Genomic DNA, 72,089 nt, shown 5'->3' with positions numbered 1-72,089 from the left:
TTTCCAAATAAATTAAAGGAGTGAAATAACAAGCATGCCTCTTTAGCCACAAGTCCAAAAGTTTCCAATCCCTAGGCTACTTCAAAACATCCCTCAAAAATAACAGGCTTTCTGCCAGCCTAGGGATTCACTCTATGCTGAAGTTTATAGACCCACAGATGCTGCAGTTACAACCACAATACTGTTGTTTTGCAGAGACACAGTTAGCATAATAAGTTACACAACTTTTTTTGTGTGCACACAACTTCTCTGTTGTCACAGCCATGGTTTTGCACCTAGCACTCTTACCATGTTTTCATGAGTGCATTCTGAGCAGCTGTTATATAGTACCTACCAGGAGCAGCTTGGGCTAAAGACTTTAGGTATTCACATGCCTGTCCCTCACCCCGTCACTTGGGATTATGGGTAGGAGATACACCTCCCAAGTACTTAAAAGCAGAAGTAACAACAATAGCTTCTCTCTTTTGCCCTTCCAGCCTTTAGAAGAAATAGCTGGATTAGTTTACAGGTTTTTTTTAAAGTTTGTTTATGTGCATGGATATGTTTGTGTGAGGGGATATGTGAAGAAATTCAAGGAAAATTAAGTGAAACAATGAATTTTTCCTTTAGTTCTGAAAGTGGTGAGGTCCATGGTACTTTTAATCACATATGGTGGTAAGTTTCATAGTGTATGTCCAGCTCTCCAGAACGTTCTGCCTCCAGCCACATTCATAAACCTCTCCATGTCAGTCATCAGTTTCTGCTCCAATGGAATGTAGCTATCATAGAAAGTGATGCTGTGGAGGGGGAGGAGTTATCTCAGAGAGCCATGGAAGGCTTCGGATATCAGTATAGTAATCTTAAATTGTACTCTGCATGAAATGGGGAGCCAGGACAGTGAGTGGAGCACAGAGGGGCCATGTTCATTGCTGAGTAGATGGGCTGCTGTGCTTTGAACCAATTGGAGATTTATCACTATGGCTTCTTCCTTAGGTAGGAGGCTGGGCATCACAAATGCATATCCAGCAAAAGAAAGTGCTGGGAGTTTTAAACCACCCTTCATCTATCTTCTGGATGATGCATCTAGAAAAGCCCTGTGGGATTGTTTACATACAGGGCGGAGATGTCCTCAGAGGCCAGGCACATAATATCGGAATGCTTATCTTGTGTGAAAGTGCATTGTGGGATGTCTAAACTCTCAGAGCTATGGGAAGAAGGATGACTGGCTTTTCCAGATAAAGTGGGAAGGTTGGGGGGACCAATGACATAGCAAAATATTTTTGTGCCTGACCAGGGACCAAGCCATGTAGCATGGCTGCAGCTAGCAGCTATGGTATTGAGAACTATACCTTTAAGGGCTGTAGCTTCCCAGACAGGAAGGCTGTGGCAGGGGTGCTGCAGAAGCCCATGATTTGTCTTTCAGAGACAATTTGGAACTAGGTCACTCAGTGAATAAAGATCTTTTTCAAGTATCTTGGGCCTAGAGTGACCACTGAATAACACAGCAGGGACAGCACAAGGAGAAGTAAGATTCACCAGTTAATGAATTATTAGCAGTGTGCTGTGTGGCTACAAACCATATTTTTAGCCAACAGTGCCTGTAAAGTGGTAAGGGGAATGGTAAAACTTTACTGTAAGGGTGAAGCCTAAATCAACTTCTATTAGATCCGAGCGCCACCTTTTTCCAGTGCCTTCCAAATTGTGATGACTATTGTAAAAGTTAACTTAATTTTGTGGCTGCAAATATTTTGGCCCAAATTTTGCCTGTGCCACTTGCACCCTCAAAACACAGGGAGGCCAGGTTTCAGTTCAGCTGAAAATATACTGCACTGTGGAAAGCACTTTCCATTGCAAACATGTGAAGAGAAGCGAGATCCTGCCTAGGCCTTGCTAGTAATGAATCATGGTAGATAACTGAATGAAATGACTAAGTCCCTGTGAGCTTGTAAAATCCAGACAGGTGAACTGAAGTTACAGTAAGCAGAGCTCCGCCTTCTTCCTCTCCATAAATGGTGCATGTTGTGTACTTCCTACTTACCTCTGCTTGATCTGAAGGAGTGTGGCTCAATTTTCTTCCCGCCAGCTGTAGTAGTGCATATCTTCCTTAGATATGCCTCCAATGGTGATGCCGTAACATGATGCAATATGATTGTGAAATGTCACGTTATTATTTTTATTGTCTAGTTATAAAGTCTCATAGATGTACAAAGTGGTGTAAAATGTGATAAACAAACATCCAAGTCCTGGTTCCAAAGAACTCGTGATCTACAGCCGCTACAACAGCATAGAGCAGAACAAACACAGGGAGGGCCGTGGCCAGGTCCCACTATTTTTACAGCATGATTGTCTGCCAGAATGCTAATGATCAAAACCCCTATAAGCTGTTCCAAATGACAGTCTGCAGTGAGCTCACACTTTCCCCTTTGGCCTGCTTTAACCTGTTTGTAAGTGTCACATAACCTTATCTTGTACAGGGGTACATTCATGTTTTCGACATTTGCATCTCTGGCAGTGAACAGGTCTGAATAAAATAAACTTCACCTGCTATCAAGACAAAGCCTTTCTGTTTTTGTTTTATAAGGGCTCACAGAGAACATTTATGCTTGTCCCAGTGAAGCAAATCATTTGTAGGCTTAAAGGACAAAGTTCCCTATGTAGGTGATATGGCTCATCTGGCAGCCCTGAACTTTAGTTCTGAGAATAACACCTACGCTGCTGGGCGACCTGCCAAGAGCTGCACCCACATGGGAGTCAGCCCAGCCAAGAGGAAAGAAATTAGCACTAAACCAGCATGACTCTTCTTTCTCTCTCTCTCTCTCTCTTTTTAAGAAAGCAGTTTAATTTTGGCGCCAACCCCTATCCATATCTTTTTGATCTTTTCCTGAAACTATTCTGAGGATTCTGAAAACATTCTTCAGCCCCTAAATAAACACCCGAGAAGGCCCACACTGTTATGATTGCTGCTAATGTTTGGATATAAAATGAGTATTAAGCAGCAAATGTCCATACCCTAGGACAGGATTAATACTCCAATCTCATCAGCATCCCCTTCCCCTCCAGCAGACTTTGTACCACTTCCCTTGCTGCTCTCTACACCTTCCTGAACTATCGCTGCTATTGCTATTCATTATTTATATGAGGGTAGTGCCTAATTGTGGCCTCAATCAGAGATCCCATTGTTCTGGGCACTGTATGTACACACACACACGCACCAGGAAAAGACACCTCATGTCCCAAAGAGCTCACCATCTAAGACCATTATGATTAGTGTAATAAGCAAAGGTTGCAGCACACCAGGCCACAAAAACCTCCCCTCCTTTAAATCAAGAAATGTATGGTAGAGTCAGCAATAGATCTTAGGTTTCCTAATTTGGTCTGGGGCTTTAAGCACAAAGCTGTCCTTTCTCCTGAATTTAGTCTTGGTTCAAGACCTTATCTTCTAAGTTTCAGCCTGGGGATGATTTTTAAGCTGCATTTGTAAAAACCCAGCAAATAGTGAGTTTGTATTGTAAAAGCTGACACACCTTAACTGTACTATATGCATCTGCTAGCAGCCACTGCTATAATTATTGCTGCCTTATCAAATGTTTTGGCTCCTGATGCTATCTTGTATGTTCTTTGCTTACATCATTGCCTCTTTGAGCTGCGCTGCTAACATGTACTCCCCTTAGTGCTTACTACATTATTTTCTAATAGGGGCGTTGCCAGCAATAGCTGCATATGGAAGACTCCATCATTTATTCCATGTTAATATATCACTCACCCTCTGTGTAGGGCAACAAAGGAGGAGTCCAGACAGGGTGAGATTAGCTGTCTGGATAGACTTAGCGAGTCTGTAGCATGAGGCTGTACTAAAGAAGAGGGTTACGAGAGTCCTCCGACAAAGTCAACAAAAGGCAGAAGATCTTGTGATGGAGGGTTTGTACAGTAATGTGTTTTTAAAATAAAAACAGGATTAGCCAATTCATTTTGCTTAGTTTGAAAGTAAAAGCGATGTTGTGAAAAAGCAGTTCAATCGTAGTAAAAGACCATGCTGTCCGAAGACCCCAGAAAACAGATAGCCCAGTGGGCATTTTGATTTCAGTAGCATTGAATTTCTCTCACAAAGCCTGTCAGCTGTAATAAAGAGATGAGGCAAAGGCCAAAGCTTGTGTCGCTTGTGCTTATTGTTAAAGACTATTAATTGCGAGGTATGCATTTTCTGTATTAGCACCTTCAGTTCGTGGTTGTGATATTGGGAGCATTAACGACTGAGACGATCACACGATCACACTGAGGAAATTCTGGGCCAGCGGTCTGTACCTGCTCAGTTCTTTTGGTAGCACAAAGCGGACTTAAAACCAGGGGTGGCTCTAGGTATTTTGCTGCCCCAAGCACGGCAGCTAGGCTGCCTTTGGTGGCTTGCCTGCAGGAGGTCCCCGGTCCCTCAGATTCGGTGGCACGCCTGCGGGAGGTCCTCTGAAGCTGCGGGACCAGCGGACACTCCACAGGCATGCTGCCGAAGGCAACCTGCCTGCCTCCCTTCTGGCGACTGGCAGACCGCCCCCCGTGGCTTGCCGCCCCAGGCATGTGCTTGGCGAGCTGGTGCCTGGAGCCGCAGCTGCTTAAAATTTGCCCTATCTTGGCAGCTGAGGATTTCCCCCAGAGTGGGGGAATCCCTGGGTGGTGTGAAGTTGATGTAGCCAATTCTGTGCCATCCCCTTCTGGGCCTTGCGCCAGATGCAGGGGGCATTGCAGGGATTGGAGGGAGGCATAACTGCAATCCAGCAATCACAGCCACCATAACCACCCATAAGGAACCATTACAATCCAGCACAATTTACAGCTAGAGACTAAATAAGCTATCCTCAGGATTGAAGTACAGGGAGGTGAGTGGAAAGCCTTCTTCAGTGCACCTGGGGAGACAGCCCTGTGAGTGCTAGTCAAGCTGTACTGGAGAAGGTTGGGGTTATGTGTAGCTTCGCTGCAGGGCTTTTCCACCCCCCTTTTGCGGACTTAAAAGAACTTTCGGATGGTATAAACAGCTTGGAACAAGTTTGGTCAGGTTTTAACAATTTAGTGGCACTTAGCTAAACCGCTGTTCTGGCAATGATGAAGTGCTTCTCCTTATTCACACACTGTTTATTGCAGCTCTTGTGCAGTTGTTTTTAATCTCCAGGGAACTTTGACTAGGATTGTTCCTATTTTCATTCTTGGAGAAGAAACATGCCGTATATGCTCCAAAACAGGTTCCGCTTGCAAAGACTTGTTCCAGCACCTCTGTGTTCTTTGCAGTTTCAAGCAAGATAAGGACAGGGCGAACTATCAAAGGCAATTGAATGCTCATACTGGATTGGGCTTGCTTTTGCCACAATGATCCACTAGATCAAAAACAGCTGTTGGTGGAAATGCTCTGCAAACAATAAAAGGTTATTGGTGGCAGTTAAAAATATTTATCTACTGGGCTGTATGGTCTAGAACAGTGATGATAACATTGTTGAACACAAACGCCAAGAAAGAAGCATTGATTCACCAAGTTACCAGCAGTGATGGGGCTTCTGTTGCCTTCTCCACCCCCTGCCTGTGGCATGACCACAGTGGAGTGTCACAACACCCCATCTCATCTTAGGAGGAGGAAAATCCCAGTCCTTCCCTTTCCCTCCAGTCTGGCACTGAAATGGCTACATTAGCTGCAGGTGGATTGCTCCTATCCCTCAGTTGCACAGCTAGCCTGCTCTGCACCATGATATGAGCTCACCCTTTGACTTTTCAGGACCTGCTTCTGTCTTCCCATCCCCTGCTCCTCACTGAAATGCGTAACCCTAGTCTTCTAGTGTTGGGGTAAGGGAATGCACTAGACCCCTTCTCACAGAGCTTCAGTTTGGAATCCTAATAAACCGGAAGCAGGAGGAAACAAATTTAGCTTGTTATTAAACACTTGTTGTTTCTTCTCCAATGGTAGCTTGCCCTACTACCATTTTGAAAGAGTAACATATCTGGTTTCTCTTGGAAAAAGGGTTTTGGTCCCATAGGCCACCTAGTATTTTATTTCTTCTTTTTCCTGGTAATGTTGCTCTCAGGCCAAAGAGGCATCCAACTGAACCACAAATCTGGCTGCAGCATCTGTGCTGGAGCTGGTGGGAAACATTCTGGTGAAACCTTGTTTCATAGAAATTTGCCAATCTGGAAAAAGCAAAATATTTAGTGAAGATGGTTCCATTTTAAGTTCCGACGGAACCTAAGCAGGTTTCTGATAGAATCCTTTCTGGTTTTCTGCCAGCTCCTAGCTTGGCTCCTTGGTAGCCTGCCTGCCAGGCTGCTGGGGACCCCAAGACTTCCAAGATCTGTGGTTCTGGAGCAGCACTGGGGTCCATTCACTTTTGTGAAGAACTTTGAAACATTTCTTTTTTGTTCCTCATCAAAATGAAACCACATTTCAAAATAGGAAATTTCTTCACAAATGGGAAGTTTCTTTCTCCATCCAGCTCCGCTGTGGTCGTTGATGTACTGGGGGTTCACATATTTGCTTTTTTAGTACCTGGGAGAGCCAGTCATCCTCCTCTATTCAGCCCCCTTTATTTAGTTTGGTCTGTCTATTAATTCAGCCAAGAATGCTGCTGATCAAAACTGTAGAACTAACCTATATTGCTCAATTTACTCAACAAAATACCTTATGCATTTCCTGTTCATGATGGCAGACTTTCTAGGCTAGTTTATACTTTTTCCACTAAAGTTTCACAAGGCCTCTTCCTAGAAAATATTCCAGGTATTTAACCTTTTCCTGGTCCTATACACATGTTGCTGGGTGTACTCTTAACTCTGCTATGTGTAGCTCTTAAGGTACCTTCTCCAGTTGTTCAAGATGCTTGAAGTAGTACTGTGATTATGTCAGCCAAATAGACTACTGCATAGGACTCATGTCCTGTAAAAGGCAAAGACAGTGTGCCAGTAACCCTAGCTTAGATTCAGGGTTGAGTTATACTTAGCTTTTCCTGTTTACTCGATCAGTTCTTCAATGAGAAGCACGGTATATAAGTCAGCTTTGACAGCACGGTAAGATTTAGAATATCTGGAGCTTTGTATCTTGCCTTCTTTGGTATTGAAGCTGTTGAGCTTGAAGGATTGGTCCCTCCTGTATCTGGCATTACCAATTCTTCTTCTGATGAGAATGCTAGGCATAAACTGGTTTTCTACACTTTTAATTCCTAAGTAGCTGAACAAAAGTTCTCTAACATATAAAAAAAGTAAAAACAAATTCCCCCTCAAGTTATCTTGAGATCTTGTATGCCAATTGTCAGCCCCAAATGAAGTGTCACGGCTAAATGTAGTTAATGATTAAAACAGGTTAGCTTTGGCAGTGTGCATGGTAGGCTGTGCCTTTTATACCAGTGCATAGGGAGTGAGGAACACAACTGTGGTTACCATAAACAGTCATCTCACCCATAGTGTATTAAAAGAAGTTGCATCACTTGTTTGATATTACCGCCAAATGGAGTGAAAGATTCAAGTTTCGCTGAAATCTGGTTGTCCAAAATAGCAACATAGTGCAGAATCTTGAGACAACCAGGCCAGCTAGATATATCTTCAGCTGATGTGTCATACCTGGAGAATATAAGCTAATTTCCCCAAATCATCTTTTGTTGCAGTCAGCAGTCTTACAGTGCCTTGCATAATTGTCTGCAGATCTGTGTTGTATGGATTTTTTCAAAGCACGAAATCAAATCACAGTTTGATAGCATTCTTTGAACATCCATCTGGAAATTTCATACAACATTCAGAGTACAGAAACTACATATGAAAGGTATAGATTGGTTATTTGTTATGAATGATCACTTCATGGTCACCATTTCATTTGGTATCACTTGTCTTGGACCAACCACTCATGTTGCAGAAGAATGACTTCTTTCTTTTATGTTTTGTAAGGAGAGTCCTAGTGCAACCTTACCCTAGCTCCGTAAAGGAATTTTGCATGGCGAATAGTTGGCTCATTCTCTTTCTTGCCAACATACTTCCCCATAGCAATTATTTTCCCCAATAGCTCATATTCCTGACATATACGGTGAATTAGGGCAAAGGGATTCTAAATGAAATGGAACTGTGGGCTTCACTCCCTCTCTCCATCACAGCAGTGTTCCACCACCACATAAAACTCATATTACCAAATGGTGAGACAGGTTCCAGATGCTTCTAGTGCTAAGGCGTTTGGTGTGGATTACACACACACACTTTCTAGGAGCAAGTGAATGCAATGATCTATAGAATAAAGGCTGTGAACTCTCACTTTAGAACTGCTCACTGCATTGTCTGGAGCCAAAAGAATTCTATGGTGGGAGCAATGCTGTTGGAGTTTAATGGTTTTACTGAATTGGTTCATGACAAGCTAGTGGAATGTTTCAGTGAGAGAAAACATGGTATTTTCCATAAAGTTTAATAACGGTCACAGGAAAGTGAACAAGCCATACAAGTTAACAAAAAGTACAACAGAACTCTCTGGCTTGAAGTTTAACCCAGTCCTATAGCCCCTGAGTGTAGCACCTAGTCTTTCTGAAGGCACCCTATGTCCTGGCTTCCAAGCAGCCACTTTTATAGCTCTTCTCCCTGGGCACCTGTGCCAAGGAAGGGAGATGATGACCTGGAGTTACCCTTTGTTCACTGAGGACCAAGTAATGCCCTCATAAACTGTCATATGATGTGTGAGGTCGTTTTTTAAGCTTTTGCATTTAAAATATTTTTCCTTGGTTTTGCTTGGGTATGTGAAATATAGTGTAGCCCAGTATCACAATGGAAATCATATTGCATATACTGCACTTTAGGTAAGGTTTTTATTTCACCAATTTAAAGGCCTTTTTTATTGTAAACAGCTTGGATTTATAAACCGACCAACTGACAAAAAGTCTTTGATTCATGGCTCTATAAAACCATGCAGGAAGAGGCAGTGTTTGAGATAACTAGGTAAGTTGGTGTGTCACTGTATAACCATTTTGTGCCCTATGAAGATGACTTTTAATAATGTCTATTCATGTAGCTTTGCACACAGAAGACAGGAAAAGTATTGGCTTTGATTGTTTAATTATTTTGGCCTGCAATTTGACATTTGCCAATGGTTACTCAAGAGTTTTCTTTTGGACTATCTTAACCAGTTTGGTCTTGGTTCTCCACTGTGCCCAAGCAGAGCCCTGAGACCAGAGGAAGGAGTCTTTCAGGAGACAATAACTGGTTCAGATGGAGTGAACTCTCTCAACCTGATGTGACACAAAGCAGGGTGCTGATGGTAGGGACCCTCAGGAAATAGCATCTCAGGTAGTTTTGAACGTCTGTAATCCTCTGTTTTAGTGACAAAGTATTCATGGCATTTATATGACCTGAGCCTGCTCCCTTATTGAATTTGTGTTGGTCATCTTGCCTTATACCTGAGCTGGCTACCTATGTGGTGAATCATGATCTAGCTTCCCCTAAAGGCAGTCTAACAGAAGAATGCCTTACACTTGTTAACTCTCAGGAGTCGGTATGAGGACATAGGTGGATGACTATTGAGAAAAGAGATCCTTCACAACTCAGAAACATTAACACCAGTGCTTGATTCTCCTTTTCCCATTAGCCCACATCATTAAACATGCATAGTGTACTAAGGACCATGGTGCCAGCCAAAATGCCCACAGTAAGTGGAGTCACATCAGGCATCATGTAGTGAAGGTCCCAGATCTGGCTCAATCCTGCGAATCCGCAGATCTCTGTAGTGGCCCTGCAAGTGGCCCCAAATAGGATTGGGCGGTGCTCTCCTTTTTGAGTCAATGGAGAGTTTGATAGAATGGTTTTCTGGGATGTTTTTGTCCATCCCAGTGACAGGACTGGAGAGCAGGCAGTGATGTTTTTGAGTATCAGGAGTGACTGAGGGAAGACCAGATCTTTGTGAGATTGTGACAATTTGCACAAAGTCAAACCACTTTACGCTCAAGGTTTGGCACTGACAGTGCATATGGAATGCCTCTAGCTGCCCCAAGTAAGCCTGTAAGAGGGTCCAGGTTTCTGACCCATATAGCAATACAGGTAGTACACAAGTTTGATAGATTCTGAACTTTGCCTCAGTGCAGAGATGTTTTTGCGTCCATAAGTAAGACATGGACGCAATGTCTCCTGCAACGTCATGCAGGAGACAGCAAGACCAGCTAGTGGGAGAATGTCTGAGTTGCTGTGACCATTTGAGTTCTGCTTACAGCCTAGGTAGGTGAATGTGTCAGTGCACTCCATGGTACTTGACTCCACCTGCATCAGGGGTTCTGGTGGCCCAGCTCTGAGGTTCTGAACCTCGCTATTCTGCTATGAGATATTCAACCGCCTAGTGCAGGCAGCACCTTGGAGACAAGGTGGGACACAGCTGAAATTCTGACTTCTCCCCAAGCAAGGCAGTATCATCGGCATCGTCTTGGTTGCTACGCGCTGTGAACGAATTGGGGGGGGGCAATCCAGGCCAGTGAGGGGTTGTGTCACCGCTTACCCTGTAACCCTGGGTGCCTCACAGTGCTTTGCTACTATAACTCCTGGGACACTCACAGTCAGCAACAAGCATGCAGGTCACACCCTGTGTGTCTGTGTGTAACTGCAAACCTGGTCCAGCAACTCTGGCCCCAGTAGCCTACCAGTAATACACCAGCCACAGTCCCTGGTCTCTACCAGCCTTGGTTACTACTTGCAAGGTGACCCCAACACGCTCTCAGCTCTGAATTTTTCCAAAATGATGTGCTCTGTAATATCCAGCCCTTTCCTGGACAATTCAGAGAAATAGTAGGATTCATTTGCTCCTCTGAAGACCTAATAACAAATCACAGCTTAACTGGGGTAAATACACCCTTCCATTGAAACACAGCACTAAGTTGGTTTATTGTAAAAATAAAACAAATTTATTAACAATAGGACATAGGTTAAATGATGCAAAGTAAAAGGAATAAAGTTAGGAAGAGTTACAAGCAAACAACAGTGAAAATACACATCTAAACGTCTAACATTTAATCTAGCAGGGTACAGGCTTTAAGATGGCTTTTCTCGCCTCTATTCCATTCCCAGAGACTTCAACCTCCCCTTTGGTTGAAGGAACCATCTTTCTCAGCTTGCAAGAATGCTGGCTTCTTGCATCAGTCCATGATGGATGCCAAAGATGGCTTCTGTCTTTGCTTATATCTTCCAAAGTTTGATGAATTTGTTTCAAGAGACAGGATGACCTCATGCTGCTCTTCACTTCCTGTGGGCTTCCCATCCCCCTGTATGTAAATTGGGTTTCCATTGTTTTGATTCCACCATGCTTAATTTACATAGGAGACAGGTAGATAGCTGCCTTGTCTCCTGTCTGCAAGGGAACCTGTTTCTCTCTGGCCACAGACTTCAAAACACAATATCATTAAGTATCTGTATTTCCTCATATAGTGTTAATACATACATTTCACAATGATTTTAATCAACAGTGTGTCATTAGCTTTCAGAAAAGACCTCACTCTATACAGTTGTACAATAGCGTGATATTGTATACACTCGATTGATTGAATTGCTTATCACTTGAGGCTTTGCCCCCTTGTCTTTATAGACCAGTAAACCTTTGCAATGTGTTCTTTGAAAAGTAAAACCAAAGACCAAGCTTCTGCCTTCTGTTGACATGTAGATGCCATGCTATCTTCTATCCTGCTTGTTAGTATGAGGTTTGTCTCCACCCCTTGTTAGCCTGATAGGTCTGCTTATGCGATATGTAAATACATTCTCATTGTCTTTCAAAGTACTTTGGTAGTAACTTCCAGGTGAGGAAAACACATTCCTTTGTCTAGTGCAGCCCTATTTACCAACTCCCTTTGGGATGCCTGGTTTTAAACACACTTTAGTAATCATTCCAGCATGTCCGTAAATCTTGATACACACTACATATATACATCACACAAGAGTATTAATGATTAGTGGATTATTAGTTTTCCAATGACATATTACATGACACTTTTTAGATACCGATTATAACCATAGTGAGTTGAGGTACACTGAATTGGTCAGGCCAGTTGATACCAGTGAGTCCCTTGCTCTCTAGCAAGTAGCAACTTGGAGACCTTGCAGGGTGGAGCTGAAATTCTCTGACTTCCCCACAAGCAAGGCAGTGTTATCTGCATAGACTTGGTCAGTAAACACTTCTTGACTAACCTAGATTCCAACATGTGGAGCTGCAAGACCTCATATCCAGTCAACATCTCAACAGAATAGTACTGGGGTGAGAGTGCATCCCTGCCAAACACCTGAGGTTGTGTAGAAATGTGGCAAAAGCTGTGAACCGATGCACACTCTGACAGAGGTACTCGTGTTGAAGATCATGCTCCAGTTTTGCCAGAACATCTGTAATGCTAAATCCTTTCAATAGGAACTGAAGTGCTGACCTGTTGACAGAATCAAAAGCCACTTTAATTTCATATATGCCACATGAAGTGAGGCATTAAATTCTTGCTTTGCCTTTGGACAAATTTCAAATCAGAAAGATTTTAAATGGGGCTACTACTCTTCCTGCAGGTTTCCTTTGTGTTCTTTGAACTGCTGCATCTAGGCCCTATCATCCTTACTTGGTCTCTGGCCACAGGAAATGTATGGGTCCTCTTGCAGGATTTTCTCTGTCTTTTCATCACATGGAGCAGGGAGGGGATGGAAGAGAGGTAAAAAGGTTTTTCCCTCCTTGTGAAATAAGAGGCGGTCCCTAGAGGTAGAGACACCAGGCTTTAACTTTCCCCCAACTCCTCCTTAGTTCAATACTTTCTCAGCCCCTTGGCCATGTGTGATCTTTGCTCACAAGGCCATTTCCCCACTGGTGTTTCATTCAGTTTCAATACTAGTGTTTTCAGGGATCCACCCTTCTTCTCTGGAATGGCATTTGTGTGGTAGATGGTGCAACATGGCCTGACAGGCACCATCTAGGTGAACGTGAAAAAAAACCCAAATACTAGACTGTGGATGACTTGTGCCTTGTGGCTCTAGTGAATAGTGGAGGAGAATTATATTATCTGAAAATCGTTTAGACTGGAGTGATGTTGAAATGCAGTTTGCTTCCTGTTCCTGGCACGCTTAGTTTTCAAGTTGGCTTAAATGTCCTTGGAAGGTAACTTTTTTTTCACCATTCCATTTCCAATTCTACCCTTAAATGTTTAAGCTTTGTGTCATTTTCAGGGTTAAATATTTTGGTCCCATATTTCTTGACTCATAAGGTTGCAGTTGACCCCAGTATTTGTTTTCATCAGTACTTATATAAAACACTCAATTCTGATATGTTCATATTTGGACCAAATGGAAAGCACAGTCCTACCCATCACATGTTGGTACTTACTTTATATGACTAAGCTCTGACACAGCAACTCTGCACACAAACATTGTGTTTTCTTTACTTTGTGGTAAGGGTATGTGGCTTAGTAATCAGTTTGATTTATAATATTGGACTGAACTGAAAATCCACAACTATTACTTTTTTGTCCTCTTAATTTTGTGTTGTGGGAATGTGACTTTGCTACCATCACAGCTTGTGATGCTGCCCTGAAATTCCTAATTTGCATAATGACAGTCAACAATTAGTCTTTATTCCCTTTAACATTAAGGATTTTTCTGGGTGTGGAATCACTAGCTGGCAGCAGGGCTGGCTCCAGGTACCAGCTGACCAAGCACGTGCTTGGGGCAGCACCATATAAGGGGCGGCCAATCTTGGTTCGGTGGAGCAGCACTCAGGTTTTTGGGGGTGGGGGGGTTGGCTCTGGGAGGGGTTGATTTTCTTTTTGGTTCGGCGGTGCAGCGCTCCGGGGGAGGAGGGGGTTGATTTTCTTTTTGGTTCGACAGGGCAGCGCTCTGGGGGTGTGTGTGTTGATTTTGGTTTGGCTGGGTTTTTGTTGTTGTTGGTTTTGGTTTGGCAGGGTGGCACTTGCGGGGGGGAGGGGGATTGGTTCAGTGGAGTGGCTTTTTTTTTTTCGCTTGGGGCGGCAAAAAAGTTAGAGCTGGCCCTGGTTGGCAGCATGCTGCAGATGATGAACTGTATTGACTATCCATGCCCAGTGCAAAGAAGGTGAAATTCACACACATGCAGAGTCTAAGAAAGTTAGCTCTGTGTGGTGAATAGAATCCTGTACCCTGCTGCTATTCCAGTCCCTTTGATATAAGTAATCCAACCTTCATGATACAAACTGTTCTGATCCAAACAGTACCATAAATTCAGCTGTGGACTTTGGTTTCCAAAGTTTAGAAAACTAGTATCAGACTGAAATAAAAAGCCACTTACATGACATGGCTGGTGACCTCATCTGGCCTCTTGATATTGTGAGTGCATTTTTTCACCCACAATTAAATACAGGCTCAAAATGGAGGGTGCAATGACTTGCCCCTTCAGTTGCATTCAGTTAGACACTTAATTACATATCTCTTATTCATATTTTTAAAAAACCACTCTCAAACCTGTAAATTGGGCACCTAGTTAGTCTTTCACTGCTACCTTCTTTCTTCCTCCTCCACTACCTTCACTTGTTTGTCACACCCACTTGTGCCTTGTATTAACTTAGACCCTGATGCTGTAAACATGTATGTACCTGAGTAATTTGTGTGTTTGCAGGACTGAAGCCTTACTATGTGCATAGAAGCTATGTATTTATTGTGATTGTATCAGTACAAAGTTCTGATTTTGTCTCCCCACTGACTTAGGGTCTGATTTTTGCTGATGGCATGTATTATTATGGGCACATTTCTCACAAATAATTGTGCCTGCACTGAGGTACTACTGTCTGCAACTTTTAGACGACATCTTCTGATCTGATTTAAAAGTGCAAAGATGTAGACACAAAACACAAAACTGCAGGCGTGGTTATTTATGGGCTTACACCGGCACCTGCTAGGAGTGAGGCTGGCTTGAGGCTCAACTTAAAAATCAAATGTCTAAAAGAGAGAAATTGTAGAATCACCCAAACAAATGAAACTGGCCTCTCGCTCTGAAATTGCATAACTTTTAAACTATGGAAAAAATGAGGCCTACAGGAGTTGATGCTGATGTCTATTTGATCATGTGACAAATGATCTTCAGCAATACTGAACTTCTGCTTGCAGGTTAGGGCAGTATTTTGGATGTCTGCTTCAAACCACCATAAAAAGTTATTCTTGTACTATAGTAACCAATGAGACAATTGAAGTTGAGAGGAAAAATTCCATCTAGAAAACGAGCCCTTGCATAGGCTCTGTATTTGGAGTTTGTATTTAATCTATGTTCAAGGGCAGTAAAATAGTTCAAACACTTTATTTCTTTATATATATATTTTTATGACTGTATATTCAAAAGAAAGAGATTCAGTGTGCAAAACAAGTAGGAGAATTCATGAAACCTGAGGAAGTAGTGGTCCCTGGAGACCTTTAACTTTGCCCAATATCCATTCTTAACACTTCTCCCCAAATACAAATTCTAGTTGTAAGACTGTACTGCAATACCATAGCTGGCAGCACCTCAGCATTCCAGGCAAATGATAACATTAGGAGACAGTCACAATGCCTGCCACAAGGCTGGAGGAGGTTCCAGCCGCTGCAATAAATTAATCAAATATAACAGGGATCAGCAACCTTTGGCACACAGCTCAACAGGGTAAGCCCCCTAGCGGGCTGGGCTGCTTTGTTTACCTGCCACGTCCACAGGTTCAGCCAATCGTGGCTCCCACTGGCTGTGGTTCACCACTCCAGGCCAATGGGTGTAGCAGGAACCTGCGGCCAGCACATTTCTCAGCTTGCGCTGCTTCCCGCAGCCCCCAGTTGCCTGGAGCGGTGAACCGCGGCCAGTGGAAGCCATGATCGGACGAACCTGCAGACACAGCCAGGCAGGCGGGTTGCGTGCCGGAGGTTGCTGATCCCTGGATTATAAGGCCAGTAGGGACCACTGTGATCATCTAGTTGGACCTCATGCATAACATAGGCCATAGAACTTCTTTGAATTAGTTCCTGCTTGGACTACAGCACTTCTTGTAAGGAAACATCCTTCTCTGATTTAAAAATTGCCAGTGATGGAGAATCCACCACAGCCCTTGGTAAATTGTTCCAGTGGTTAATTACCCTATCAATCAAAATTTTGCTCCTCATTTCTAGTGTAACCCCACTGTTCAGCTCCAACTTCCAGCCACTGGATCTTGTTATACCTTTGTCTGCTAGACTGAAGAGTCCTCTATCATCAAATTCTGGTTCCCCATGTAAGTATTTATAGACTGTATGATCAATCACCCCTTAACCTTCTCTTTGATACAAAACATAGAGTGACCTCCAGGAGGTCAATTGCTGTAAGGCCTGTTTTCCAATTCTTTAAATAATTCTCATGGCTCTTCTTTGAACCTTCTCCAGTTTTTCAACATTCCTCTTGAATTGTGGACACCAGAACTGGACACTGTATTCCAGTAGCAGTTGCACCAGAACCAAATACTGAGGCAAAATAATCTCTCTACTCTGACTTGAGATTCCCTTGTTTATACATCCAAGTATTGCATTTACTCTTTTAACCACAGTACAGCTGATTATCCACCATGACATCTCACAGCTAGAGGCTCTGGAGGTTCCCAGGTTGATTTATTCAGAAGCTTAACCTACTGTCATTAACTTTTATGCTTTTTGTCATCCTGATAAATCAACAGCAAGATTATTTATTTATTTATTTATTTGATGCTGAAACGCTAGATTGCTCAACAACTCGGCACTGACTCCTGGCAAGCAACCCTTTAAGAGATCAAATAGTAGGGACGTTTACAACAATATGATGTAACCTTCAACTCTCTTATTGTAAGTGTTGTGTTGCAACCTTTGCCTGTTTTTAATAGTAAATCTGTCATGTTTAGAATAGAGCTTTTTTACCGCAACCTTAGCACACTAGCCTTACACTTCAATAAATATTTCATAACTTTACCAGTGGAGAACTCTATGTTCAGTGACTTAATCAAGGGGCTCAGTTTCTAGTTCCTACTTTTATTTTTAGCTAGCTTTGCCAAGTGGAAGGTTTCTCTTTGCTCTGCAGTTGAGAGCAGCCTGATGCTTAGTTCTGTAGCTGCTGTGAGAGCAAATGAAGTCCTCACTTCTACAGCCACAGAAGCCATCTCCATCTAGAGCTAGGTGTTGATTCCTCCAAGTCTTTGCCTGGGACAGAGACAGAGCAGGGTGAAGCAAAGGTAGCTTCATGCTACCTCTGCACTTCTCATTCTCTTTTTTACCATAATCTTCTGTTTTCTCATGGGGCAAATGCTGACCCATCCTCTATAGCCAAGGATAATTGTCCACAGACAAATCAGCGCTGTTCTGCTTTGTGGGAAAGGAGGCAGCTTTGGTAGACATTCACAGGGAGACTGTACCCTCTTCGTGTCCTTGACCCCCCACCGGGGAGGGGAGATCACTGCATTCCAGCGTGAGTGGAGTAGGAGCAGGTCTGGTGGGTCTGTGGCTGTGTCAATACAAATGTGGCCCATTGAAATGCTCTCGTATGGAATCTATGGACAAAGCTTGAAAGATTAGCTCTAAAAGAAGTGTAAACAGCTTCTCTTCATCCCCAAGCGGTGTTTGCTCTGAAGCCTAATGAAGAATGTCTGTATGACAGTGTTGTTAACTAGTTCACTGTGAGCGGAAATATACCAGGGATTTGCGTCTCCAGGGTGGGTGGACAGTATAGAAACATGAGATGGAAAAATACTTATTTAAAGGTAATTCACTTCCTTCCTACTGCAGAAAGGAGAAAGGGGCAGGAAGCACTAGGGCTGAGGGAGAACCTATTAAAAGAGGGAAGAAAAGAAAAGTGTAATGACAGTAGTTGCTTAGGGATGGAGTATAGCAAAGATATGCTTTCCCCAAGCCAGGGGAGGGAGTGGAGGGGAAACTGTCCTCTGGCTTTAGCAGCTGAGGAGAAGTTCCACTCACACATGCTACCCCTTATTTTAACCCCTTCTCATCATTTCTGCTTGCTGGGCTGATGACCAGGCTTAGGCCTCTCTTAGGTCCCTAGCTCAGCAGCTTTAGCTTGCTGAGTTAAAGACCTGTGCGCCTTGCCTTGGCTTTGTGAGGGGTCTCTGAGCTCACTGGCTCTGCACATCTGCTTTTTGGGCTCATGTCAAGGCCCGTGCCTCTGTGAAGTTACTGGTGTAGCATCTTTAGCTTACTGATTTAATGTGTAGGGCCAGACTTTTACGAGCTCACTAGGTCAACTCCTTTAGCTGACTGGGGTTATATCTTGGCAGAGACTCTCTGAGGTTACATATGCAGTACCATTAGTTTGCAAAGCTCACATCAAGGTTTGGGCCTCTGGGAGACCTCTGGTTCAGCATCACTAGCTTGCTGAGATGATGCCAAGGCACAGGCTTTGTGAGGTAACTTGCTCAGCAGGGCATAGTGTCTTTACACAGTCTGATGAACACAAAACCAGAAAACCTGCTATCGTTATCAATTTCTAGTTTGGTGTCATTTCATCCTCTTGGGATACAGGTCAAAGGACATTTTGGATCTTAGGGGGAAATCATTTTCTGTGTCCATATAACTGAACTGGTGTCAGTAGCTAAACAGTATGCAGGCTGTTAATATTACTAGTTACTGGTTTGTCATCTGAGTCTCATTTAAACTTGATTAACTGAAGGGCACGGTTAGGGAAGTTGAAAGAACCTGTATTTGATAAACTTGAAGTTTGCGAAAGAATTAGAATCTCAATCAAAACTGATTTCAGGTGGGTTCTGTGTAAATCATTCACAAATCTAGATAAAAGCAGCCAAAAGTGGGCTTAGGACACGCTCCTGCCCTGTACAAGTGAGTGAAGATACTGTGGAGATGCAACATTAAAATATTAATAAATCTTGGATTCATTTGATTTCTCATGCTTGTTTTTTTCAGTAATTCCCTTTTCCCCTGACAGTGACTTCCATAAAATTATTTTGCCTTCTTAACCTCATGTGCTTACTGTTTTATTTGAAGGGTTGCTCAGAGGCTGCTGGACAGCTGGTGAGTTGTTTAAAATATGTGAGACCATTTTAATATTTGCTGGAGAAAAATTAATATAATAAAAATATAACTCTTTGGCCTGACCTGGCTGAGGTGGCAAGAACTGCTAGTGATGATGGCTCTATTGAGTTATTTGTTAATGGCTGCATTTTGACTGCTTTTTTTTAAAAAAAAAAAAAGGGCTGTGGGGAGAAGCCACACCAGCACTCCAGTTTCTGCAAAACATCTGAGCTGCTTTTATGATGCAAAGACTCACAAGTTCAAGGAAGGAAAATGTACTGTATATGGACCTCTGTGCCATGGGGTGGCTTTCATGGATGAGTCAATACATGCAACTGACCTGGTTCAGGATTATATGATGGGTCAAAATTCAGTGCACCAGTGGTTACTGTAAAAAGTGTCTTCTTGAACTGCTTTTATAGAACAATGTTATTGAAACTAGGGTAAAGGCAGCAAACATCAGTAGAATGAAATAGCCATAGTGAGTTGTTCAGTGTAGTCCCAGGGTTATAATTTAGGAGTAGTGGTATGAAATTTAAATAAAATTCAGTTGAAAATGAGGACAAGTTGCTGATCAGTAAGGTCTTTTTAACTGTGAGATAATTTTTCAAAAGAAATGAGGGGAGGTCTATTACTTGACTCGCTTAAAAGTGGATTGGCAATGAATTGGAAAGTACCATGCAGTTTAGGGAAAAATCCTGCATTAGTAGCGTTGGTATTGGTGATGGTATGGACTCAGGGTCTTTCCCAGCTATGATTCTATGATTGTAAATGTATGAAGACATGTATATGGATTTATTCATAGCTGAGTAGCTCCCTCAATGTTTAGTAAGTTTTGTCTAGTTAGATGTTTATGTATATTTTAATTGATTACATGCCTAATAAAGTGAGGGCAGGGGGAAACCTATGAACTTTCTGAGTTGATATACTGTATATGGAAAAGCTAGGCTGTATTTTGAACCTTCCAATCCTGACAAAGTCCCTTTAAGAGGAGTAGAATTTTGCCTGCACTGGCAACAATGCACATGTTTGTTTAAGGAACCCACCATACCTACCTTCCTGATACAGAAGACAAGGAGTGTTGTGTCTAGGACCCTAGGGGAATTCGGAATTATTCAAAAACAGTTAATTCTTATGTAAAGATTGTCCGAGTTAGACCAGTCTGCTAGGTGGCAGTAACATAAAGCTGGAGATCTGGAGGCTGATCCTTATTTCAGCAAGGGATGTGGGCTCTCAGCAAATGACATGGGTGAATAGGGGTTCTGTTTTTAATGCAGAAGTGGTTTCTCTGTTGGATTCATACCTCTTCCTCCTCTATCCTACAAGTGCATCATTCCTTTCACTTTGCCAAAGCCATCTTGTTCCATGGTGAAAACCCTTAAGTTAAATGAGAGAATCACATTTTTCCTGATTCATCTGTGACCTTACATTAAATCAGTGACACTCAGACTGAGGCTTGGGATCTACAAGTGGCTCTTTAACGTGTCTCCTGCAGCACCTGATAAACACACTAAGTTATTAACCAATCAGGATGCTTTTGCTATGTTATTAACCAATTGTGGAATACTTGGCCAGTCATTTTGCTGTGAGAATAATATATATATAAAAATAGTAAATGAAACAATAATTCACACTACTGTGACTCTTTTGGGCAGTGTGTTCACTAATTTGACTCCTGAACCACTGAGATGTGACTATCTTCAACATGAAATCAGTTTTAAGGAGGGGGACTTTTTCCCTAATTGTTCAGTATAGACGGCTTTATCTTTGGCAGGGCATCATCCTGGGATCATCTGTCACAACAGTGATTCTGTTTGCTATTGATTTGTACATTTGCATGTTCACTGTAAATTCATGGATATTAACCTTTGTTAGCTAAAATTCACATTAATTAGTAACACAGCAGGGGCCAGATCATCACTGACATAAGTGGGCACTGTTCTATTGACTTCCAAGGTACCTGGTCCTTACTGGAGTGGACAAATCTGTTCTCTTGTATCTGTAGAAATCTGTACATGGATCTGACGAAGTGGGTATTCACTCACGAAAGCTCATGCTCCAAAACGTCTGTTAGTCTATAAGGTGCCACAGGATTCTCTGCTGCTTTTACTGTTCTCTTTGTGATCCACAGTATAATAAAAGCCTGGAATGAAAAACTAGGTTTTAAAATGCTGACTCCCAGGGCGTTACATTAGAATGCACCTGGCCTCTGATTTATATGTCACAATTTATAAACCATTTACTACTAGGATTGGGCCATTTTGCTGTCTACCCACGAAACATATGAAACAGACTTTTTCTTCCAGAGAATGAAAACTTTTTTTTTGTGATTTCATAATACACAAGGAACTAGCCTTATTATTTATGTCAGAGAATAAATGCCAGGAAGGAGAGAGGCAGGAGAACAGAAAATGGCATAGCTTTGTTCCTTCATTCCCAAACAGAAAATGTTCAAAACATTTCTATTCTATTTGAGACCTACCATTAGAAAATCTCAATTTGCATGGGGCAAATTATACTGAGACAGAGGGTTTATATAGTTTGCTTACTTTTAATAAATATATATGTTACATGGTTACTGACTGTCACATGACACACATTAGACATGAAATATAGGACTCGTTCATAAAGGAACACACGCATTGGTCTGTAATGTAAATTCCTCTCACGTTTAAGGACATATTCTCTCCCCCCACACACTTTCCCTTTAGCATTAACATCAGTAACATGTCTATCATATGAAGCAAGAGAACAGTCACAATGCTGTGAACACATATGCCTGAACTGATGAAAAGCTACATGCTGAGAAAGAGAGAAGTTATAAAAGCAAGCTAAGCTGAAATGTGTCAGATTTGGCAATGCTGTAACTCTGATATTTGCATACTACTTTGTGAGGGCAGCAAAAAAGTAGCTGCTGATTTCATAATGTACAAAGATCTGTGTAAATTGTAGCTGTGAGAGTGCAGCCAGTCCTGTTATAGCAAAAAAAATCAATCTTTCCCCTTCCTATATTAAAACTGCATGTGAAATGTCATGATAGTTTAAACCCTAATCATAGCACAATTACAGGTTCTTTTCTTCATTTTCTTTTTTTACTCCAGTGTACTTCCTTAGCAAAATTAATATTTCAGAGTCTATCTACTGATAGACATTTATATTGGATCACGGTATTGGAGCATCTTACAAGTTATTAAATATTAAGGGCCAAATTCTGCACTTAAACACTGTGCAACCCCATTGATCTCAGTCACTGCAGAATTTAGTCGTATGTCTTTGGAATATCAGTGCAAAATGTGTCTTTTTAAAATTTAAATGGGCCCTTAATGTTAGATGGAGAAAGACTTTGCTGTTACTAGTCTCATATACACTAAATACTTTTGAAAGGTGCTGAACTATTATTATTTGTTTGAGGTTAATAGCTGGAAGCTGTACCTGAGCTCAGGGCCCTATTGTGGAAAGCATTGTACAGACACTGAGGGACAGCCCCAGATGGACAAAGGAAGCTTTATCATCTCCATTTTACAGATGGGGAGCTGAGGCACAGAGTTGAAGTGCCTTACCCAAGGTCACAGGATGACTGTGACAGAGATAGAAATAGAATAATAGCAGCCACTTTGGCTTCTTACTCAGTGAAGTCAATGGGAATTTTGCCTGAGTAAGGAAGACTGGACAGGGCCCTGCAACACCTCACTCATTAATAAGATGGCACTTCATAGATGGAGGCAGCATATTCAGCTTGAGGAAGGAACTCACTGTACCACTTTATGACAGCCTGGCTGTCTCTGGAACAGAGATGACATGCTTTGGAAGGATCTGCATTCAGGTCTTCATATCTGGAAGGACAATTGGGTCAGACCTTTAGGAATGCGGAGAATTTATTAGAACTTAGCAGTCATTTCTTTGGTTGTGGGAAAAGAGAAGAAGTTTTCTACATGGTTTGTTCTTCAGTCAAATAGAAGACCCTTTTTAAAAATTGTCTTTGCAGACCATAACCCTATATAAGATATGCAATCTATGTCACATCCTTTAATATGACAATGCAAATGGTTGGGTTCTCATAGACTTCAAGGTCAGAATGATCATCTAATCTGCAGGCCACAGAACCTCACCCACTCCTGTAATAGATTTCTAACCTCTGGTTGAGTTACTGAAGTCCTTACATCATGATATAAAGACATCAACTTACAGAGAATCCACCATTTACACTAGTTTAAACCTGCAAATGCCTCATGCTGCAGAGGAAGACAGAAAAAACCCAGGATCTCTGCCAATCAGACCTGGGGGGAAGATTCCTTCCTGACCCCAGATATGGTGATCAGTTAGACTCTGAGCATGAGGGCAAGATCCACCAGTGAGACACCTGGGAAGGAATTCTCTATAGCAACTCAGAACCCTCCCTCACTAGTGTCTCATCACCAGATGTTGGAGCTCTTTGTGGTTAGCAGCTGCAGATCAGCTACATATCATTATAGTCAATCCCATCATACCATCCCCTCCATAAATTTTAACAAGCTCAGTCTTGAAACCAGTTAAGTTTGTGCCCCTACTTCTTCCCTTGAAAAGCTGTTCCAGAATATCACCCCTCTGATGGTTAGAACCTTTGCCTAATTTTAAGCCTGAACTTGTTGATGGCCAGTTTATAGCCATTGGTTCTTGTGTCCACACTGGTGCTTAACTTGAATAACTTCTCTGCCTCCCTTGTATTTATCCCTCTGATATATTTATAGCGAACAGTCATATCTCCAGTCCTCTTCCATATTGACAGTAGCTCCCAACTTTGTGTCATCTGCAAATTTTATTAGCACACTCCCACTTTTTGTGCCAGGCTCAGTGATAAAAATGTTAAATATGATTGGTCCTAAGCCTGATCTCTGAGGAACTCCACTAGTAACCTCCCTCTAGCCTGATAGTTCACTTTTCAGTGTGACCCATTGTAGTTGCCCCTTTAACCAGTTTCTTGTCCACCTTTTAGTTCTCATATTAATCCCCATCTTCTCAAATTTAATTAATAATTTTCCAAGTGGAACTGTATCAAATGCCTTCCTGAAATCCAGGAAAATTAGATCTATGCATTCCTATGTCTAAAATATCACATCTTCTCAAAGAAGGAGATCAGGCTGGTCTGGAACAATAGACCTTTTGTAAAACCATCTTGTATTTTACCCAATTACCATTCACTTTTATGTCCTTAAGTAGTTTATCTTTCAAAATTTGTTCCAAGAACTTGCACACAATTGAGGTCAAACTAACAGGTCTGTAGTTTCCTGGATCACTTTTTTCCCCTTTTTTAAAAATAGGAACTATATTAGCAATTCTCCATTCATAGAGTATGACCCCTGAGTTTACAGATGCATTAAAAATCCTTGCTATTGGGCTTGTACTTTTCCTTTAATATTCTTGGATGGAGATTACCTGGGCCCCCTGATTTAGTACCGCTAAACTGTTTGAGTTTGACTTTCACCTATGATGTGGTAATTTCTACCTCCATATTCTCATTCCCATTAGCCACTTTGCCATTGCCCCTAAGCTCTTCATTAGCCTCACTAAAAACTGAGGCAAAGCATTTGTTTAGGTGTTGGACCATGCCTAGTTAATCTTTAATTTTCACCCCATCATCAGTATTTAACAGTCCCACTTCTTCTTTCTTAGTTTTCTTCTTATTTGCATGGCTATAGAACATTTTACTATTGGTTTTAATTCCCTTTGCAAGGTCCAACTCTACTTGGCTTTTGGCCTTTCCCACTTCGTACCAACACTTTCTGACAAGAGGTTGCTTTCCTTGCTGATCCCTCTGTCACAGAGTCCCTGGGCAATGCTCTGGAACTGCTCCCCACAAAGCCAGTCAGGACTTTGGGGAGCCTCCTCTCCCTTGGAGCAGACTGTCTTCAGGGCAAGAAGCTCACATGGCTTCACCTTCCTGGGTCTGACCTTGGAGCATTCAGCATATATGCCTCCATGCGCTTGTCACAGCAAGTCTGCCCAGGTGGGGTCCTGGGGAAGCCAGAGGGTCCTGCATGCACCCCTTCTTCACAGTCAGACATGACTCTTAGCCAGCCAGTAAACCAGAGGTTTATTAGATGACAGGAACCAAATCTAAAACAGAGCTTGTAGGTACAGAGAGCGGGACCCCTCAGCCAGGTCCATTTTGGGGACCAGTGAGCCAGACAACCCTGTCTGCCCTCACCTCCTGTCCACAGCCAGGTCCAAACTGAAACCCCCTTCAGCCCCTCCTTCTCTGCTGAGTTCCTTTCCCAGGCCAGGTGGTCACCTGACCTCTCTGTTCTTCCATACCTTTAGCATCCCCTTGCAGGGGGGAAGGACCCGGGCTATTAGGTACCAGGAGACAGTGTTGGCCAGAAACTGAGGCACCCACACAGCATTCAGAGGAAACATTAAGAACAGTCCCACTTTGTCACACCCTCCCATCTTCCATTCCTTGTAGGCTTGCTGCTTTCTCTTAATCACCTGCTGTTCCTTTCTTACTTGATTTTCCTCCCTCTCCATGGTAAAATCAGGTGTGCAGATCACATGAGCATCTCCCTAGAGAGCCTAGTTTAAAGCTCTTTTAATCAGTTGTGCTAATCTCCATCCCAGAAGTCTATTTCCTTCCCTACTCAGGTGGAGTCTATCCCATGAGAACAGCACTCAGGGTTCAAGTCATAGAAAAGGCATGTTAATGTGGGTAGCTTAGATCGTGTGTACTCTGTGCTCCTACTGATGTAAGTTTTTTTGTTGAATTTGAGCATTTAAACACAAAACTTATATGAACAATAACCTGTTAGGCTTCAGCTCTAAGTGACTGATAGGGCTGTGTTTAGGAAATATATATTGAAAGTGAAATTAAAGCTGAAACATCCTATAATTAAAAGCAGAAGAGTGGCACAGAAAGAGAAAAATATGACTGTAGATAATGACATGGCTGTAAAGGAAATAAATTGATGCCTCCTGCCCCCCACCCCCAAGAAACCCAGGCCAGAAGCAAGTTATTTCTAGATCTACAATGTAATACATTTTATTCTCTAGTGGCCTGACTTGAATATCACGAAAATTGTGGGTGCCTTTCCATTGACCTTATTGGGCTTTGGCTTAGCCTCTAGAAACTGGATGTCTGTTCAAGCTATACATTCCTTTGTTAGCTGATAGGACAGCTACAAACTGCAGCATTAATTCGGCAGACCCCATATGTGGGCCTGCAATAGTGGCGGTGAGTACTGTGTTTCCCCTCTTTCCCTTGTATGGGTCATGGAAAGGGTAGAAAGAAGGGCAGGCCCTGTGCATGATCTAAAGCTCAAAGTTCATGGTGCATCATATGGCCATTGACAGATGAGATTCGGACCAGCTCATCCAAGACATTTGGAAGAACAAGTTTGAGAGCTTTTCTACTGTGTTTTGTTTAAAAGAGCATTTTTGTAAAACTACCCGTTCTGCTTTTACAGCAGGTTGAATCCAGTAAAATGAGAGCAGAATTTGGCTCATTTTTGTAGCTACTAGAACAAGGAAAATTTCTCTTTTAAAAGCACTTGATATTGTTTCCTCCATTTTTTTCTCCTTTAGAGAAAGGCAAGCTTAAGAATGACTGGCATGTTATGGCCTACTATCTTATTGGGGAGAGGAGGGGAAGAAAACAAATGACTCATGGTATTTACAAAGTGGCTCTTATTCCATACCAGGTGGTGTTGGGAATGTTTTTCAACATGAGTGAGGAGTTATGTACCCGGAACGCATGTACCAGTTTGGGGATAGGTTGTAGTGGCTTTTTTTTTTTTATTTCCCCCCCTTCTTCACACACACACACACACACACACACACACACAGAGCATGGAGTTATTCTGGAATAACTGTCCATAACTGCATACTTTCTTAATCCAAATTATCAAATGCCAGCTTGAGTTAAAAAAAACTCTTGAAAACATTATGTTCATCCTCCATCTGGAGAAGTTATATAAGTTCTTGTAACTTCAGACGGATGTACTGTACTCTCTCCCCACGCCCACTTACTGCTAGAGTGTCAGCACAAGGCTGTTTGAGGAAGGGCATAGAGCCTTGTGCAACATGTTGTGTACAGAGCTAAACATCACCACAAAGTTATTGCCTGATTCTCTTCCCACAAGAGCTATACACTGAGGTACCTCAACTCTTTTCAGTGGACTTACTTCCAGTTAACACTGGTCTGAGATGAGAATCAGGTCTGTGACTTCAGAAGGTATTTCCACAAAGGACTATAAGAGAGCTAATCAAAATATTTAGGAATTAATAGAAATTATGCATTTTTTTCTGTTTAAGATGTTTTAATAAAGATTTATATTTTTTTCTCCTTCACGCTGTACAAACGTTTCAATGTACATCAAGCTCAGATAAAAAATAAAGCTCTTACAAATTACATTTTTCCAGTGAATCTTTTTTGCAGTAAAAAATAGCTGCTACATAAATCCCTCTTGATCTCTGAAAAAGGAGCCACATTTCCAAAAATAGAATTCATATTTTAATCAGCTGGGATAAACCAGAAAAAAAGCTTCTATATAAAAAAAAATTGTTTTTAAAAGGACATGCATAGAAGTGAAAAAACATGCACTGTTTATCCATGTTAATGTTTTCATTTTCAGTTAGGAGAAATAGGCCCTTTATGCTCCAGACTACACTAGTTTCTTGTAAAAACGCCAAAATGAACAAAAGTTTGCCAGCTACAGTTATGGCAAAATATTCAACCAATACCCTCCATCTAAACTTTCATATTGCAGGCCTACAGTATAATCTACTAGGCATTTTACAGACTCACTCAAACTGCAAAATGTTGTATGTCCTATTCAAACATGAAACAAAATGTTTACAGTCTTCCTATTTCAAATGCACATACAATTAGTTTAAATTACATTATACAATATCTGTTAAATAGGAACATTAAAGAACTTCAGAAAGCAGCATATAAATATATACAAACTGACTTGAAATGGTGTGATTTTTTCCACTCTCCCTTGAAAGGAAAAAATAATTGCTACACCTAGTTTTGAAACATAAAACAAAATGTTTCTGTACCTAACGTTGTGTAATAAAATGTACAATACAAATTTGTGTCTCTCTCTGCTTTAAAATAAAGGTTACGTGGTTTTTTTTTTTTTTTTTTTAAATGTGTATCATGATGTAAGCAACGTGGTTGTTAAGTTTTGAGCTAGAATTCTGCTGTGTTACTGGTCACTCTCCAACCTTTGGTATTAAAACCAACCCATAATTATATGGCCGTGTAAAAAGCCAAAACATTTAACCCTAGAGCATTTTCATATCTTCAGGTTAAAGCTAGGCACTGTGCCATACGCCACACTGCTCCAAAGAACTTGGTGCAGCAATACTTGAAGCCATTGCATCTGATGAAATAAGGCCACTTCTTCCTTCAGCTTTCCCTGATTACAAAACCAGTTCAAGGTCCTTATTTCTTAACAGTTGCACCAATCTGAATAGTCAAGACCGACTGCAGATAGGTCCTAGTCACAGTTCAAAATCTTGCAATCTTTGCCAGTTTTGCACAATATTGCAGTGCTCAATCTTCTGTGTCTAGCTGCACTCCCAGCATGGCATGAAGTTCCTCTGCCGTGTACCCCAGCAGGTTCTGTAGGTCACACACAAACCGGTACACATAGCGTTTCCCTGATGTCTTGTGGATGATGTTCTTGTCATAATAATAGCGTAGGCCTCGGCTTAGTTTCTCATAGTTCATTTTTGGCTTGTTTTTCCTCTTTCCCCATCGTCGTGCCACCTTCAGCCCCAAAGGGGGAGGGGGGGAAGAGAGGGAGAAAGAAAGGCAAAAACTAATTAAAGCATACTATCTTAGTTAGCTGATGGTTGCTAAATAAGTTTAAATTTTTCCATTTACCAAGTCATTTTGATGGTTCAAATGCCATCAAATCAGTGAGGATACTTGGGTGAGTAAGAGCTGAAGCCTTCAGTGGTTTGAGCATTGGCCTGCTAAACCCAGGGTTGTGAGTTCAGTCCTTGAGGGGGCCACTTAGGGATCTGGGGCACAATCAGTACTTGGTCCTGCTAGTGAAGGCAGGGGGCTGGACTCGATGACCTTTCAAGGTCCCTTCCAGTTCTAGAAGGTAGGATATCTCCATTAATTTAATTTAAAACAATCTCTGATTGAGTTATTGGCCAGACTTTGATTAAAAGGATTAAGACCTAGGGTCTATGAACATGACACCAATACACAGTGGATGGGTGCATGAGGCACCTTGCCAAGCTGTTAGTGCAAGAGAAGAAGTTAAGGTGAATTCTTCTTTCTCAAAGAACAACCACCTCCCATGTGAGAGAGTAGTGTAAAGTGAAAGTTGAATTATGTGAAGTCACTTAAGGCCATATCCAAAGCTCACTGAAGGCAATGGGAGTCTTTTCATTGACTTCCGTAGGCCTTGGATCAGGCCCGTTAACTGCATCAGAAAGTGATTCCATCAATTAGAGGGTTGGAGTTTATTCTGTTAATGACTAGTTTTAAATTTCCAAGTTACAGTAGTCATTTGATGCATGTCTGAAAACAGATTTTTGAAGGCCTCAGTACTCTGTGCATCTGCCATGTTTCTCTCAATTACCAGAGGTTTTATCAATTAAGTTACTTCCTTTAAACAGTTAAGCAATGCTAAAGTTAAACATAAAGGCAGCATGCAAAGTAAGGCTATAGTACACTAAACTTTTACATACACCTAGGTACTTGACTGATGCTCTTGAAGTCACCCAGACAGCACACTAAAACATTTACAGAGGCAGAGACTCCTGATCTTGTAAACACTTTGCCTTGAGGGGTGCCTTTCACTGATGGAGGATGTAGGATCATGCCCTAGCTTTTTATTCAATCACAATTAGCCACCTACCTCATCTGGGTCAGCAAGTTTGAACTCCCAGCCATCTCCAGTCCAGCTAATAAATGACTGACAGGATTTGTCTGTTAGTAACTCCAGAAGGAATTGCCACAGTTGTATAGGTCCACTGCCTGTAAAAACCAAGAGCAGCAATATTATTAACCATAACTAAAGGATATAGTAAGACCCATACCATAATCCTAAGATTTATCTGATATAATTTTAAGATGTTTAGCTGAGGCAAAGAACGACAACTGTTTCTTTAAACAGGAATCTGCTGAAGGATATATTATAATGAACTTTGAATTAAAATAGTGGACAAAGTAGTTATTTGAACCAAGCTTTGCTTCTCCCCTCACTTCATTCTTTTCTGCTGGAAGCTATATTTAAAACCTTACAGTCCTAAACTAAAGTCCTTGCCCTGACGAAGCTTCCAGTGATGAGCATTTTGCCTGAGTAAGCACTCTAGGGATGAGTCAGTGCTGGTGAACTCCTTGGTTTTGTCTGAGTTTCCCTCCTTTTTAGACAGAGGAGCGCTACCAAAAATAGAATGCATTCCAGGTTTTAATTCCAGGTTTTAATAGTCTTTTTTTTTTTTTCCTTCTTTTTACCAGAACATTGTATTATTAGTGAAGAAGTCACTCATGAACAATGAGTAAGGAAGAGTACCTCTCAACCTCCCTTCATCAAAAATGGACATACACCCACACAAGGGATCAGAAACGTGAGAACAAGAGATATATTGTGTGACGTCACTTGCCTGTAAAGCCTGCTAGAATTGCTGCTGGTATAACTGGTTTCCCTTGCTCTACAGGATCACTTCTTTCTTGAATGTAATCTTTGAAAGACATTGTAGGTTTGTTCAGACATAGAGACTGACTACAATCATCTTCAAAACTTTCGTAAGAGGGCACACGCTGTACATCCACTAAAGATGATTGGCTGTTCCAGGACTGAAGTTGAGACTCTGTGCTTTCATAACTTTCTGTGCCACTGTCACTGGATTCATGCTCTCTGGGCTTACCTAAAAAGTTAAATAATGGTTGTTATTCACTTTATTTTGTATGTATAAACCATGTTAAGAAAAGAGTGCACAGAGCATAGGGCCTTAAATTAACAATTAGCAAATGGATAAGGTAAATCTTACCAGAGTTATCTATCAGCAAGTTCAGATTGTTTGTGAAGTCGTGGGTCATGGAGCAGTAGTTCACATTGACTGTCTTTAACTGAGCTTTGGGGAACATTGAAAAGTCTTGATCTGGGCCGAGGAGATTTGGTCCTGCAGAAGTCTGACATAAGTCACTCAGGAGGCTGGCTTTGGGGTAGCTATGTATTTGCATACCATAAGAGGCCTGCTCTGTATTAAAACCTAAAGTGGGAAAGAGAGAGGGAGAAAAAAAAAAAAAAGGAATGGATTAGTTATTCACTACAGTCCTTCTCATAAATGTAATATCATCATGTAAGCAGAACAAAAACAAGTCAACCCTTCCACTGCAACACAGACACACAGTTATGCCACTAAAAAATATTTTTTAGCTGAAAACCTGACTGGGTAGGAATGATAGGCTGTCTGTCTAATCCAAAGTCTACTGAAGTCAGTGGAAGGACTCTTATTGACTGCACTAGGGTTTGAACCAGGTTCTGTATCACACAACCTGTATCTGGTGTATGATTCACAGATTGCAGTTGTGCACAGAGCTCTCTGTGGTTTCCCAGAATGACAGAACACATGGGGAGGGGGCTAGGTGGTCCATAGCAGGATTCCTCTCTTGTTAATCTGCTAATCAGTTAAGAGACATATACTGAAACTACAACCTCATACATATAAGCAGTATTTGTGGGGGGTGGGAAGATGTCAGGAGAGGGCCACTGGTCTGTGATCTCCCTCCCATCTGCCCTCTGAGTCTCCATATGGCATCCATCTTCCTTCTACCAAAAAGGACCAAAATATATGACTCCTGCTGGATCCCATCAGTGCTGCTTTTAGATTCAGCCTGGTAGTTGTAATGGCCAGTTTGTACTAAACACCGGATTTTTGGCAATTCATGTACCAAAAACAAAATTTGGGATTTCATAAATTTTCTGCACAAATCAAGACTTTTGATTAACCAGTTTTCACATAGTCTTCTTTCCTCCTGGTTTCACTGACTCCAAGGATTTGCCTCAAGAAAATATCTAGTCTTATTATTTTCCGTGTTCAAACCAACTTGCAGAATTACAGTATGTAATATCACATGCAGCATAAAGCCAAAGAAATGATTTTAAATGTCAACCAAATCAGGATACCTACTTAATGAGTTGTTATTGACCCAGTGTGGGACTGAGGTAAGATGAGAGTTTTCAACATATTGGTCCTGCCTCTTCTCTTGACTATCTGAAAACAGAACAAATTCTTTTCACACATCTGACCAGGACATTATGGAGAACTTCAAAGCGACAGGAGGTATTTCTGACAGTTACATGAAGTTAGTCACCTGACATCAAACTTTCAAAGAAATAAGACTAGTAGGAAAAGTGTCAACGCCAGTGGAATTATAATATTTATTTGTCTAAAAATCTGCAATAAGGCCCTGATCCTGCAAACACTTCAGCAACTGCTTAACTTCATGCACATCAAGGGAATTATGTGTGTGCTTAAAAGTTTGTAAGATCCGGGCATTAGGTAAGTGTTTTACATACAGGACTAGAACAGTGAAGAGACAAAAAGCAAAACCACCAAAATCCAGCTAGACAAAAGAACACAACTTCCAAAGTTGTTTGTTTGACAAATATTTAAATGAAAGGCAGCTTATGGTAACAATGGGAAAAGAAAAAAAACGGTTTTCCCTTATTTTTCCAATAGTTATTTTAGTGCTCATCTTGTCAGATGATGTGAGTGGGCAGATCCCTGCATCCATGTGAAGCCTCTTGACAAAAATTTGTCCTCATCCCTCTTTTGTCTCAATGAAAGCACCCTCAAGTCTCTGTCACTCCTACATTCATTCACTGACCTATTCCAAAACACTGGTAAAAAAGTCTCTAGTAACATGAATTCACCTAATCTGACTTTTGGTTACATTTTTGTTTTCCATATTTGAATTATATATTGCATCCCTATATATATTATATATCCAAATCCCTTGTATATTAGTGACCATTCTGTATAAAACTGCTGCTGAGACAACTGCACAGTCTGGCAGTGATTGACAAACTAGTGACAACTGATGATTGCTTTTATGCTCTCCAGAAAATAAGTTTTTTTAAAGATATCTTTGAGAATGTTTAAAGGATTAAAATTCTGAGTTTTTTAGGCAATTACAAAACCACAACTTGGTGAAATACATCACAGTTGTGTTTTACAGGGTTGCTTTGCTAGGATCACAGAGCAGGAGTCCTTTTTGGCTATTAGTTACCTTTTATCATCTGTTCCAGGTGTTCCCACAGAATGTCGCCTACATAATCAGGAGCTAGCTCCAAGAAACGTTCCTTGCCCAGGTTGCACAAGTCTTGGCCATTCATGACAAACTGATGAAAGTTCACATTTGCCAAACTAAACTCCCTGGTAGCCCAGAAAAGCCACTGGCAAACCTGCTGTTCAGTCCACAGCCAAGGATCTGCAAATGGGGAGTGAGAGAAGAGAAGAAAAAGAACATAACATTTAGAGACAACTCTTAATATTTACATTCATAAGGACCTAATATAAGTTTAGTTAAAAAGATATTGAGAGTGAGGGCTCATATTTAAAAATCATCTAGGATATCTAGTTCTGAAGCTCAAATATCAACGATTTATTCTTAATTTTAAATCGATGCTCTAATTTTTCCTTCTATGTTCTTTTAATCAGTGGATGAACTCAGTTTACTTTCTCTTCTCTTATGTTGCCATATAACCAATCAGCAAAATTTTTGCACTAGAAAGGCTATAAAAAGAAAGCACTTACTATTTGGGATACCCAGACGACACTGTTCCTTTGCGAAGCCACTGAAAGTAGCTTTTAAGGCCTGACTCATCACAGCCTTACTGCATGGAGTTAAGAGGGGCAATTCACAGCTGTTTGACTCTAAAAGAATGAAGGAGGGAGAGGGGGGAAAAAAAAGAGAAACATTAGCATTTAGGCTAATGAACCAGACCGACAATGGAGAATCCACTATGTTACTTAAAGAACAAGCAGAAGAGGCTTCCAACTATAAAATGGGACCAAATATGACAAGCCTTGTCTGTATGTAATAGGTTAGTTCTATGCCAGCGTTTAAGATTTTGTTGCAGCTAACGATGCAGACTCAGACTGACTCTGATAGTACGAAATATGCCTGTGTGTAGAGTCAATTATCTTTATTAGAAAATAAGACTGCTTCGTCTTCTTTTCCTCTTCTATAAATCTGAGGGCCAAGTGATCTCGTCAACTCCAGATCCCCTGCACTGAGCTTGAGAACTAAGTAACGGGCAGGGTAGTAGCGATGAGTAAGCTTGTGGGTACATTTACCACTGCACTAGATTGAATGTCAGACCCACTCATGCATAGATCAGTCAACTGACTTTGTGGTGTTGTCATGCCTTATTCAATGGTTAGACTGTAAAATGTTTTTGGTCACAAGCTAGTTCCCAATGCCAAATTTATGTAACTGGCTGATGATCATGGTACTGAATTTTATGCAGCCATAAACTGTTATAAATTCATAATCTAGATAGATAATCAACTCCTTAGTTAATGCTGCAACCACTTCCATTCAAGGAATAATTTAGCCCCCCATCCTATCTTCTTTATTAGAAAGATTTGGCATGAAAATGTCCAGACCTCTTCTGGAAGTAAAGAGCATTTTCAAGAAAAAAGTTTCAAGAAGACTGGTCAAATTGTTTTTGCATTATGTGTCCTTAGAATATCAAATCCAGTTAACTTTTTTTTTTGACTGGTGTCTAACATTTCCTCAGATTCCCTCTAGCTTTGAACTAGCTTGTCACTACCTCTTCAAACTTTCAACTTTCCACAGATCTCTTTGAAAACAAGTGCACAGATGGTGGTTGACAAAGTTAGGCTGCACTCACGTTATTAATAGTTGCTACATCTAATAATGTTAGTGTGTCACAGGGAGAGTGTGCATACGTGTCTGATAAGCTGTCAGGCTTTAGGACTATGCATAAAGCTGCAAAGGTAATCTAGCTATCTATGGCCTGCAATGAGCTCCACATGAGCAAGCAGGTGAACCTCTGCACACAGGTGGGGCTCACTGCAAGGTTGAATAAAAACTTGAGTGAAACACCTATCACCACTGTATCTGAGTAGTTTAGGAATAAGCCAGTCAGAGATCTGAGGCGAGGGTAAATGGAGAACTTTTAGTGAGTCAAGTCCTGCTACAAGGATTTCAATGTACTACTTATGCAAAGTTTCTAAAGCTGCAAAAAAAACCTGAGGGAAAAGGGGCCCAAGGACCTTGCAGAGTTCTACATTTATACAAGTTCAGCAGGACTAAATAGAGTTCTAATATTCTCTCTCAACCCATTTGAAAAATACACCAACTTGAGTTATAGAAATGAACAAGTAAAGGTAGGTAAAGATTATTAGTAATGTTAGTCTTAACAGATACACATATCCAAAGACTTTAATTCTGCTCCAGTATGCTTAACTGGCCTCCTACAGACCACACCCTACTTCAGTGTAGGTTTCCAGTATGGGAAGTTGTAAGCTAGCAATAGAACTACTCGTGAATAAACTTAAGAATGTATGTAAATGTCTGCAGGACTGAAGCCTTAAACGAATATTAAAAAAAGTCTTCTCTATTATTAAAGACTTATTGTTGCGCATTGTAGGTAATAGTGACAGAAACCTAGTTAGAGAACCCAGCACTTTCTATTTTGACTGATGTGGCTGATCAAACTAAAACACAAACAAACCATATTTACCATAAGAAATTGAATCAAACCCTGTTGGTACTTCTTGAAGGGTTTGATCTTCATTTAATGAGGGGAAATATCCTGCAAACAAAGAGCTTGTGACATCAAAGACGTCAAATGCTGGTTGATGCTGCAAAACAGTTTAAGAAAAAGAATAGTCAGTGTAAGTATTCTGCTAGAGCACTGCTAACAGCAACTGCAAAGAGGACGGATTAAGTTCATATCTGGAGATAATGTATATATAATCTAATTATTATTAATGTAATGTTAAGGATTGTATAGTTAAAATAAAATTAAGGCTCCAACAGCAGTTGTAACTTTCCTGTGTGGCACATTCTATATGTCCTATGCTAACCTTTTTTGCAACATGAACAGTGGAATACTAAGCTACACATTATACAAAATAAGCTAATGCTATATTTAATTAATGTTTATGTTTCCTGTCCTTCTGGGCCAGACCCACAGATAGTGTAAATCAGAATAGATCACTGACTTCATTGGAGCTAAGCCGGTTTACATAAGATGAGGATCTGGCCTTCTGATTTTTGACTGTGCAGCTCTGATACACTAAAATGCCAAAGAGCTGTGTTTAATCTTTTCAAAGACAATGCTGCCTATATTAAATTGTTAGAAGTTCAATCACCCCAATTAGGCTTTTATGCTTCTACCTCCATAGAGGTGAGAGGATCAAATTCCCAGATGATCGGTTATTGACTGGAGGCAGCGTTCTGCAAGACTGTGTTAAAAAAGCAGGCTGCTTTACAGTGTGACAGCTGCATCTTTAATTCAAAGATACCAGACTATTTTAAAAACTTGAGGAGTACAATGAAAACTGCAAACTTTAGTTACAGTAGGCACAACTAGCAGCTATTTTAACCTTTTCTGTAACTGAAGTATAATTCTAACAGGTGTGCATCTAAATTTTAACTGATTGCTAAATTGTAAAGAGAGATTAGTATCATTTTTAGCCTTGTAATAGCCTGCTAATGATAATGACTTCTTTTAAGTGCTAATTATTATACTAGAAGGACTAGTGAATAACAACAAAATAATTGCCAATGTGAAGATGCAAGTAAGTTTACTTACATTTTTGGAAATATTTAATCTGAACCACATTACTTAAGGTTGTAAGACTGTTTTACATGATTTATGAAATAGAGTCTTTTCTTGGGTTTATTTTATTTTATGGTTTAGGTTACCTGACTTGTAACAACTACTGCATTTCGCAAAAATCAGCTTGTTAATCCTCAGCAGTCTGTAATGAGCCTTTGCTAGTTTAAACAAATGGATAAGAATAAATAGGACTGGCTATAATAGAATGTTTGAGGGAAAAAGGAGAGTGATTTCTGATGAGCTAATAGTCACTTTTATTAAAGATCATAAATATTTGTAGAAAATCTTGTCTATCATTCAAACTCTGAAGTGCTCTAGTTGAGAGGTGCTGTGTAAATGGGAAGTTATTATGAATCTCCCAGGCCACATGCACCCCTTCTTAGTAAATATATCTAAGAGTTACACAGCTTTTTCTACAAAAGTGGGCTGAATAAGTTTATAATTAACATGCCAACTAGTCATGAAAAAAAACTTATAGCAACAGGTAGAGGCTATCACTAGAAATTCCCATTGATGAGATTTAAAAAAACAAACAAAAAACCCCCAAAACACCACAACCCAAACCTGTGGGCACAGTATTTGGAAAGCTACAGAACACAGCAGTGACACCCATATGAGAGCATCTGCAGTAAAGGGGTGCCAGAGACTAAGGAAACAGATACAATATCTGTTGATAGTTCCTATTTGCTTAGGCATCCACTTAAAGTCAAGGTACAAATTTCTGTTGAGAATAAGCTAATGCACCTCAGCATAACACAGATTTGTTCTCAATTGACTGTACTAACTTAAATTGTTTTTGCAGAATAGCATATTAAGTATCTGGTCTTTCCCTGAATCCACCATGGTTCCTTTCTAGAGTTTACAGCTTCTCTATTTTGGTGTATGGTGCTATTTTTGTTTTGTAAACTGGCAAGGCAGAAATTCAAGACAGACACTTTGGTTTGAATGTAGTATTGAGGCTGTTTTTTATAAAAAGTTGCTACACATTTCAGTATGTAATTCATGGCAGCCTATCATCCACAGAAGGAAGAGGCTGGCATGAAGAAAAATCTAGAAGTCTTCCTTCTAATGGCTAACTTAGTTCCAAAAATACACTGAGCTGACCAGCAGAGTTAAAGTAATATTGTTCATACTAATTAAGATTGCTATCATATGTACATGAACAATAAGAAAAGTCAGAGTAAAGAGACTTGAAAGATTTGTTACGTGTGAAATAGTTAATAAAACCAGCTGGTCTACTACTAAAATGCTTTAAATGTTAATAGATAATAGCTCTGATTCACCATTTGTATCTAGGGAAAAGGCCAAGTTCTTTCAACATAATCTGGAAACTCCTGTATTGTGTGTAAATAAAGTGACCCTTACAGTGACTCACTGGAAAAGAGCAGTAGTATATGAATGAGTAGAAAGCATACTGTACCCTAGTCTCATTTCAGAAATGAGAAATGTATTAGTTAAATGTTGAACATTGCTCTGAACAGGTAATAAAACCCCATATGAGATAAATTCTGCTCACCTTACTCAATGTAAAAAAGGCAAGCACGCACTGTGTGGTTTCATGGCAGTTATGTATAAATTTAGAAATACAGTGCAAAACTTGAAGCAAATCCAAAAGAACTGGAAACAGCTATGAAGTGGTGGAATAGAGAGTCTTAAGGGTTGACATAAGATTGTGACAAATTTTAATCTATCTCCAATTTCCTTTGTGCCTGGCATAACTCCTGCATGGGAGAGCACTCAATTCACAAATTTCACATAAAACTTCCTATTATGCTCTATGAAATGAAAATTTGGTTAGTTACCAAAACAAATTTTATAAGCAAGTTGAAGAAAAAAACCAAAACATTTGCAACTGACTTTAAATGAGACTGTGATATCATATCTGAAACACTGGCATTTCTCACAGCTTTCTAGTTTAACAGGTCTTTATTCAATTTGCTTTGATCACCACAATACAAGTGACCAATGCTGGCTAAAGACCTTTCATGAATAAATTACAAAAAAATAATTAGTTACATGAATGCCCTTGCAGAGAATTACAAAAATGAAATCTTAAATTCTGTTTTTTCTAACCCGTCCTTGATCTGTAAGTATTTTTCAAAGCAACAACTGTTTCTTACAAATAAGACTGAATAGCTTTCATGCCTTTTACTCTAGATTTTCATTTGGTAGATTTTCACATAACCACAGAGAACTTAAGTTTCCTGATATTAGACCAATGCTTTTATATACATCAGTCCTATTAAGATACATTGACAGCCTTGCATTAAGTTAAATATAGAAAGACCACATCTAGGACCCAATTCTGCTGCCCATACTTACACAATTCTGATTGAATTCAATGGATTGGAAATCAGAATCTAACTTTTCATCTTGCTTTACAATCTTTAGGATGGGTTTGTCAAATGTATATTTTTCTGTTTAAACAGGGTGCTTTAAATGGCTAGGTATAAAGTGCTTGCTCCTTATCTTATAGAAGTAAGTGTCAACAAGAAGGAACCCAAATGTAATTAGCGTAGTCTCTCATCAGCATGCATACGTATGTCTCTCACTAACATGAGAAATGTGTGCATGGAGTGGGAGATTAGGCCACTTGTTTTTAGCATCTCTCCTAGGAAAAAACTCACCTTGAGCATTCCTCTGTAGATGTTAGATACAGGAGCTACCTGATCCATGTTCTTGATTCCAATGTCACTCATCTGAAATGAAAACAGAATGTATGAAAAAACTTATTCTTGCAGAAGGTAAGAGTGCATTAAAAGAAGCACCTTATCTACTCTATTGTAGACCATAAACTTGTAATACAACAAAATGCTTCATTCAGAGAATCCTCTGACAAGGCAATAATATGAAAGCTTTCATTTGAGTATTATGTCTTCAACACCGGGCCTGATTTCCACATTTTGAATTGGGATAAACTCCATCAAAATCATTGATATTAAAATGGTGAGAGACATGTATACTAAGAGCTTGATCCTTCTCACCTATACAAGATGAAAGACTTCCTAGTGCCTAAGGTTTGCTGAATTTAAGTTTACAAGCCTATAGAAATTCTTTGCTTGCCAAGTATTTATTGCTTATCCATCGGTATCTTCAAGCTTTGGTCCCACTGCTTTAAGTGTTCATGTTTTGACTTTTTGAATTTTGACTTTGTTTACTGGATTTTTACTAACCACCCATAAAGAACTTACAACTTTCCCTTTCCAACTAGGGGTATGGGGCTGCGTGTAAGATTTAGCAAGTCCTCTTTGTTTGCACTCAAAATATTCTGGAACTAAATCTTAGACATATGAATTTCAGAACAATCCAGAGTACACACAATCAAGTACTGAATACAGGTTGTTTATAATGTGAATTATTAGCCTGAGAAAATGTCGTTTCTGATAGATGGATACAAGTTTCAGTTATTTACTCTTTGATAATCAGTTAAACAAACAGTATTTGGAGACTAAGCAAAATAAGCAACAACCCATTATGAGCAAATGTAATTTCACAACACTATAGGGTTCAGTACTTTGGACACATCAGAAGGAACATGCAGCAAGACAAATCTCTGAAAAAGCTGACTGTGTCTGGATGGTAGATGTTCTAACTATTACCCATTTTACATTCACTTCCCTTTTATGGAAATCACAACAGAGTCTATTCCAAAGACTGATTTGAGCATTTATTAAAGAAAATATCCCCAAAGTGTTACATTACCATTTTGCACACTCATAACTTAAAATGTAACCAAGTTTGGTAAAAATATTTGTTTGGGAATCAACTGTCTGCCAAGTTTCTGCCTAAAATATCTTACTACAGTTATAAACTCAACATCTTAAGAGGGTTTGTAATATAATGGGACTGATAACAGACTTGTCTGCAGTGGCATAAAAATACTATCCTGTGGCCTATAATACAAGGAACAGAATTGTGTGTGATTTTATGACTAGTTCTAAATCTGTGTTTGACAAAATAGTGACATTCATAGTAGCTCACTTAGCAAGGGAGGTTCAAACAGAAGGCAGGAACATAGGGTTATGGGCCTTGCTCTGGCTTATAAGGACAAACTACATTGAACATAAATGCTTTATCAGAATCCACTGAGACACTTCATTTAAAAAACTTTTCCTTTCACTTTGTCTTAGCACAATGTTGGCTTCTCCACCCTCACAGAAAGCGTATAGGAACTAGTATTAGTCCATAAATGCCATATCAGGAAACAGTCAGCCCCATCATTCCCACATCAAAGCTGTAGTTATTAGAAAACTAAATTCTTTCGAGTACTTCATTTTTTTTTTAAACACATATATATAGAAGTAACTAAGGGGGCAGAAAGAAACTAAGCAAAACAAATACAGTTTGCTGAAACGATACACATCCAAAGTATCTATATAAACAAACCAATGAAACCAGCCTCTTCCTCTCTTCTCCTTTGTCTGATCACTTAAAATCCTAAATATTTAAACTTAAAGCCAAAGTGAGCCTTTAATGTCAACTGTTCTTCCACATACAAAACTCAACTGAAAATAGAAAACAACTGCATTTGAGGCACAATACAGTCAGGTAGACTCCACCTAAATATGGAAAATGCTAATTGGTGTGATTTTGTGGAAATGAGAATACAAAATATCCCATCTCTATTATGCATGTGTTGGTAATGAATAGTGACCTCTGCACAATTCAGGTCATAAATTCACTCAAGTGTCTCCAATCCCTTCCCTGAAGATATTACAATTTTAAATTAACAGCGTATCCTGCTAATCCTGTTGTTGCTTCTTTTCAGAGTATAATGAATTTCTAAAGCTTTTTTTAGTCTCTAAGTTACTACTCTTTATATTTTAATAGTATCGAGCTATGAGCCTCAACTTCTAGTATACCTGCAATTTATGATGCAGAAATACTTTTGCATATATGTTTTCAATAATCTTAATTTTGGGCCCATTGTTTATTGTGATTAGTCTGAAGACTTCAGGTGAAATCCTGGCCCCATTGCAGCCAATTGTAATCTTGCCAATGACTTCAAGACCAGGATTTTACCTGTCTTTTTTTTTTTTTTTTTTATTTGTCTCAGTAAGTGTTCACAATACAAGTAGTATTTTATTAAAAAAATAATAATAATAGTATCACAGGCATTTCTTCCAGTATATTAAACTAGTCACTATTTCTCTATGCCACTCTGCTCACTTGTTATTTCAAGCACACACACTCACTTTCACTTTTTGTCAGTATTTTATGTTTTGAAGGCAGCTGGAAAGAGACTCTGTACCACACAATTATGTGCCAAAATCTTCATCAATATTTCTTCTTTGATCAAATTCTTCAAGTACAACTTGTATGACAAATGAAAGGATTATTCATAGTGTTACCAGTTTGGGCAATCTACCAATGATGCAAAGGTTTCCAGCTTGGTGATAGGGAACTCATTAGTATGCTGGAAAATAAACTGGGCGGAGTGAGTGTATAATACAGATCTTTGCAATAGAGAGACTTAGAGTATTTTATTGGGATGGTGAATGTTGTTGTTTTAACTTCTTAAAATGGCACAATAGCTCAGTGTGATTAGGCCTCACTACCCACTCTTCCACTAAACACTGACAACTGATTCTTTTTGGTTACAATGAGCCTAACTAGCAGAACACCTTTCAGCCATGCACAGGTGTTGACAGAGTGGGTGAACCTGAACAGACTCAACAGGATCAAGCAATTAACTAATATTTCTGAATGATGGTCAGCTTCTTTCAGCCATAAGCAGATACTTCCTTTGCCTAGAGTAAGCCTGTACCCATTCAAAAGAAAAACTAAATCAGTGTTAATATTTGAGACCTAACTAATTAAGCAGCTAGTCTTCACAGGCTAGATCTACCAGTTCTTCCCAAGCAAAACTCCATCAGACTTCAAAAGTGTTTTTATAATGGGCTTGAGAAAAAAAAAAAAAAAACAAACCAAAAAAACCCCAAAAAAACCCCCACACACCCAAGAAAGCTCTTAATTTCTAAATTTACCTATTAGATTCCAATTAGTAGTGATGCTGCCTTAAATACATGATAGATGACTTGTCACGCAGCTGACACACTTGCCCATAAAAAAGTAAGGTGCAGAAATCATGCAACTAGACCTTTAAAAAAAAATACAAAACAAGCCACAAGGACACAACCTTTAAAAACTTAAACTAAACCAAAACATCTGAGGTATCTGCCTACCAACTCTTTGCCCTCAACATTCAGTCACATCCAAAGGACTTTCCTGAGTTCCAGTGTTTAACCTACTGCTCAAACGTCCAGAGTATCAGAAACAATTTATAAAACAATTTTTAAGTATGTGCTACCTTCTTCCTACCACACTAGTGGAATAAAGGAAATCATCATAACCCAGCTGTAGATTCCAAGAACTCACGATTCAGTGTAAGACCAGCCTGGCTAAAAGAACTGCTAAATATTTCTCATATCGGCAAGGCTAGGAAGAACCTCCCTGTAAGGGGGGAAACCTTCAAAAACTAATTTCGATTTGCCCTCTCCGCTTGCCTCCAAATCGGCGCTCTCCCCTACTTAACCTGTGACATCTGAGTCGCCAATATAAAATATAGCGATCCCCCTTCGGGCTTGTTTCTCGCTCCAAACCTGAGGAGGGGGAGCAGCAGTGCTAGCGAGGGGTGCACCGAGAGGCGAGGAAGGGTGGTTCCGCGCACAGGGCACTGCCCGCGCCGGAGTGCGAGGCAGCTTCTTCCTGCCTCCCTCCCGCGAAGTTTGGGCGCAGCTGCCCAGGGCAGATCCCGCGCCCGCTGCGGTCTGGCGGTAACTCCAGGGGCGGCTGCAGAAGCTGGGGCTGTTGGGCTCTCGCTACCAGCTGTCCCACACCCCATCGGTGCAGACGCAGCGTGAGACGAGGCACAGCGGATCCACACGGCTGCCAAGCGCCCCCTTCAACGCAACCAGCCTCCCCCGCGCCTTACCTGGGCCGCCCAGAGCCGGGGTCCCGCAGGGAAGCTGTCCAAACCCAGCGCTCGCTGCTGCTGCTCCCTCCCTCCTCCAAACGCCGCTGCCTCGTCTGGAGCCGAAACCGCCCTTGCGCGGCCAAGCCGCCCGCCCCCGCGCCGAGCAGAGCAGGGGGGCAGGGGAGGGGAGGGCTGGCCCGAGCCAGAGGCGCGCGGTCGCAGGCGGGGTGCGGTGCGTGGGCGCTGCCTGTGCCCGCCGGTGCCGCTGTCTCCGAGCGCCGCGCTCCGCTCTGTGCGCTCCCCGGAGCCTTTCGCTGGCTCTTCAGCGGGCAGGATAAGGGGGCGGAGCTCGCCTCTCTGCGGGCCCAGCCTCCCCGCCTTACAGGAGGAGGCGGAAGAGCCGCTTCCTTCTCTTATCGCGGTTGTTGTCCTTTCGAGCCTGTCTGGGCCGCCAAGCAAACAGTCCCCGCCCCTCCCCCGCCGCGCTGCGACGGGAGCCTGGGCTGGGGCTTCACGGGCCCCCGCCTCTCTCCTCTGTTTGTTGTTTTCTTCCCTGGAGGGAGGGGGCCAGCCTGCCTTTCAGGAGTTCCCATCACAAAAGACGAACCAGGAGGAGGAAGTACTTGTATCTTCTGAGGGAGATGGGCGTGAGTCTCTCCGGGAGCCCTGGGGAATTCTTCCTCACCGATGATTTTGTTTTCAACCCAGGGTGAATGTTTTTCTAAAAGCTCTGCTCTAGGCATTATTCGGGGGACTTTCTGTGGCCCCTGGTATACAGGTGGTCAGACTAGCTCAGTGATTTTCAACCAACGCTTGATTTGTAATGAAAGAAGCGTCGGGGCTCACACACTTAGGTGCTAGGACTCAAACAATTTTTTTTTTTTTTAATAATCATAACTGGTGCAGCAAGCCCAAAGGTGCTGGGCTATGAATTTCCAAGCCTAAAGGTGCCAGGGCTCAGCCCTGACACAAATTAAGTGTTGTTTTCAACCTTTTTTTCATTTGTGTATCGCTAAAAATTGTGAATGGAGGAGTGGACCCTTTTGAAAATATTAGACATGGCCCATGGCCCCCTGAGTAATGTAACAGCTATTCTGTGGCTACGACAGCCTTTTGCGGACCCCTTACGCATCGTTTGTGGGCCCCCAGGGGTTGAAAACCGCTGGGCTAGGTGATCATCCTGGTCCCACCTGGCTTTGGAATCTGTGAAGTTAAGAACATCACAAGCATATAAAATACTTAGTTTTTAACTGAACCAAATGATGTATCCACACTGTTGTAAGGTGAGGTGTGTCAGGCTCTTGGGCACAGAGCAACATGAAAATAATTCTCCAAGTCTGCCTTCCAGCCTGGACAGTATTGAATGCCATGGCAGAGGATATATCACGTTAAACTGATACTGGGTTTCCCCAGGGCCACTGTAACCTGTGTAAATGGCTTTGTTGGGTATTTTCTACTTATCACTGTAGATACTTCTAAGGATGAAAAAGCACAAATGTAGTCATTTCTTCCAAGCACTTCATGCCTGTTCAGTATTTTTGATGGGGAAGTGTCCGTGCCAAATGCTGAATTATGGGATTGATGCAGGAATTTCTGGATGAAATGTTATGGCAAAAGATCATGGTCATAATGGCCCTTTCTGCCCTTAAAATGTATGAATCTTCCAGAACTGAGTACCTTTCATTGAAACACGTCTTGCTATCAGCTTGATAGCAGATCACAGCTGATGTAGGAAGCTTTCAGAGTGGTAGCCCTATTAGTCTGTATCAGCAAAAAGAACGAGGAGTAATTGTGGCACCTTAGAAACTAACACATTTGTTTGGACATAAGCTTTTGTAGGCTAAAGCCCACTTCATTGGATGCATGCAGTGGAAAATACAGTAGGAAGATAGATATGCACAGAGAAAGCTTATGCCCAAATACATTTGTTAGTCTCTAAGGTCCCACAAGTACTCCTATTCTTTTAGCTGCTGTAGAATCACGCAAGAGATGATATCCAAGTAGTCAGCTCCCATACCATTGAAAGAGTTTTAGATACAAAACCAAGACATTTCATCTTATTCATTTAGTTGAGAGGCTACAAAATCTTTCAGATATGTAACCAGGATTCTGGGACAGGTGTGAAATCCAGCTCTACCATATAGAAAGGACAGACAATATCTTGAGACAGCTAAATATTTATTTTCTCTTCTTTTTAGTGTAAGCAACAGGGAACTGGGGGAATACAAGTGAGAGTTCAATCTTCTGGGTTGCCTCCGGCAATAAAACCTTAGAGCTGACTGTACAGTGTGTTTTTTGTTGTGAAGAAAACCTGGACCTCTCTTTACCTGCAGGACTGCAGTGTATTTATTCTGAGTCTTGATCTTTCTCCCCCTTCATTTATTTCTAGGGGTCATGATGATAAAATTCATGGACCTTTTAGGTTTAAGATAGTTTGCAAGAGACCAGCATTATGTATTTGATTATATTGCTTTGTCTGAGACACTGACTCTTCTTTTTGTATCCTGTAAAAAATATTTTGATAAAACTGATAAAATTTTCATTGGTCACGTGACTTTGTTGTGTTAGGGGACAGCACAAGCTGACTTTTTCAAGCTCTCCGGGGAGCTAAGCGGATATTTTAAAGCCTATGTCTCTCATCTTTTCTGAGCTGAACTTCAATATAATCTATTTCTGACTAACTGTTTCAAGGGATGCAGAGTAAACTAAGACTTTATGTAAACAGAGCTAAATCTTAATAGGGTCTCTTGGTTAACAAAATAAAGTGCCCTAGGCATTTCCTGTCAATACAAAATCTCAACTGCCTTGTCTTGCTGCCCTCTCTCTCAAAGGGAGCAGTAGTTTAAGCAGAATCCTATTTACTAATACAGGTGCAGAACTGTCCTACTGGTTAAGGGAAACAGGCCTAGGTGTCTGCACAAGTAAGTAAATCCATTTATTCAAGTCTGAATATCAGTGACATTGTAGCAGAATTTTCTAAAGCCTTCACGATCCATCACTAACTTTAAGTACTCAGCAGCTGATCTTCCAGTGGCATGCCACATGCCATCCATCTACTTGCTTGTCGTCCCCTATTGTGATGACACACCATTCCTTCCACAGTAACTTTCTCAAGTTTATTTCTATCTCTACACCTGTGACCAAAGTGCATAAGCTCGTGTCTGTGGTTTTCCAACGTCAGAGTCTTCTTCTCTCCAATAATATTTCTAACAGAAGCATTCGTCCTTTTTTCTGTCCAAGAGATAAGCAAGTCTTTGCCAGTGCCACCTTTCAAAAGCTTCAGTTTCCTTCTCGCCAGCAGCATTTACTTCCCACAATTCACATTCATAAATTGCTATCAAAAAAATTAGGCTTCGGATCAGCCACCTCATTGTGCATTTCAAGGTGCTGTGGTTTTTCCACACTTTCTTAAGAGAGGCCATTCCAATCTTAGGCAGTTCTAAAGAAATCAGAAGAACCTTCCTGCTTGGATATATATGATCCCAGATAATTAAATTCATCTACTGCCTCTACAGTTTGTCTGTTAATTGTGACTTCCACAATGCGTCCTGTTTTTGTTAGTCAAGTCACACACATGTATTTTGTTTTCATCAAATTCAGGAATATTCTTCAGTAACTGTTTTTACAGACTCCAGTTTTTGTTGCATTGCATCCATGGTTGTAGCAAAGAGTGTGTCATCAGCATATCTGTTGTTGGTTAAGAGGTGTCCGCCAATTGAGATCTCAGCTCCTTCCACTTTGTTAAACGTTCCAAGGTGTCATAAACAGATAGCTAAGGGTTAATATTTCTTTCACCTGTAAAGGGTTAACAAAGGGAACCAAACACCTGACCAGAGGACCAATCAGGAAACCGGATTTTTCAAAGCCGAGGGAGGGAATGTTTGGTCTGTGTCTTTGTCTGGCTCTCAGCTATGAGAGGGGATTTTTCTATCTTTAAGCTCTAATCTTCAGTTTCAAAGTTGTAAGTAAAAGGTAGAAAAACAATAGGCTGTTATTGTTTTTTTTTGTATATACATTGTGTAGTATGCTGGAATGTTTAAATTGTATCTCTTTTTGAGTAAGACTGTTTATTCATATTGTTTGCTTTTTAAGTCAATACCCTCGGTATGTCACAACTTGGATGCAAGATCATGTTCATGTGATTTTTTCTTTCTTTTTTATATAAAGCTTTCTTTTTAAGACTATGTTTGAGTTTTTCTCTTCTGGGTGGGCAGGAATGAAAGGGAGGGAAATTTCTCTCTGGTGTAAGATCTACGGAGGGTGAATCTCTGCAGCCCAGGGAATTGATGGGAGGGAAGAAAGCTAAGGGAAAGATGAGAGAATCTTTTCTGTTTCCTTGTATTCTGGAGTTTGTCTCTTTTGGAAGAGAGGAGAACATTTCTTGTGTATTGTTGATGTAAAGAGGTTGGCATCTAAGTAACTCTCAAGTTAGCCAGAAGAAGAAGCTGGGTGGAGAGAGAGGGGAGAGGGAAGTGGGTTTATTTCCCTTGTTTTAGACTAGGGCATCTGAGTCTTGGGGGTTCCCCAGGGAAGGTTTTGGGGAGACCAGAGTGAGCCTAAACACTGGAATTTTTGGATGGTGGCAGCGATATCAGATCTAAGCTGGTAATTAAGCTTAGAGGGTTTCATGCAGGCACCCAGATTTCTGGATGCTAAGGTCCAGATTTGGGAAAGATGCTTATGATACAAGGCTTATCTCATAATAAATTCTCGGCGTAAGTTAGAAGCCTGGGAACAAAATACATCGTTGTCTCACACCCCCACACTGTGGAAAACCACTCCCTGTCACCTACTGTTATTTGCACTATGGTCTGGTGGTGGTGGTAGAGACTTGCAATGAGTTCAGTGAGTTGCTTTGAAATCCCCATATCTGCAAGTATCCTCCACAGATGGTCATTATGAGTGGCATTGTATGCTTTTGAGCAGTGTATGAAGCATGTGATCAATGGGCGATCATACTCCCTTCATTTTCAGTGATTGACCATCATGATTTGGTCATGTGCCTTGGCCGTCCTTGAAATTAGGTTGTTGTGGCATTAGTTCTGCTTCTATCTTTTGTTTGATGTGCTCCTGGATTATGTAGTACAGATATGATATGAGATACCAGGAAATTGATACGATAGTTACTGCACGCTGTTACGTTTCCCTTCTCTTCCTTTCCCTTTGGTATGGGCAGAAAAATTCCCTTTGTCCAGTCTTCTGTCCAATTTCTAGTCATCCATGCACCATTAAATTTTTTTCACGTAGCCTGTGAATCTGTCTGCTCATTTTCTCATAGTCTGTCCTGCGTTCTTCTGTTTCCAAGCAAGTCTCTTTCACTCTGTCTTTTCCTGCCAGCTTAAACACCTTTTCAGTTAACCATTATTTGGGCAGAGACTTACGTTTGGGAATGTGTGCTTTGGTGGTTTCAGAAATCATAATTTTATTATGGGAAAAGCAGAAAAAGACTGCCTTAGTCAAATCAAAGAGACAGAGAGACTCTGAGACCATGGTGAAGATAATTCACCTTTGAATATTTTCCCATTGGTTTTAATTAACACCCTTATACCACCAAAGACTTACGAGAGTGAAGCCTTAAAAAAAAAGTATGTTTTTTTCTTACAGAATTTGTTCTTATAAGTCAACAATGTCACCTTTTCTATTCATTTCAACAACAGTTCTGTACATAGTATCTTCTGCAATAGTTTCAGATCACACCATTTAAAAGCAAGTTAAAAATCATTATCAGGTGTATACTTAAAACTGGTACTTGTTCAGCTTTGTGAATTTGAATCAGAAGCAGATACCAGAGTCATGACATGAGAGTACTCTTCAAGCCTTGAAAATTCTGCTTGCTCCGGAAAGTGAGATACTTCCCCGGGAGAAAGCAAAGGCCTTAAAGTGTCAATTTTTTGCACAATTTTTCATTAAAAACGTTTGTTTCTCACTCTTTGTGAAAGTTGACCTCCCCAAGAGGAGGTAGAGTGGTCCATCGGATAAGGCAGTGGACTGGAAGTCAAGAAACATAGGCTGTATGCCACTGATTAGTCTACCATTGTGTGTCTTTGGGCAAGCTACTTAACCTCTCTGAGTCTCCTGATTTGTAATTTGTACATAATTATGATTCTTTGTAACCCCTTATAAAGCACATTGATATCTGCAGATGAAAAGTACTATAGCCCTGCTTCAGAAGAAGAATAATGTAACTCACATTCCAGTTTAACTCTTGCTTTCATTCATAGCATAACTTGATAGCTGTTACTTTTATGTTCAGATTTCTGTACTGGAATTCAAACTACCGTCTGAACATTGATTTCAGATCTCAGAATCAGGATTTTTGGCATTAACAATTGCAGTTTGTTTTAGTGCTAGTGGTGAAACTTTATAACTCCCCCATTTGCTGCCCTTAAATAGTGGCTCCTCTGCAATTTGTGGTTCTGGAGGTCTGTACTCTATGGTTTGTAGACCAGTTTCCTCAAAATTAGATTCTTTAATTTAATACTTTCCTCTTCCATATAGCTTTTTATCCAGCCTCTAGATAGGGGTTGGTACCCGATTCCTTCTGTCAAATGTGCACAGATCAGGTAAATTATGACAGCACACTTTTGAGAGAGACACAAAAATGGCTTGATTATGATGATATTTCTTAATACAAGAAAGTCCTGATCTAATAAGGTGGCATCTGCTAAACTCACAAGGGAAACAATTATAAACTGTATGTCAGCTGGGTAGCGATTTTAATTATAAGACTGACAAGAACAATTATGCCACCATTAATAGAGGGGAAGCAACTCTCAGAAAGGATAAGATGACAGATTGGAAGTTACTTATATTTTGTTGATTGTTTTTGTGCTGGGATCCTATGCAAAAATAAAATCTTTTAAATAATTCTATTAAAACTAATGCATACATCAGTATTTTAGCTGCAAAATAGATAATGTTATGCTATTTTAAACTGAAACAATCAAATTTACATCAGAATTTGTTTTGTATTGATTAGAAACACTTGGTATTAATACATCTGTATGTCTTACCTTAGTCCTGGTCTACACTATGCGTTTATACCAAATTTAGCAGAGTTAAACCGATTTAACCCTGCACCCGTCCACACAACGAAGTCCTTTATATCAATATAAAGGGCTCTTAAAACCAATTTCTGTACTCCTCCCTGACGAGAGGAGTAGCGCTGAAATCAGTATTGCCATGTCGGATTAGGGTTAGTGTGGCCGCAATTTGACGGTATTGGCCTCCAGGCGGTATCCCACCGTGCACCATTGTGACCGCTCTGGAAAGCCATCTGAACTCGGATGCACTGGCCAGGTAGACAGGAAAAGCCCTGCAAACTTTTGAATTTCATTTCCTGTTTGGCCAGCGTGGCGAACTCACCAGCACAGGTGACCACGCAGAGCTCATCAGCACAGGTAACAATGCAGTCTCCTGAGAATCAAAAAACAGCTCCAGGATGGACCACACGGAAGGTACTGGATCTGATTGCTGTATGGGGAGAGGATTCCATGCTAACAGAACTCCGTTCCAAAAGACGAAATGAAAAAACATTTGAAAAAATTTCCAAGGCCCATGATGCAGAGAGGCCACACCAGGGACTCAGTACAGTGCCGTGTGAAAGTTAAGGAGCTCAGACAAGCCTACCAGAAAACCAAAGAAGCAAACGGAAGGTCCGGGCAGGGCCGAAAAACATGCCGCTTCTACGCTGAGCTGCATGCAATTCTAGGGGGTCCGCCACCACTACCCCACCCCTGTCCGTGGATTCCGAGGGGTGGTAATCTCAGCCATGGCTGAGGATTCTGCGGACGGGGAAGATGAGAGAGAGAAGAGGAGGACGAGCTTGCAGAGAGCACACAGCACTCCGTTCTCCCCAACAGCCAGGAGCTTTTTCTCACCCTGACGGAATTATCCCAGCCCTCCCAAGCCACTATCCCAGACAATGAAGCCATGGAAGGGACCTCTGGTGAGTGTACCTTTGTAAATATAAAACATGGTTTAAAAGCAAGCGTTTTTTAATGATTAATTTGCCCTGAGGACTTGGGATGCATTTGTAGCCAGTACAGTTACTGGAAAAGTCTGTTAACATGTCTGGGGCTGGAGTGGAAATCCTCCAGGGACATCTCCATGAAGCTCTCCTGGAGGTACTGCAAAAGCCTTTGCAGAAGGTTTCTGGGCAGGGCAGCCTTATTCCGTCCTCCATGGTAGGATACTTGACCACGCCATGCATGTAGCAGGTAATCTGGTATCATTGCATGACAAAGCCTAGCTGCGTATGGTCCTGGTGTTTGCTGGCATTGAAGCAACATCCGTTCTTTATCTCGCTGTGTTATCCTCAGGAGAGTGATAGCATTCATGGTAACCTGGTTGAAATTCCGGAATTTAATTAAGGGGACAGAGATGGCCATTCCTACTGGGCTGTTTGCCTGTTGCTTAAAAAAAATCCTTCCTTGCAGGTAGCCACGCAGGGGGAAGGGGGACGGGTGAATGGTGCTGAGCTTTTTCGCATTTGGGTAGCAGGGATCTTCCCTGCTATCAGCCACGTGGTGCGGGGAGGAGGGAGGTGTTTAGCAGTAATCTTCCATGATACCAGTCACGCGGTGGGAGGAGGGGTAAAGTGATCATCCCAGAGAATTGGATGGAGGGGTGGTTTCTGCTGCTGCAAGTTAACAGGAAAGAAGCAGCATTGAACGGTCTTTGCTTGCTATTTGGTAAAGGAGGGCGCTGGATATATGAAGGCTGCAGAAGACAATGGCTTACCATGGCCACATGCAAGCTGAATTCTGCTGCCCAGGCCTGCGTTTGTGAGATCTCTAACACCAGAGCTGCAGGTACTCAATATTAAGATGCAAAATGCGACCTTGTAGTCAAATCACGTGTTATGTAAGGTGAATAGTGTTGTTCACTGTGAAAGAGTATAAGCATTGTTCTGTAAAATGTATCTTCTAAAATACTTCTCTCCCTTTTTTTCCCACCCTCATGCAGCTGCAAATTTTTCAAGCCTCCATACTCCATCCCGAAGGCTATCTCAGATAAGGCGACGGAAAAAAAAGACGCGAGACAAAATGTTCTCGGAAATCACAGAAGTGACCCGCAATGAAAGAGCTCATCTGAATGAGTGGAAGGACGTGGTATCAAATTACAGGAAAGATGCCAGTGAACGCGAGGACAGGAGGGACGCTCGAGATGAGAGGTGGCAGAAGGAAGATCAGCGGTGGTGGGATGCAACTCTGGGACTGCTGCATGATCAAACTGACATGCTCCGGCATCTGGTGGAGCTTCAGGAACAGCAGCAGGATCACAGAGTGCCCGCTGCAGCCCCTGTGTAACCATAACCCCCCTCACCATGTTCACATCCTCCTCACCCAGACGTGTAAGAACGCATGGGGGAGGCTTCGTGCACCCGCCCACTCCACCCCATGGACAGCCCAACCAAAAGGCTGTCATTATTTTGAATTTTTTTAGTGGCCTTTTCCTTCCCTCCTATCTCCTCCCAAACCACACCCGGCTACCTTGTCAGTTCTCTCCCTCTTTTTATAATGAATTAATAAAGAATACATGATTTTTAAATGATAGTGACTTTTATTTCCTTAAGCAAGCAAGCTAATCGAAGGGGAGGGTGGGTTGTTTTACAGGGAATGAGTCAATCAAGGGGGGGGGGTTCATCAAGGGAAACAAACACAGCAGTCACACCGTTACCCTGGCCCGTGATGAAACTCGTTTTTCAAAGCTTCTCTGATGCGCACGCTTCCTGGTGGCTCTTCTAATGCCCTGGGTGTCTGGCTGCGCGTAATCAGCGGCCAGGTGATTTGCCTCAGCTCCCACCCCGCCATAAAGGTCTCCCCCTTACTCTCACAGAGATTGTGGAGCACACAGCAAGCAGCAATAACAAGGGGACATTGGTTTGGCTGAGGTCTGAGCGAGTCAGTAATGTGTGCCAGCGTGCCTTTAAATGGCCAAATGCACATTCTACCACCATTCTGCACTTGCTCAGCCTGTAGTTGAACAGCTCCTGACTACTGTCCAGGCTGCCTGTGTATGGCTTCATGAGCCATGGCATCAAGGGGTAGGCTGGGTCCCCCAGGATAACTACAGGCATTTCAACATCCCCAACTGTTATTTTCTGGTCTGGGAAGTAATTCCCTTGCTGCAGCCGTTTAAACAGAGTAGTGTTCCTGAAGACGTGAGCGTCATGAACCCTTCCTGGCCATCCCACATGGATGTCGGTGAAACGTCCCTTGTGATCCACCAGTGCTTGCAGCACCATTGAAAAGTGCCCCTTGCGGTTTATGTACTGGGTGCCCTGGTGCTCCAGTGCCAAGATAGGGATATGGTTCCATCTATCGCCCCACCACAGTTAGGGAATCCCATTGCAGCAAAGCCATCCACTATGACCTGCACATTTCCCAGAGTCACAACCTTTTGTAGCAGCAGCTTAATGATTGCTTTGGCTACTTGCATCACAGCAGCCCCCACAGTAGATTTTCCCACTCCAAATTGATTCCCGACTGACCGGTAGCTGTCTGGCGTTGCAAGCTTCCAGAGGGCTATTGCCACTCACTTCTCAGCTGTGAGGGCTGCTCTCATCTTGGTATTTGGCATTTCAGGGCAGGGGAAAGCAAGTCACAAAGTTCCATGAAAGTGCCCTTATGTATGCAAAAAGTTTTCGCAGCCACTGGGAATCGTCCCAAACCTGCAAAACTATGCGGTCCCACCAGTCTGTGCTTGTTTCCCAGGCCCAAAATCAGCGTTCATGGCTAGAACCTCCCCCATTACCAGCAGGATCTCCAAAGCACAGTGGCCCGCAGTTTGAGAGAATTCTGTGTCCATGTCCTCATCACTCTCATCGTCACGCTGCCGTAGCTGCCCGCCTCCTCGCCTGGTTTTGCAGGTCCTGGTTCAGCATAGACTGCACGAAAATGCACAAGGTGTTTACAATGTCCATGATTGCTGTCTTGAGCTTAGCAGGGTCCATGCTTGCTGTGCTATGGTGTTTGCACAGTTCACCCAGGAAAAAAGGCGTGAAATGGTTGTCTGCTGCTTTCATGGAGGGAGGGGTGAGGCTGTACCCAGAACCACCCACGACAATGTTTTTTGCCCCATCAGGCACTGGGATCTCAACCCAGAATTCCAAGGGCAGAGGAGACTGCGGGAACTATGGGATAGCTACCCACAGTACAATGCTCCGGAAATCAACACCAGCCTCGGTACATGGACGCACACTGCCGAATTAATGTGCTTAGTGTGGCTGCGTGCACTCGACTTTATACAATCTGTTTTTAAAAAACGGTTTCTTTAAAATCGATATAATCCTGTAGTGTAGACATACCCACAGGTTCTGCCTATTTCGCTCCCCTCCCCCCAGCTAACTTGTGATTCTACCTGTACTGCATTTGTATTTGTTTTAACTTACTATAAAACATAGTGACACATGTGAATGGTGCAGCATAAGTCAATGAGTAATCACCAGTCAGTGCTATTGTGAAATCTCCATTGAGAATCTTCTTTGTGAATCACTGTGGGAGACTGGCACCTTCTTTGCAGCTGAGTTCTCACAGTGTTGCCAAGTGACTAGGAAGGTGTGACAGCCAGACAGTAAAAGGGAAGAAAAGTGTTTAGAGTCAGAATTCCTAGAAGCTTGTGTTGCATGGAGAGTTTCCAGTAATTCTTCCACAGAATACTTTTGTCAGTACGCTTTCATCATAAGGTGGCTTTCTAGCGAGTATGGAAATAAGTCCTCAGATTTTGGGGATGGTTCTGGCTTGCTCCCTGCCTTTCCCTGGTATAATGTCTTCTAAATGCTCTAAAGAATGTCCCTCTGACTTTGTGATTCCAAGTGAAAGAACTTGCTGAAATGTCAAAGTATTTAAATATGAGACATTTAATGGGTAAAATTTTTCTCTTAGTTATGTGTCTCCCATTGATATCACTGAAAGGGGTGGATGTTTATCTGGGGGCATATTTTGGGCTAATCTTACCAATTTGGCTCTGGCTACTTTACATCTGACTGCATGTCTCAAAAGGAGAAGGGTATATTCAGTTTTCTTCTGATTTCTCTTTTCTTGAAGTGCATGTTCGACTCCTGTTCTGTGCACAGAACTCCCACTGATGTCAAGACAGAGAAAATAGGACCCAAAGAATTCATGGTTTAAACAACTCAGGGGGTGTGAGAAGGAAGGTATGAGGAGGGGCTTCATAACAATGGGCACCCAGATGAATTACAGCTGAATGCCCCAAAATTCCTCCTGGAACTCTGGAGAACAAGCTGGGATCGAAGCCTGCCATACTTTTAAAGGATGTAGTGTGGTCTCACCTTCCCCAGTGAGGTGCATGGGGGAGGGAAGGGGAGCCTGAGAACAGGCATGGCCTCACTCTCACCACACCCTCTCCTCTCACTGAAGAGCCTAACAGTGCTGGCTGCACTGTTTTGGAATAGTCTGTGCACTCAAGGCTGCAAATGATAGCGGTCCTTGCTCAGGGACACAATATCAATGGTAGACCTGTACTGTCTCCTTTTTGCATACCCATGCAGCACCTGCAACAGTCTTGCTTAATGGATCATTTGTATTAAGTACTGTTGTAAAATGAATCATCTTGGATTAAAAAGTCCATATGTGTGTGGACCTTCAAGATAACTTCCAGAAAAACTACAGAGGACACCCCTTATAAGGTCATAGCATAAGGGTTTGGGGAAATAACATCTCCAAAAGCTACATGCCTATTTTTCTCAGTTTGAAAACATCAGCATCCAAACTAAATTCTGTTATAATTTAAACAAAACAAAGGGCCAAATTCATCAACTCCATGATCTAAATAAAGTTACAGCAGAGATTAATTTAGGCCATAATGTTTACTCAATTGATACCCATAAAATGATTGATTGTGTATAGTTAGAGTGGAAGTAAGACAAGTGACCCTCCCAGAATCTACCTTTCAAGCCGATGTGCATTCCATTCCTTCTGAAGAAGAAACTTTAAATTATTTGGAGAACAAAATTTGATCAAGGTAACATCTGGAAAGAGATCTCAGTGAGTCATAAAGTACAGTAATTTTTTCACGTGTGGCATTGCGCTTAATACATGCAGACTGGCATCGACACTTACTGCAAAGGCAAATACTATGCCAAAGTTCTTTAGGCAAGTTTGAACAAAAGAATCAACACCATATATTCTATTTGTGTTGGATAAAATTGATGATCATTAAATAAACCTTACAACTCAATCATTTATACTTATAACAAGTCAAAGATTTTTATGCTCATGTGGCTTTTGAATTGGTGAAAATGATCTGAGCATGACTTGCATAACTTTTGCAGTTGGACTGATGGACATGCATAACATAAATTTTATTATGTATCATACAATTTGAAAAACTAAGTCTTTACTCTTCATATTAAAGTAAAAGCTTAGTCATTATACTACTCAGTCTTGCTATTGCTTAAGAGATTGCCCAAACCATTTAGAGTACACTTACTTCATTTGGTGCTGTTGGAGGCATAAAATAAAAAGCATATGTTAATATTTTTAAGGCCAAATTTGTCCAGAAACTGAAGAGAACATTTACTGGGTTTTGGATCTCTTGTTTTCCAAGAAATGGGGCCTTTTGAAGGTTCAACAACTGAAAGGTTTTATATCTTTTGTTGTTTGCATTTCACATACTGCTCATTTCTTTTATAAGCTTACCTTGCTGTTATACGTTTGCCTTTCCTCTGTACAGACTTACCATGCTGTTGTCCCAGACTTTTATAACTAATGTGATCTCATCACCAAACTTAATTAGGTTTCTTTGGATGTGCACAGTTGAATGATTCCTTCACCAGTAAATACTGTTTATGGTTTAATCTATACACTTTTTTTATATTTGGATTTTCACCATTTTTTAAAGTTACAGTAATTGCACTTAGTACTTTGACAGGATGGCTGCTTTTGCCCTGGATACATTTAGGAAGACATTCTAAAATACAAAATCAAAAAGCCCCTGATACCACACTTGCTTCTTGTTCTGAAAGCTACAACGTTCTGGGCAAGTGAGAATTTTTATTACTGGATGCCGCTTCAGAAGCTCTGCCTTACCTACATCATTTAACTACTGACATTCTGTAAGCTTTAAGTGGATTAGCCTAATAATGGTAAAGGTTTGGTTGATTTTTTTTTAGCAACTTTTAACTTTTCTGTCTATTCTCATCATGTGCATTCTAAAACAAATCCTTCTTCATACCTCTTACATTCCCTACTACATAGAGACAATGTGCTTAATGTACCAAGTTACAGGATAATGGGGGTGATGGGTGGGGACTCAAGGGAAAAAAGTGAACATGGTATCGCATCCAGTTTCTTGTTCCATTACAAGTAAGAAAATGTGACAATTGAGTGACCTTCTGCTTTTACCCCATGCTTTAATGTGCAACCCAAAAGCAATGGAGAATCTCCTCCCTACTGTAGTTAAGGAAAAATAAATATTTATTATATTCACGCACCGTGCTTCATATTAGAGCTCAAATTCTGGCAGGTGCTACTCATAGGCACCCAAAAGACACATGGCTCCCAGTACCAGCATTGTGAGGGAAGTTTTTTGACTATTTTGACCTGCACACAAATGCATGTAGAGGCAGTCTGCTCTATGGGCTCTCTGAACTCAGATAAACTAGGGCTTCCAGGGTGTAAGCCACATATTGGCTGAAATTCATCACTGTGCAGAGGGTTAGCACAAGGTCTGCACACTGCTTCAGTTCTATTTTAAATTTCCAGTTTCCTACGTGAGATATTTCCTACATAGAGAACAATTTAGGTCCTGCTATCTAAAGAATTTGAGCTAAATCTCACAGAAATACTTGGCAAGCTAAAGATAGTAGCAGGCCTGACGTGTAGGTGGATATACTGTACTTGGAAAATTGTCTACCTTTTGCTAACAGACATCTCTTCAATGAGGCATGTATTTTGTCTAAGTGGCATCTTCTACCCTTTTTTTGCTTCTGCATCCAGAAAGTTATAATGTCAAATTAGTCATTTTTATACCAGAGAAACTTTAATATCTACACTCATATGTATTCCAGTACATTGACAAGACAAAGCCGTTTTTATAAAAGTATAAGCAGTGATCGTTCTGTTTTTCCAATACATTTTTAAATAGGGCAGGTGCAATGACTACATCTCTTATCAGTAACTAACAATGAATCACTCACATTCTCTAGGTGTTACATGCTTGTATTAGTCAGCCTGTCCTGTGCTTATCGGAATTCAGGCAGACAAAACATTGCTCAAGGTATATCATTTAAGATTCATTGAAGAATATCTGTGTGCAAACAGCAAATGAAGTAGAAAAATAGAGATGATGGCTTTTTTAAACATTTGTAGACAATAAACTTGGTAAGCCAGGTCACAGAATAGTTTGAGTGTTGTAGTTATGAAGCAAAAACTGCCAGTGTCACTTGATCCAGCCATTGACCTACTTGAGTGAAATTCATTCCATGTATGTAGAGCCTAAATACTTGGGCTTCTTTTGGGTGGATCATAAGTCTGTGGAAAAGGTGAAATCCACCATCATACCCAACCTATAGCCAATGTGTAGGACTGCCTTACAGCCCAATGCTGGCAACACCTCCTCCATGGCTAATCTTCCAGTTTATGGCTTGAATACCATTCAAAGTCCAATATTTTGGTTGCACCAAGTACTAGGGCCACTGGATCTTTGTAAACACTGATCTGCAACCCTTCCCACTGGTCGGTTTCCTGGCCGACCCACAATGTGGCCTCCTGCTCCAGCCTGTGCAAGGCTGGCATAGAGCTGGGTGGGAAATGGTTTTCCTGTCCTGCAAGAATTCTCAGAATTTTTTGTTTGTTTGTTTGTTGTATGAAAAATTCCTATCCTGAATCAGGATGAAAAGTTAAAATTGCAAAAAAATTTGTTAACTGAAAATCTGGGGTGTGGGGGAATGTCTCAAGTCAACTGAAACACTTCATTTTGATTTCAATCATTTAAAAAAACACTACATTTTAAAACTATAAATGTTGAAATGAAAAGTCATTTTGACTAAAACAGCTTTTTCATTTCAAAGTGAGATATTTTGACAATTTTTTAACTTGGTTTCAAAAAAAATTTGAAATTGGTCCAAACCAATTCCTGCCTGTGAACAATTTTCAACAAATCAGTATTTTCTAATGAAAAATACATTTTGTCTAAAAATTCCCACCGAGTTTAGGCTGGCAAGTAAAGATTATTTTTGTGCTACAGCCCCTGTGCAGCTGCTCAGCAGGCAGAGTCAGTGTAGCATCTATGGGAGGCAGTGTGTTGACTCTCCACACCAGGATGAACAGGCCCGGCCCACAACATTTTGGCACCTGAGGTGAGGAGCTCAAATGATGCCCCCATACTCCCTTGCTTGGGCCACAACTTTGAATGGTCTCTATTCTGCCTTCTTCTTGTTCTACTCCTCTCATGGTACTGCTCTGCTACCTACCCCAACAAAGGAGAATTAACAACTTAAAATGCTTTGTTCAAGAATTTTGAGTAATGCCTAACTTTCAAATGCCTGAACAGCAAATGCAACTTTTCTTGTCTGCATAGTAAACACTGGCATTTTTATCTGTTTGAATAATCAAACTGATGCTTTTTGTGCCTTCTTGGTTGCAAAGATTTGAACTGCATCCTGAAGGTCCACAGTATGGGTCAGCTCATGCTCTATTGAGATGGTTGCAAGGCTGACCAGCCTCTCCTGTGTCACAAGGACAACCAGCCTCTCCTGTGTCATTGTGGAATGTAGATGTGTTTTTATTAACTTCAGCTTGGAAGTTCTCCACCGGCAACTGTTACAGGAAGTGTTAGAAGTATGCTCAGAGCAACGAAAGCATTTGGAAAGAGGGTGGTCATCTTATTTGTGCACATATATTCCAGAACAGCTTTTGGAGTTGATCCTGCATGTATCTTGAAAGGGCTTTCAGTTCATCACCTAAATCACTTGTATCAATATTGTGTGTATCATCATGTGTCAACACTGTCTCTAGTGCCCCGCATTGCTGGTGTAGATCTTCTTCAGGTATAGTGAGGAGTTTTGTAATATCATACAACATCCCAAATATACTGCTGTGTTCCTTGAGCTGCATGAAACATTCTTCAACTGACTGTATTGCACAATCTACCACCTGGTTAAAGAATTCAACTTTGAATTGTTGTTTGGGGTCTCTTATGGGATTACCCTGTGCCTCGTAATCAACATGTCTTCTTCAGTGACTCTTGTATTCTTGAATGGGTAATATCTTCAGTGTGAAGTTCCTCTGCCAACTTCTGTGCACTCTTCAGAACATTTTGAAATGCCTCATTTGACCGGTAAGACTGTAGGTATGACTTTACTTTGTCCAGTTGCTCCGTTGCTCCAGATAGATCAAGGTCAACACTTTGGAGTCTCTTGTTGACAACATTTATTTCAAACAGTATGTCAAGCCACAACACTAAGCCACACAGAAATGTGATGTTATGTATGTTTCCAGTGATTCCATTTCCCTCTGCCACTGTTTGCCCATGAACAGTTCCTGTCATAGCATTATCCTCCATAATTGCAACTATGGCATCATCTGTCTTCCCAATCTGGTGTTTGATAGGCTTTATCGCCTCCACTCGACTTTCCCATCATGTGGCACTCAGTGGTTTCAGTGTCAGAGAGGATGTTCCCAGATGTTGCTTCAAAATTTTCCATCGATGAGTCGATGCAGAGAAAAATACAGAGATGCTTTCAATTACATTAAAAAAATCAGCAGTCTCACAGGAAGCTGATGCTGCATCACTGACCACCAAGTTCAATGAATGAGAACTGCATAGGACCAAAAAAGCTCGAGGATTTAACTCTCGAATCAGTGTCTGCACTCCTCTGTTCTTTCCTCTCATGTTGGCATCATTATCGTATCCCTGACCTCTTATGTCAGCTATCGCAATTCCTGTATCTTCCAGCTTTATAAGAAGCACATTGGTTATACCAGCTCCTGTAGTATCATCAATATCAATAAATTCTAGAAAATGCTCACTGACAGTCACCATTGCAGGGATGTTTTCACTGGAATCTGTTGTTACAAAATGCACCATTCAAGTCATTTGTTCCGTATGGCAGAATAACAGAGTAATATCTTGCTGACTTCACATCTGCCACAATCTTCTGTTTTACTTTTGTTGTCAGTAACTGTATGATCTCATTTTGAATTGTTTTTCCAAGGTAGTGGTGTGTGTACATTTCTTAGGTGGTGACTCTTAGATGGTCCTGGAGTACAGCATCAAACTCAGCCAACAGCTCCACAGTTTCAAGGAAGTTTCCATTATTTGGCACATACAGCTGATCTGAAGTGCCATGCAGTGCTAAATTTTGGGTAGAAAGTATTCTCACAATGGCAATGAGTCTTTTCAGAATGTTTTGCCCGTAAAGAGACTGATGCAGTCTTCTCTTGATGCTGATGATCTATGGTGGCCTTTAACCATAGTTTTATCTCAAGCTCTTTCCACATATGGAATGCTCTCTGGTGATTTGCTGCCTTCTCATGGCATGCCAGATTTCTAGCCAGATTTTTCCAGTCCTTTGTGGCTGGAACATTAGATTGGAAGAGTTTGCAACAAAAACAGTATGCAGCATTCTGGGTTTTTGAGTACATAAGCCATGGCCTCTCCACTTTGTCACCATTGGGGATTTCATGCCAATTATGTGTTGGATGGAAACTTCTATTTTCATTGTCTTTGGGGAACATTAAGTTTTCACCTGCTGTGGCCCATGCAGTACAAGGAAGTCCCTCTGGCTACTGCTCAAGGGGGTCCACAGTCCTGGATCATCTAGACTTAAGTAACTAAACTCAGCAGCAGCTATTTCTTGTGCCTCCACCACACTCTTCTCCGATCTACACTTTTCTTCAGGAATGTGCATGGTTACATCCATTTGAGATGGAGATATGGATGCTGCAGTAGCTGCCAGGTCACCTGCACTGTGACTAACTGGAAGATCAGGCATCTCCTCACCACTCACATCCTCACTGGGGCCGGAAGGCTTACCGTGAACATTTGTGTCTATGTATCTCAGGAGAACTCCTTCCTGCTTAGATAGAAAAGCTTCCTTTGATTTCTTCCATTTTCTGAATGCTGCCCCAGAAGGGCGTTTTCTTCATTCACTCATGACTGCTGTTCTGCGCCAGCTATAGTGGCTCTCAACACTCAGTTGAAGGGGACAAATAAGCAGGCTGGTAGCAGGGCCGGAGTGAGGGAAGATATGAGCATCTTAAGAGCCTAACTGGCTCCTACTACTTCAGTTGACTGCCTGTTCTCCTCAAGTGGGTTCCGGGAAGCAGCAGGAAACAGGAAGCTCCCTGAGGATCTGGTGTTAATCAGTCCAGGCTCCTGAGGGTGCTAGAGAGGTACGTAAGAGACTCCTCCTCCTCTTTCTCCCTGCAGGTCCTGCTGCTTTCTGTTATTCCCTCTCACCTTTTCTCCTGCCTGCCTGTTTTGTCTCTTGTGCCTTCCTTCCTCCAGCACAGCACTCCATCATCTCTGAGAGCAGAGAGAATACATATGCACCAGCAGAAGACACAATTTTCTACACTATGGGTCCTAGTGGTACTCCTCTCCCCGCCCCACAGTCTGGCACCTGAGGCGGCCGCCTCATGGATGAACTTCACCTTTTGGCCCAGACTTTGGCCTTCTTACTCCTTGCACTGGTGAGCAATTACTCAACCAAGCAGTCCCATTGACTTCATTGGGACTTGTGCTATAAGAAACTGCTCACTGGTATGGGGAAAGGGGTCACAATGTGGCCCTTTGTGAATAAGCAACAATTGCAATTTAGTGCATGCATGCTTTCACCCAGGGTTTGAAAACTTTGGATTCCTGTGAAAATAACTTTAATTCACTAATGTTACCACAGTGTAAAACTGCTGTTTTTTATTGTTCCGATATAACCTAAATTATTAATCTGACAGATTTATAGAAAAGCTGGGATGAGTACAAAAATGCTTTTAATTATTCTTATGTATTCTGCTGTAACTTCTAAATTAATCATTCCTTTTCACTAAAGATCTGTGTTACTTTAGCAATCAATATACAATTTATATCTCTAATTTGACTCATATATGGAATCTGTGCTTTGGAAATATTATGCTTTAACATATATGGAAAAATCTCTTGAGCCAAGTTCAGAGAAGAGAAACGTGAAAGCAGCTCCACTGACTTCCACAGGCTTTATATGGAGACTTGTATCACTTTCAAACTTGCCAGGTATACAAGGGAGAATCCAGCTGTTCTGAGCTGATCTGTGGTCTGAGAAGAACAAACCCTGTCTTGTTTTCTGTTCCATCAAATACAAAATTCAAAATATGGAGATTTTGATCGTGCCTTCTTTAAATCCCTTCTAGCCCTTGCAGTGCTTACACTCTTTCTCAGTTCCAGTAATTCTGGAAACCAATGCCAATTGCATGCAGGGGTCACCATTTCAGTGTGAGACCACCAGCCCCTGTGAAACTGTAGGGGTTATCAATCCAGTGACCTGGTGGACGTGCTCAAATAGCAAAACTCTTGGTATCTATCTATCTCACATTCACACCATCTGCTGCCCCTCCCAGTCTCCTTGGAACTCCCCCTGAGGCCACGCCTTCTAGTGGCAGACCTTTCAATTTCTACCATTGACAGACATGCCAAAACAGAGACCTTCTAACTAAACATAGTTGCTTCAAAGGTGTGTTCTAAAAGGAACTTGTTGGACACCCATGGAGAGGAGATAACGATCAGCCCTAGACAGTGAGAGGATTGGCTTTTGTGCAATAACAGAATACACTACAGTGAGAAAAGACTGGTGTTAAAATATGTTGTAAATCATAAATACAGCTGCCTCCAAGGGCACACATTTTGACTAGAAAAGCTTCCCTGATTTTCTTTGTGCCTCTGCATCCTGTTTGCTTTCACACTCCCGTGGAGAGTTCAGCTACTGAGACAGAGGCGAAGAGGGCTTAACTGACCATGCACTTGACTCCTTTTGGGATTTTGAGTATTCTAAGGATATTTCCTTCCTCTCTTCCTATCCCCTTCGCATGTCATGCACACACACATAGAGCTAATCAGTGTATTAAGACTCCTTAGACTGAGTCAGCAAAGTTTCTGGATAATGTTTTTTGAGAGATGAGGGGAAGGTTTTTTGTTTGTGTCTGTTTTGCATAACTTACAGGGAGCAATATTGCTCGGATGAGCAGAATAATGAATCACTTACACATATAATGTCCTGACCATGGTGGAACTGGATGACTCAGAGTTGATAATAGGATGCAGAACGTGCCTTCATTAATCTGGTTTGGATTTGAAGTGTCTGGAATTTGTTACCATTTGTAGGCTATTCACTGGCTAATGTAAAATGAATTGGTGATTTCACACTGGCACCTATTTGCAACTGGTCATCACAGTTGGTACCCATGTCAGTCAAGTCTTGGCAGGAAAGTCAGGGCTGAAAGAGCATGGAGAGTGGTCACTCATCTATCTCTAGAGAGTGGTCAGATCTGTTATCTTTGTTTTAAATGCATATTATTTATCACTTGCATTACCCCTTATTGTACCATAATTGATTTGTGAATGATTAGGTGACTTTGTTATAGGTTTAAACAGAAGGGGACTGGTGGTAGTGTTTTCACTGAGAGTCCTGCCCTATAGAACCTGCTCCTCTCCCCACTTCAACAGGACTTCAGTGTTCACTGCAAATTTTATCTACTTTCTAGGCTTTCTCTGGAAGGGGATTGAGCATGTTTTAGGGAGTTTTGTTGTTTATTTGTGGTTTGTTTTTTAATTGGGAGGATTATCAGAAAGTGGTCCTGTTTGACTTTATATCTGTATTTTATAAATTCTGAGCATTGGATGGTCACAGATTTACTTTTATAAATATAAAACCCTAAAATAAACACAGCCTAAAGAACTTGAAATCTGGCAACTTTCACCAACACTAAATTCACAGGGCAAATCTTTAACAGGTCTCATCCCTAACCCTGTCTTATAAACAGTAGCAATCACATTGCATAATGTGGCTTACTACTGTCTTAATTTCAGGAAAGATGTAGACAAATTGGAGAAAGTCTAGAGAAGAGCTACAAAAATGCTTAAGGTCTAGAAAACATGACCTTTGAGGGAATATTGAAAAAATTGGGTTTGTTTAATCTGAAGAAAACAGGAGACTGAGAGGGACATGATAACGGTTTTCAAGTACATAAAAGGTTGTTACAAGGAGGAGGGAGAAAAAATTTTCTTCTTAACCTCTGAGGTTAGGACATGAAGCAATGGGCTTAAATTGCAGCAAGGGCAGTTTAGGTTGGACATTAGGAAAAACTTCCTAACTGTCAGGGTGGTTAAGCACTGGAATGAATTGCCTAGGGAGGTTGTGGAATCTCCATCATTGGGGATTTTTAAGAGCAGGTTGAACAAACACCTGTCAGGGATGGTCTAGATAATAATTACTCCTGCCTTTTATTGCAGGGGACTGGACTAGATGACCTCTCGAGGTCCCTTCCTGTTCTATGATTCTATGATTCATCTGATGGTTGGATGGATGATGATGATTTGTATTACATGAGTTTCCAGGTTCCCAATAAGAATCAGGTCTCAGGGTGCTGGATGCTATATAAACAGAGTAAGAGTCAGTCCTTGCTATAAAGATTTTCTCAATTTAGTTTGAGAAGATGGGACAGGAGGGTGTAGTAGACAAGGGAGTGATTGGGGAGGGCTGATGCTGGTAACTGCAACGGAACACCAGGTTGATTGGATATACTGTGTGCCTAACTTGCAGTTTTCAAACCAGGAATTATATACTACAAAGAGGAGGGATTAATGAATGTTGACAGGCCATTCATCTCACCATTATCATTGTCCTCCTTTAAGTCCCTTGCTAAAACTCTTCTCTGCCATGACACCTACAAAAAACTTGACAGCAGTTAGGGAACTAGCTTGCTGTGATCACTGATTTGAATAAGGAGGAAGGCACAAAGATGCTTGACCCAGATCCTAAAAGGCATTCAGGCACTTGACTCCCACTGAAATCAGTAAGAGTTAGATGCCTAGGTATCTGTGAGAATTTGGGCAGTATAGCTGGAGCAGAACTGAGGTTGAGCAGATAGGCAGGGAAGAACTAAACTGTAGAAGGCCAGGTCCTGGTAAGGAGCAAAAGTCTGTGTTTGATGTGATGGCTAGTTTTGAAGAGAGGGACAAAGTGACAAGCCAGGAAGATGATTGTATCAACAGTGTTTTGAATGGATCTGAATGGGGCAAGATGGGTATCAGGAAGGCCAGGAAAAAAAGTTGCAGTAGTCAAGATGGGCGAGAAATACCCAGTGGAAGGATTAGACCACACTGTAGCACTTGTTCACTTGACAAAAAAAATACAGAACAAAATTTGAGGCCACTTTATCTAAATCAGTTCAGTGGCCTTTCAGCCAAAATAAAATCCAGTTTACTGAGCTGGTACATAACGTGTGGTGTGGTCTTTATTATTACTAGTTTTATTTAACTGTTTTGATATCAAAATATATCGAATGTGCCTTTTGGTGAGTGTATAATAGAGATCACTTCTGCAAAATGTTATTAGTGAGTGTTGTTTTGCTGTTGGCCAACATTCTGTTGCCATACCCAGAAGTATCCTTTTAAAGATACTTCCAAAGAGGAGCTATGGCGATAAGACAAATATTTAGCAACGGGGACTGAAGCAGTTGGGTGAAGTGGTCATTTCTAGGAAACAATAAACAATGTTGGAGTCATTCCTAATCACTGGTTCTCCGCTATCAGTCATCAACTCCTCCTTCTCTACATACTATTATTTATAGAAATGACTATTATGCTACTTTAAATTTGGGGTGCACACTTATTTAATTGAAATTAAAATCTGAACTTGTATTTAGTGATCTGAATTCCTATCCTTACTCATTCATTTATCATTCATGAAAATTATATATCTGGAATGTGACATGTGCATAATTAAGATTAATTAAAGCCACAAACAGTATGCTGAAAGACTTGCATTTAAAATAGGGACTTGAATAATTAAAGTAATTAGTCAGATAGGCTGTAATGTATCTTCTCAAAAATATGGAAGAATAAATTGCTAATTTTCCAGATAGAGCTAGACAAAACTCAATTTGGTATTTAATTTTGTAAAGATCAATTAACTGAGGTGGTGCATATCTGAACTCCTTTTTATTCAAACCTCTAACATTCAGGGAAGGGGATAAGTGGCAGATAAATGGTTCCAGTGTTGACCCCTCTGTATAAGGAGTTTTTATTGTTCAGAATACATAAATAAGAATTCAATGTACCAGCAAGAATCCCCATACCTAGCAAGACATGTCCCACTTTTAGTTTCCATAACTTTGGTTTATAATCCTTAATTTATCTGCTAGCTCTCTACAGCTCTTATTTCACTCACAGCTACTGTACTTTGGTTAGTGCTTGCCTTAGATCTGTGTGCAAGATACAACATGGCAAGATATCTCATGTTCTTTATCCCTCTCTATAGGCTTAACAAGCTTCCTAAAACTTTCAAGGAAGGTGTGATGGAATCTAACACCCACACTCTGGGAATGCACCTCTTTGTCATCATGAGTTTACAAACTAGCACTAGAGCTAGAACTTAAGGAGAGAGAGAGAACAGGAGAAGGGTCTGGAATATTGCACAGGTTTGAAAGAATCTCCCAAATTTGAACCTTTTGCTCTTTATCTACACAGCAGCGGCTCCAGGCACCAGCGCTCCAAGTGCATGCCTGGGGCGGCAAGCCGCAGGGGGCACCCTGGCGGTCCCTGTGAGGGTGGCAGTCAGATAGCCTTCGGCGACTTGCCTGCGGAAGATCCGCTGATCCCGCGGATTCGATGGCAATTCGTCAGCTAATACGCTGAAGCTGCGGGACCAGCAGACCTCCCGCAGGTGCACCACCAAATCCACAGGACCAGCGGCTGCCTGACTGTCATGCTTGGGGCAGCAAAAAAGCTAGAGCCGCCCCTGGATCTACATCCTCCTTAGCTGGACTAACATCCTTTACTTTCAATGGCATTTTTTGCCTGTGTAATAGGGAGCTGTGGATAGGTTCCACAGTCACTCTACCATATGTATCACTAACTCATTACTGTAAAACACTCCATTTTTAGAGACTTGAAAAGATCCATTATAAAACCTTCTTTTTTCTTGGACGTAGAGACCTTTACACAAAAGGCATGCTAGTTAAATTATTTATTGCAAGATCTGAGATTTTGTATTTTCAAAAGTGTTAATGAGCTCATGCGAAATTGTGCTCTTGGTTACACAGTTCCCAGAATTTGGACCATTCTCTCCTATGTTTTGCATTAAAACCAATTCAGCAAAGCACTTAAGCACCATGCTTAAGTCCTACTGACTTCAATACTTAATTTTGAACATGTGTCTAAGTGATTTGTTGAATGAGGGGCTTTGTTTCCTAACTGAATAAACCAACAGGGAGATGACTAGCAGGGTTTTTTTAACCAGCTCAGAAATATTTTTAGAATCTGGCAAAACAATACTGTATAACAACACAAAGTAAGCTGTTGAAAAAGAGGAAATAATGTCTCAAGGGAAGTCAGCATTACCATCTTTCTAATTACTAATCCTTTTGATGTTGTCAACTTGTACCTAAGCAAGGGGAATCATTGTCTAACTTCCTTCCTATTTAATGTGGTCACTTTATTGCTTACAAAAATGGCCATTGCTGGTAACACTTACCATTTAAGGTCTAGACTGTGACATACAGGCACAGCCTTATGTTGGTGATGATGCCTCGTTGAACAGCTCCAGAGAGAGCATGGGGAAGCATTCTGCCTTGAGGACAAATGTGGCTTCCCAGAGCTTCCTAGGGCACACAGAGAATGTGCCTCCTACACAACACCCCTTTGCGGGGTACCTCTTGCTCTTCCTTGAATGACCTGCTGGCTCTATTTATCAATGCAAAAGAGAGGCAGAGGCATGCCTCCTCCCAAGGGCTGCCCAGAGGATTCAGGGGTTCTGGGGTCCTCGGTGGCGGGGAGCCCCTGCTTCCGTGGTAATTCGGTGGTGATGGGTCCTTCCACTCCAGGACCCGCCGCCAAAGACCCGGAATGGAAGAAGCTCTGGGGGCCCAGGCCCCACGAGAGTTTTCCAGGGCCCCCACAGCAAGTGAAGGACCCTGCTCATGGGGCCCCGAAAAACTCTCGTGGGGCCCCTGTGGGACCCAGGGCAAATTGCCCCACTTGTCCCCCCCTCTGGTCGGCCCTGCTCCTCCCAGCCTCATACTGGGATTCCACGAAAAGTGTGGCTGAAGCAACCTTTGCGCACCTCTGATCATAGGGTTTGCAATTTTACCAGGCCTTTACATGAGCTGTACACAAGGTGGGGGAGGAAGACTCTTCAGCCTTTTTACTAATTGTGGGACTCTTCTTCTGGGAGTTACACTTTCAAAAACTCTTTTCATTGTCACTGGTGCTCAGTGTTTGTTATGAAGGATTTGTTCTTTCAAGCTTTCCCCCCCCCCCCCCCCCCCTTTATTTATTTATTTTTAATTGTGCAAAAGGAAAATTCAGGCTTGCAGGCATGTATTTCCTTAGGCAAAGACTGTGATAAATTCACACTAAACTTGATTCAAAACTAGACTGAGGCTCTGTACTGATACTATACACGAATATTCCTGGTCTGAATTTGAGCTCAAATGCCATTGTCTGTGTACAACATACGTCCTTGTGGGCTCTGAGGTAGTGTTATACTGTCTTTCACAGGGCTTTATGCAATACTCCAAAATTTAAATGTGCTTCAGATGATTTTGCACCATATGTGGTATCAACACGTTAACAGGTTTCTATGGTGTTTGTAAAAGAGATTGATCCCCTGCTTTCAAATCTGTTTCCAGACAAGCTGAAAATTCCTTGTACCATAGTATTGTTATGCAGATTTGCAAGCAGAATGGTGCAAACAAACCTGGCTAACCAGTCTAGAGGGAATTGTATTTCTCAAACTGAAAAACAAGGGATGGAATAAAATTATCTCATATTCCAGAATTAAAATGTTCACACAAATAGTTTGAAAAGAAAATGTGTAGCCTGATTAAGAAACAGTGACTAAAGTCAACTATATATTTACATTATTATCACATTATTGGGTCAGATCCTCAGCTCATCCTCCACAAGCTCTGCCAATTTATACTAACTGAGGATCAGGCCCTGTATATTTAGCGGCTAAATTCTGTAGTCTTTACTTAGTTTTGGCCCCATTTTATCAATCCTTACTCAGGCCAGATCTACACTAGGAAATTAGGTCAGTATAACTACATTGCTCAGCAGTGTAAAAAATCCACACCCCTGAGTGATGCAGTTAAACCAAATAAACTCCTGGTGCAGACAGCGCTATGATGACAGGAGAATTTCTCACGTCAACATAGCTACCATCTCTTGCAGAGGTGGAGTACCTCCGTGGATGGAAGAAGACCTCCCATTGACATAGGTAGTGTCTTCACTGAAGTGTGAAAGTGGCGCAGCTGCATCAGTGCAGTTACACTGCTGCAGTGTTTTAAGTGTAGACCTGCTTTCAGATAAAATCCTGTGGACTAAATAGTCCCCAAGAAAGTCATGTTTAAGAATGGCCATTTTGGGTTAGACCAATGGTCCAGCTAGCTATCTGTCCTCTAAGAGTGGCCAGTGCCAGATGCTTCAGAAGGAATAAACAGAACAGGGGAATTTTGAGTGATCCATCCCTTGTTGTCCAGTCCCAGCTTCTGGCAGCTGGAGGTTTAGGGACACCCAGAGCATGGGTTGTATTCCTGACCATCTTGGCTAATAGCCATTGATAGACCTATCCTCCATGAACATAGCTAATTCTTTCTCTTTTTTTTTCCCACCTAGTTACATTTATGGCCTTCACAACATCCCCTGGCAATGAGTTCTACATGTGGACTGTGCATTGTGTGAAGAATTACTTCATTGTGTTTATTTTAAACCTGCTGCCTATTACTTTAATTGAGTGACCCCAGTTTCTTGTGTTATGTGAAGGGGGTAAATAACACTTCCTTATTCACTTTCTCCACACCAGTCATGATTTTATAGACCTCTATCATAGTATCCCTTTGTTGTCTCTTTACAATGCTGAGCAGTCCCAGGCTTTTTAATCTCTCCTTGTGTAACCCTTCTGCCCCTCTGAGTTGGCAGCAACACAACAAGGGCCAGGTTCAGTATCAGGGGTTACGTTTCAATAACACAATGCATAACTGGCTCGAGCCCCCACCCGTGACTGGACACTTACATACCATACCCTCCTGGGCGCTCTAGGAGGCAATACTTCCCTCGCAAGCACGGAGTCTGAGTGTAGCGAAATCTTTTTAATAAAGGAAGGAATCAAGTGGCATCCCATTGGGAACACCACAACAAGTTATAACACAAACCATAACACCCCCCCCAAGTACATTTGGCAATGTCCTTTC

The 72,089-nt window shown here is 41.3% G+C and overlaps 1 protein-coding gene across 2 annotated transcripts; it reads right to left on the bottom strand.

Moving 5' to 3' along the window:
* Positions 1 to 28,067: 28,067 nt before the first annotated feature.
* ETS2 (ETS proto-oncogene 2, transcription factor) lies at positions 28,068 to 44,030 on the bottom strand. 2 transcript variants are annotated; one of them, XM_032788331.2, is made up of 10 exons: positions 43,696 to 44,030; positions 39,389 to 39,460; positions 35,658 to 35,778; positions 33,700 to 33,819; positions 33,173 to 33,373; positions 32,071 to 32,154; positions 30,928 to 31,149; positions 30,541 to 30,804; positions 29,793 to 29,911; positions 28,068 to 28,684 (listed from the first exon to the last, which is right to left on the bottom strand). In XM_032788331.2, exons 2-10 carry the CDS (start codon positions 39,458 to 39,460, stop codon positions 28,469 to 28,471), a joined length of 1,419 nt encoding a protein of 472 aa, XP_032644222.1. In that variant the 5' UTR covers positions 43,696 to 44,030; the 3' UTR covers positions 28,068 to 28,468. The 2 variants fall into 2 exon arrangements, with proteins under 2 accessions (XP_032644222.1, XP_074929900.1); XM_075073799.1 differs by having other exon boundaries at positions 28,384 to 28,684; positions 29,793 to 29,907; positions 30,537 to 30,804; positions 43,696 to 43,965.
* Between the last annotated feature and the right edge of the window lie 28,059 nt (positions 44,031 to 72,089).

This window comes from Chelonoidis abingdonii, chromosome 1 (genome assembly GCF_003597395.2).
Source record: "Chelonoidis abingdonii isolate Lonesome George chromosome 1, CheloAbing_2.0, whole genome shotgun sequence".
Classification (NCBI taxonomy): Eukaryota; Metazoa; Chordata; order Testudines; family Testudinidae; genus Chelonoidis; species Chelonoidis abingdonii.
Note: the sequence above shows the minus strand (reverse complement) of the source record. Positions and strands in the feature narration are given on the sequence as shown.

What these genes read in the sequence shown, in the direction of transcription:
- ETS2 (XM_032788331.2), bottom strand. Translation starts at nt 39,460, where the DNA reads ATGAGTGACATTGGAATCAAGAACATGGATCAGGTAGCTCCTGTATCT. An exon ending in AATTCTAGCAGGCTTTACAG is followed by an intron (nt 29,912 to 30,540) that starts GCAAGTGACGTC and finishes TGGTTTTTACAG; the next exon opens with GCAGTGGACCTATACAACTG. An exon ending in AACTTGCTGACCCAGATGAG is followed by an intron (nt 28,685 to 29,792) that starts GTAGGTGGCTAA and finishes TTGGGGCTGAAG; the next exon opens with GTGGCACGACGATGGGGAAA.